General features: G+C 50.6%; 3 protein-coding genes across 7 annotated transcripts; 2 read left to right on the top strand and 1 right to left on the bottom strand.

Moving 5' to 3' along the window:
* Positions 1–14,958: 14,958 nt before the first annotated feature.
* PHOSPHO1 (phosphoethanolamine/phosphocholine phosphatase 1) lies at positions 14,959–21,043 on the top strand. Of its 4 annotated transcripts, none has more exons than XM_082678900.1 (4): positions 14,959–15,149; positions 16,340–16,437; positions 18,400–18,509; positions 20,164–21,043. In XM_082678900.1, the coding sequence occupies exon 4, from the start codon at positions 20,171–20,173 to the stop codon at positions 21,029–21,031; it is 861 nt and encodes a 286-aa protein (XP_082535026.1). In that variant the 5' UTR covers positions 14,959–15,149; positions 16,340–16,437; positions 18,400–18,509; positions 20,164–20,170; the 3' UTR covers positions 21,032–21,043. The 4 variants fall into 4 exon arrangements, with proteins under 4 accessions (XP_082535026.1, XP_082535027.1, XP_082535025.1 ...); XM_082678901.1 differs by having other exon boundaries at positions 14,959–15,259; positions 20,273–21,043; XM_082678899.1 differs by having other exon boundaries at positions 14,959–15,259.
* Positions 21,044–22,125: 1,082 nt separating this feature from the next.
* Positions 22,126–32,730, bottom strand: ABI3 (ABI family member 3). 2 transcript variants are annotated; one of them, XM_082679772.1, is made up of 8 exons: positions 32,325–32,730; positions 27,265–27,432; positions 26,064–26,240; positions 24,492–24,577; positions 24,214–24,309; positions 23,903–24,036; positions 23,250–23,387; positions 22,126–22,940 (listed from the first exon to the last, which is right to left on the bottom strand). In XM_082679772.1, exons 1-8 carry the CDS (start codon positions 32,439–32,441, stop codon positions 22,777–22,779), a joined length of 1,080 nt encoding a protein of 359 aa, XP_082535898.1. In that variant the 5' UTR covers positions 32,442–32,730; the 3' UTR covers positions 22,126–22,776. The 2 variants fall into 2 exon arrangements, with proteins under 2 accessions (XP_082535898.1, XP_082535897.1); XM_082679771.1 differs by having other exon boundaries at positions 23,903–24,033; positions 32,325–32,481.
* Positions 32,731–35,048: 2,318 nt separating this feature from the next.
* Positions 35,049–35,707, top strand: GNGT2 (G protein subunit gamma transducin 2; the record flags this gene model as incomplete). The annotated part of the gene is made up of 2 exons (XM_082679773.1): positions 35,049–35,132; positions 35,582–35,707. 2 exons carry the CDS (start codon positions 35,049–35,051, stop codon positions 35,705–35,707), a joined length of 210 nt encoding a protein of 69 aa, XP_082535899.1.
* Positions 35,708–55,161: the final 19,454 nt, after the last annotated feature.

Raw genomic sequence — 55,161 nt, 5'->3', positions numbered from 1 at the left:
CTGCGACTCGGCGGGGCCAGTAACCCCCTTTTACAGATGGAAAAACTGAGGGGCGAAGCCACTTAGCCAAAAGCGCATCGCGAGATACAACTAACGGAAACGAGAGAATTCCTATCCCTCCATTGTCAGCGCCCACAGTGAAGCTCTGGAAAACCCTCTGTTGCAGGGCTCAGAATTAGACAGGCCAATCTCCCTCTTTTTCTGCCTGCATCCCCTGGTGAGGGAATGGCAGGCTTCAAGGATGTAAGCCAGAAGGGAGGCAGGACCTAGGTCCTGGACCCTGTTTTGGGCTCCCTGGCTTCCTTTTACTGGATGGCTCCACTTGCCCCCTCCCGTCTCCCCCTTTCCTGTCTTCACTCCATCAGGGTGGGAGGCTGAGGACCACTCCTATTTTCTCATTAATAAATCTGATTAAAGACCACTTGAGTGTTCTAACTTGTGGAACTTGAGCAAACTCCTTCCCCATTATGGGCCTCAGTTTTCCAATCTATATAAGGACTCTATTAACCCCTAAGAAATTTTCCAGCACTAATATTCCAGGATTCTAATTCAGATACTTTCTCTGCAGGCAATAGCCTGCTGTAAGGAGTTAACTTTTCTTCCTTTTCTCCATATCATAATTATACTTACCTCCCCAGCACCTGTGCCCATAGTAGCACTCAATAAAAGGCTATTAAGTAAGTATAAAGGTATATCTTTGCCTGTCCACTCTCTCCTAACAAATTCCTAATGATGACCAAAGAAAAAAATAAGTGGGTTTATCAACTCTTTCCAAATATCTCTGCATCACCTTGCATGATGGGATGCTGACAGCCACCTCCTGAGGCTGGTGGGGCAGCAGAAATATTTCAGTTCAGAATCTGGGTTTGAATTTGATCTCTGCCCCTCCCTTACTGCCTCTGGCACATAGCCTCTTTGAACCCTTGGAGTCTTAGGTGTTCCCTGGCCTGTGGGTTTATCAGAAACAACGGCTCCCATTTTACAGGTGGCAAAACCAAAGAAGTGAAGTGACTTGGCCAAGAGCATACCACAAAATACAAGATGGCAGATACAAGATCATTTCCTCATTTGTTCAGTGAAGACAATAATAATGCCTGTGTTACAGGATTGAAGGAAGCTCAGCTGGACTAGAAGGGAAGGCTGTCTATAAGCTGTTAAACTGCTAGTTGTTGGACGCTGCGGTGGGAGCAGTAACACTGTGACCTGGCGTGGGGCTATGAGAAGCTTTCTTACCTTAGACATTTGCATCTGGTCCATAAATAGGGCTGGGCATAGGCACTGGACTCAGAGGATGAGCAAGACAAGTGCTGGAGGTAGAAGACAGCCAAGTACGAGCACAGAACCTCAAGGCGGTTTTCAAGAAGTACACAGCCCCACGGGGCACGTAAGCAGCACCTCCCCTCCCTGTATCGGGTTGGTTGATTCTGTTCTGTTTGTTTGTGTTGTTTTACCATCTCTGCCATCATGAGCAGCTCCCTTAAGGGAAATATGCACAGTTCAGGACCTGCCACCCTTCACCCAGCTTGGGTGCCACACCTAATGGAGAGGTCAGTTGGGTGACTCTCTGTCATCTTTTCTTGAGGTCTCCAAAAACCTTTCCCCCAAAACCCCAGGGACAAGTTTGCTGGCTTTCCTTGTGGTTCAGCTTCAACCTGCAGTGGAAACACAGCAGGCGGTCATATTTGGGATGTTTGGTTTGTTACCTTGTACCTGAACAATGCTCTAAACATTTTACATTTATTTTTCAAATAAATTTACATTTACCCATACATGTATATGGTTCAAATACTCATGCATGTGGTAAAAAATTGAAAAGGTACAAAAGAGAATATAGTAAAATGTAAGTCTTCCTCACTCCCCTGCCCTCAAGCCTTGAGTTCCCCTCCCCAGAGATAACCACTCTTATTCATTTCTTTTATGTCCTTCTCGAAATCAAATATTCTCTTTTAGGAATTTTTTTTTGGGGTGGGGAGGAGGATTGTTGTTTGCTTTATTTTATGGTACTTTTTTTTTTTGGCTGCACCTCACAGCATGTGGGATCTTCCCCAGCCAAGGATTGAACCCATGCGCCCTGCAGTGGAAGTGCGGAGTTTTAACTGGACCCCAAGGAAGTCCTGTGGCACATTTTAGATAGATGATTTTAATTGTTAAAGTGAAAACATTCACTTTGAAATGAAATTGAAAAATGAATTTAATCTTTTTTGTCTTTTTCTTGACCTTTTTTTTTTGGCTGTACGCGGGCCTGTCACTGCTGTGGCCTCTCCCGTTGCGGATCACTCCGGACGCGCAGGCTCAGCAGCCATGGCTCACGGGCCCAGCCGCTCCGCGACATGTGGGATCTTCCCGGACCGGGGCACGAACCCGCGTCCCCTTCATCGGCAGGCGGACTCTCAACCACTGCGCCACCAGGGAAGCCCTCTTGATCTTTTTTTTAAACTTCTTTATTTTTATTGAAGTGTAGTTGATTTACAATGTTGTGTTAGTTTCAGGTGTACAGCAAAGTGATTCAGTTATACATACATATGTATCTATTTTTTTTCAGGTTCTTTTCCCTTATAGGTTATTACAAAATATTGAGTATAGTTCCCTGTGCTGTACAGTAGGTCCTTGTTGGTTACATAATTTTATATATAGTAGTGTGTATATGTTAATCCCAAGCTCCTAATTTATCCCTCCCCTCTCTTTTAGCAATTTTTTTTAAGCCATGTTTGTCAGGACATGCACTATAGACCACCTGAGTCAGAATCACCAGAGTGTCTGCTCCCTGAGCTGCAGTCATTAGAGTTGGAGAACACTTGATTTGAAGAATTTGACAGCTTATCATCCTGTGGTTGGAAAGATATTTCCATATGTTCCTATTTCTAGATGAGGAGACTGTGGCCAAACCTGGTCAGCTTCATGCCAGACCTAGAACCGGAGTCTCCAACACTTTCAGCTACCCCAGTGTTTTATAGACTCTGTGTGTGTGTGATTTGTAGCAAATCTTTTTTTCGAAAGGAAATTGTACCTGTACACATGTAAAATAAAAGTAGAGCTCCTCCTCCTGTTGAAGTGGGTTGGGGCAGGGTAGGGGGCACTCAGCAAGCCTCCTCTGCCTTATGGCAGCCCCTGTGGCACCTGCTTGGAACCCAGGGGTTGAAAGACCACAGTCTCAGCTGACATCCTCGAGGTGACAGGAACTTGGTATTCAGATGGTCAAATCCAAGGTGGGAGAATCCTAGATACCCCCGGTGCCTGGTAAACCCCACCAGGCTTTCTCGAATCCCTCAAGCCCATGAAGGCCGTTTACAGAGAAAGTTGCTCGAAGCCCCAACGTCCCCAAGAAGAGAGGTGGCCTCCTTTGAGCATCTCCATCCCGATCAATTCAAGTACATTTATGGAGACCTCCCATGTGCCCAGTGCAATAAACTCCAAGCAGTTTAAAATTAGTCCCTGCCCTCCCATTGCCCTCAATGTACCTGGAGAGAGAAGACATAAATAGAAGTGATGACATGAGGCAGGTGTGTGCTGGGTGAGGGGTGAAGGTGGGCCAGCAGGCAGGTAAGTCATCTTCTCTCCGGATTTGGGGGAGCTGGAGAAGGCTTTGGGTGGAAAGGCAGGAGGAACAGCAGGACACCCTTCCTGTGGGGCAGAAGCTGGGCCACTGTCCCTCCAGACACGGTCAGAGTCGAAGAAGCAGCAGATCGGGACCTGAAACCTTAACTCCAGCTGAATTAAACTAACTGGCTTGAGGGACTTGGGTTTAGATCTTCACAGCCAAAACGTCCATCCTTCAAACCTGCTTCTCCATAAATAGCAGCTCTGTCCTTCCCGTGGCCCCTTCCAGCTCACTCGACTCTCTCACAAGCACTGGCCTCCTGCTGCCTGTTCTGTCTGCCAGAAGCCTCCTCCCCAAACATCTGCACAGCTGGATCCCTCACTGCATCCCACACCTTATCAGCTGGGCTTCGTCCAGCTGTCTTTGAATAAATATCGCCCTTCTCCCCACTCTCAATACCCTTCCCTGCCTTATGTTCTCCATAGCACATATAGCTATACATTTACTTATTGGTTGCCTCTCCCATTAGATGTGAGCTCCATGAGGGCAAAAAGGGCTGTGCCCCTGGTGCCTGGAATAGCCCCAGACACAGAGTACGTATGTAATAAGCATTCGTTGAATGGATGAGTGCGTGAATGACTCCCCTTAAGGATTCTCCGTAGAACCCTCCCTAGGATGGAGAGGGCTCCTCATGGTGGCAGGAGCTCTGGTTTGGGGACAGCGTAGGAGCCAGCTACGTCCTGGGGCAATTTCACCGCGAGCAGTCATAAGAGCAGATCGTAAATCTCAGCAGAAGGTGCAGGTGCCGAGTTGAACCAGTTCCTCACAGTGAATGATGAGATCCCGGGGAGAGGAGGGAGAGCCGGCCTTGGGAAGGACCACCACAGGGCTTGGGCAGAGCAGGTAGAAGGCTCGGTTCCCTGTTCCCTGCACATGCTCAGTCACCACAGACCCTGAGCCAGGGACCGAGAGAGAGAGAGAGGAGCCAGTCATGTGTGATGGGAGTGGCTGAGGCTGTGGCCAGGTGTCCCCTCCTATCCCCTGACTCAGTGCCCTTAACCTGACCTTGGCTCCCTGGATGAATCAGCAAGTTCCAGCCTCTGGGGTTTGTGGCCGCACTTCCGCTGGGGCCAGAGGATCTTGCGCGACATTAAGTAATACACCTGGGCGGGCAGGAGGCTCAGGAAGCCAGCAGCAGCCTGGAGTCAAGGGTCATCCAGGGCCAAGGGTGTGTCTCCGTATAGAGACCCCAGCACAAAGAACAGCTGATGCTGGGAACTTGGGGGTGGGGAGGGGTTCCCAGCCTCAGCTGAAAATCAGCACCTGGGGTACAAGTAGTTGAAGAAATACAGTTTGACAAAGTGAGAGAGCGGCATGGACATATATACACTACCAAACGTAAAATAGATAGCTAGTGGGAAGCAGCCGCATAGCACAGGGAGATCAGCTCGGTGCTTTGTGACCACCTACAGGGGTGGGATAGGGAGGGCGAGAGGGAGGGAGACGCAAGAGGGAAGAGATATGGGAACATATGTATATGTATAACTGATTCACTTTGTTATAAAGCAGAAACTAACACACCATTGTAAAGCAATTATGCTCCAATAAAGATGTTAAAAAAAAAAAAGAAGAAACACAGTTTGGAGGCAGCAAATCCTCACAGAAAGTGAATATGAGTGTGCCTTGCTTTAAGCCACCACTTATAGGAAAACTGCATAGCTCCTGAGGATAGACCAAGGAGCAAGTCCATATTTTAAAGAAGGACTCTCTTTGGGGATAGTGGGCATGGGTGAGCTCCCCTGGTGAACTGGAAATTGTTGCCTTTATGAATATTCCACTTCCACATAATAATCATTTGAAATGTGGCACTCTCTGATTTATAACATGCCTTCAAAGATGTAAATACTTTTCCACATATATATTCTCATCAGATTATCAGAGGGTCCTATGAGATCCCCATTTTACAGATGAGAAAACAGAGGTCTAGAGTGGGTAAGTCGTACAGTTCAGCCAGGTTTTTGGACTTGAAGATCTTCCCAGCCCAGCATGCTGTCCCCATGTGATTCCTACAACATCTCTGCAGAGCAGGAGACTATGATCCCTATGACAGAAGAGAAAACCGAAACCCAGTGGGTAAAGGCTCCAACCAGATTCCCAACTCTGAGCCCAGGCTTTGGAGTCAGACAAAGTTTACAGCTCACTAGCTCTACTTAGCACTTACTTGACCTCTATGGGCCTCGGTTTCCTCATCTATAAAATGGGGGTAATAATACCCATGTCACGCAAGCTCTGAGGGTGAACGATGTACGTTACTGCTTAGAGCAGTGACTGACACGTAGCTGCTATTTTTATGCCTGTCATTCTTGTTATTTTTACAGTTTCTCACACTTCTATGTGAAATATCCACAGAGACATGTTATGGAGTCTCCTCCGGGGTGAGCAAGACGTCAGCCCCTCCCTCATCCCAGGCTTTCACTCCCTTCCTGCTCTCGCCCCTTCCAGAAGGTCACACCAGGCTGATTCTCTCCCAACCCCCAGGAGCCACCCTGCCACCGGGCCTCGGCCCCACCTCACAGCTGCCTTGGCCAAGGATGAAGGGCAATCCCCACAGCCCCTGCCAGCGTGTGGTCACCCCACCTCTGCCTGCTGCAGGGCCCGGAGCCCGGACGGGCCTGGCAGGCTACCAGTACTTCCTTGGTAGGATGCCCCAGCGCTCCCTCCGGGTCCCTCTATTCTGGGAGCTGTAATTTAGACGGCCTTCCCCGCCCCAATTGCTATCTGTGGTAGCAGTTACCCTTCCCTCAGGCCCTGCCCACCCCCACTAGGCTGCCTTTTCATAAACAGCTCCTAGGCTGCCCTGTTATCTTAGGCGCCCGTGGCTCTGGGGAGGAGGCCCTGCCAACCTGGAGATACAAATGACCCCTCAATCCCAGCAGAAGCCAGCCCAAGGCAGGCAAAGTAAGGATGGAACCCTCACCCACCAGAGCCCAATATAGCAGCCCTCAGAACCTGACCCTGCAGTCTGCCAGGGCGGGTGGGGCGCAGAAAAGAGGAGAGCCTGTCATTATGCCCCCAACACCCTGAGGACTGGGTCAGCTTAGGCTGTGGTCTCCCCAGAGGCCCCTGCCTCAGCTCAGCCTGCTCAGCCACAGGGGTGGGGTGGGGGGCATGGGGGGGCATGTGGCAGTCAGTAACAGCAGCAAAAGTGATGTTTCTAAAATGCAGCTGTGACTGTGTCAACCCCTAGCTCCACACCTTCAGCGGCTCCCCATGGCCCTTAGGGATGAGGCTTATAACACCCTCTGCCCTCTGCCCTTTCTACCGCCTCTCTCGCTTTAGGACCTTTGCACAAGCAAAGAGTTCTTCTCTTCATCTAGCTCCTACTCATACTGCAGGTCCTAGCTTAGAAGTCACTTCTCATGGACCCTTCCCCCGACATCACCACACATCACGCTCCTCCCAGGTCCTCCCTTAGACTGGAATGAGTGTCCCTCCCAGGCTCCCCTGAAGCACCAGGCCGTTGCCTATACACTTGTCTCTCTCGCTTGCTGGCTTTAAGTGCTCCCAGGGCAGGAACTCTGTCTTGCTCAGATTGTTTCTAACACCTAGCCCAGTCCTGGTATACAGTAGGTGTTCAAGAAAAGTTTGTTGAAAGGCAATTTCCTGGTGGTCCTGTGCTTAGAACTCTGCGCTTCCACTGCAGGGGGCCCGGGTTCAATCCCTGCTCAGGGAACTAGGATCCCACAAGCTGCACAGCACGGCCAAAAAAAAAACGCTTGTTGAAAGAACTCATTGATGAATAAAGGGATGGCTCCTCTGCCCTCCAGGATGAGTGGGTCTCTTAGGGGCAGGGGTATTTGCTGCTTTGGGCCCTTCATTTTCCCAGAAAGCCCCATCTTCAGTGTTCTGTCCCTTTGTCCTCTAAGTATAACTTCAGGCTTGCTGCACTGTCTGTCCTTTCTGATCTGGAATATACAGTTGCTATCGTCACGGGCCTGCCATTGCGGAGCCCTGAGGGGCTCTGAGGACACACTGTAGGACAAGGCAGACATCCCTGTGTTGAGAGGGTGGAAGGCACAGAAAGAGGGAGTCCCCAGGCCATGGGTCACTTACAAGCAACAATTCTGTTACTAGGAGGCAGATGCGGGTTCTTATTTCGGCACTTTTTGCCGTGATACGTCCGTATCACACACTTTGTATTCTGCTTGCTCCAGAGACAGACATTGCAAAGAAGAGCCTACAACTACAGAAATGAAGCTGGAGTTAAATTGTTCTACCTGTTATCCCCCTAAATTATTGGAGGATCTCTGAAATTTGATCTCTGCATCCAAATTGCATTTCCTCCATCGTTTCTCTCATCCCGAAGTTTCACTTGAGTTTCTCCCAGACCGCCTGCCTGGGAGACTGGGAAAATATGGGCACTGCAGCTGCTTCTACCTCCCAAGAGCCTGAGACCCACTCCCAGGAATACAGCCACAGAGCCAAGGTCTAGGGCCCAGGCCTTTTAGGGGTAGAAGAGAGGGGGCTCAACACACCACCTCCCTGCTCCTGGAGGCTGCCTGATGATGTGGCCAAAGCCAGGCCTGGTTAGGACAATCAATCTAGAGGCAAAATATATTACAAAGTGCGAGCTCTGGTAGGTCCCATGATCCAGACATGCTCCCACCTCAGGGCCTTTGCACTTGCTGTTCCCTCTGCCTGATGCTCTTCCCCTCAGGTTTCTCTAAGGCTCACACCCATGGGTCTTTGTTTAACTGACCCCTTCGCAGTCAGACCTTCCCTGGTCGCCCTATTTAAATGGAACCTCCCTCACTCCCACTCCATTTCCCTGCTTTATTTTTCTCCATAGCACTTACTGCTTATCTAACATATAGGGTTCCTTTTCTCCCTCCCTCCCTCCTTTCCTCCCTCCCTCCCTCCATCCTTTCCTTCCTTCCACTGTCTCCTTTCTACAGAATGTAAGAAATACGTGTACAGATGTATCACTCATTTAGTTCTCTATGGCTGTGTAACAGATGACCCTAAATTTTTAGCAACTTAAAACTAGCATGTATTATCTCCCACAGTTTCTGAGAGCCAGAGGTGAAGTTGCAGTCACCTCAAGGCCTGACCCAGGCTGAGGGTCTGCGTCCACACTGGCTTGTGTAGTTGCTGACAGGCCTTAGGTCTGCGCTGGCTGCTGGCCGGAGGCTTCATTTCCTTGCCTTGTGTGCCTCCCTATAGGACTATCCATGACAGGGTACCTTGCTGCCACGAGAGCAAGTAATCCAAAAAGAGGAAGAGCAAGAGAGTGAGAGAGCCCCAGGAGGGAAGCCACACTCTTATAACCTATATTGGAAGAGATGTCCCTTCGTTTTTGCCCAATGCCACAGGTCACTCAGACTAACCCTGGGTGTGGCCACCGGGAGGTAGGCATCACTGAGGCCATCTTGGAAGCTGGCTACCAATCTCCAACACATCTTCCACACAGAGAAGATGCTCAAGAAACAGTTGTAGAATGAAAGAAGGAAGATAGGAATGATTTCAGCAGAAATCAGTTCTCATGGGGAGCTAATAGCTGTGACCACTGCCCCATCCCTGAAGGATCTGGACCACATTCAGCTTCCCTCCCCCTCCCCCCCCACCTCTGTCCCTGCGATGCTGTCTTATAATTCACCTCCACCTCTTCCCAGCCATGTGACCTCGGGCAAGCTGCTAAACTCACGGGCCTGTTGTGGGGATGAAAAGAGATGAGGGTGTAAGCATCATAGTGTCTGACCCACATAGCCCTCAAGAAATGTAGCCATCGTGGGCCGTACTGTGTGTTACTAATACCAGAGGGAAAAACCAAAGTGTTTCCCTGGCGTCAGGAGCAGTTTTAGAGCTGCGTGTGGCATGTGTGTGTTTCTATATGTTGACTCCTCCAGAAGTGGCTGAGAGGAGCTGTCCAGGGTCTCAGTGCCGAGGATGGGTCATGTGGGCCAGAGACGGTCACGTGCTGGGGCCTTAGTCACCCAAACAAGCAGGACAGACTGTTGAGCACATGGGCTGCTGTCCATTTACAATAAGTAGCATGTGTTACCCCAGTGGTGCTTAACATTTTTGCAGGAAGGGGAGAGGAGGGCAGGTGGTGTCACGAAACTTTTTGAAAGTTTACATAAAAAATGCACGTTGGTACATAAACACACAGAAATGTATGTACTAAATTCAGGCCATTCCCAGATGGACCACAGATTCAAAATGCTAGCACTGGACTGTGACCTTCTTGAAGGCAATGAGGAGCTTATGTCTCTTGGACAAATTAATGCATGAATGAATAAAAAAAGAACAAAAGAGTCAACTGCCAAAAAGGCCAGAATCTTGGACTCTTTGCTGGTTAGCAGCACGTCACCTCCCCTGGTATAATCACCTCTGGAAAACTAGCTGGTTTCATAAGACCTGGGTTCAAGTTTTGCCTTATCCACTCTACTGACTGTATGACCTTGGACTTGTCACCTAACCTCTCTCAGCCTCATTTTCCTCATCAGGAAAATAATGTGAATTACAGAGAGTGTTTTTTTTGTTTTAAGTTTTTTTTTTTTTTTGGCCATGCAGCACGGCTTGCGGGATCTTAGTTCCCCAAGCAGGGATCGAACCCGTGCCCCCTTCCGCGGAAACGTGAGCACCAGGGAAGTCCCCAGAGTGTTTTGTAAGCTCCAAAGTCTACTGAAAACATGAGGGACTCTTATTGTTGGTGCACCTGGACCTAGGCAAAAGGAACCCAAAATATTGTTCCTATCAACCTGCCCTCAAGGCCTCCAGCTCCCAGCAGCACAGGCCTGCCTTGGGATAGGAGATTCCTGGGTGGGTCAGCTTGCTCAGAGGAAGGTGTAAAGACATGCTGAGCTGCCAGCACCATCTATTGTTAGCAGATCCACAGTCAGACGGCCAGGTTGCAACACAACTGAGGCTGAGACAGCTTGCTTTGGTCTCATTCCAGGCCTAAGGCCACACCCTATACCAGTAGATGAGGTAGAGACTCCTGCAATCCTTCAGGCAACAAGTATTTATGGTGCGGCTGGCTGCTCTAGATCAAGGCCTGTGCAGCTGCTGCGGATATCCTGGGAGCAAACGCACTACGGCCCTATCCTCGTGGAGGTGACAGTCTGATGGGAGGCAGACATTAATCCATCACCCAGGACAAGTACAGAGTGCCGTGGAGATGTGGAATGGGAGGTCCCGACATCAAGGTGGGAGGAGGGGTTGTGGGCATAACAAATTTCCTTTTAGAAGTGACATACAGAGCTGAGCCCTGAACTCAGTGAGAGGCCATGGATGGTGTGGGAAGAGGCTACAGCATGTGCAAAGGGCCTGTGGTAGCACATGTGAAAGTCTGAAATAAGGCTGGTACGTTTAGAGCACACAATACGAGGAGGAGAGGGATGCAAGAAGTAACCATGGACACGAGGCAGGCAGAAACTAAATCGCCCTGTTCTCTCTAATGTGACATTTGCAAAAATGAAGAGACTAGAGTGGCGGATTTCAAGCCTCTGTACGTCGTTTCACAGAAGGAGGGTGCTTAGAAGCCAAATGAGAGGACAGCAGACAGCTCAGTCCGGGTGAGCCCGTTGTATGGAGAAGGGGCCGGGGCTGGAGAAGGCAGGGAGGGAAATGTTACCCGAAAAACCTGGAAAGGGATTTATCCAGCCCTGATCCCTAAACCCCAACACAGTGCCTTAGACCCAGAGGACCTAAAACAGATCTTGCAGAACTGCCTGAGCGGGGTCACTCCCAGTGGCCTCTTCCACTAAGCCCACCTGCATCAGTTACCAGATCCCCAAGGAAACCTCTACCTTCTGCAGACAGAGAAGTGCTGACCTGAACATCGGGACTGACCACCGCTTGCTACACAGTGTCTTTGGGCAAGGTGCTTTCTTAATGTCCCCAAGCTTCTGCTTTCTTATTTGTAAAATGGAAATACTAAAACCCATCTGCCAGGGTTGATGTGGGGATTACGTTCTTGGCACCCCGTTGGTGCCCAGTGCCTGAATGCAATCGTCCCGGCGGCGATCTGCTCCTCCCTCTGGCCAGCGCCCCTCTCACCACCGGGCAGATTGGAGAGTCAGAGGCCACATTCCTGGCCTCCCGGCCTCCCAGGCCTTACAACCAAAACCTCGGGCAAGAGTTACATCCTCTTTGTGAAGACCAGCTGGAGAGCTCCATTCCTGGCCACCTGAGTCAGGGCTCACCAGGGACTCCTGTCCCTGTCACCTCAGATGACTCCCATCTCCACAAGCTCTCTGCCAGATGGACTGAGCTGAGTTCTAAGGTGAACCCCACGGGAGGGGAGGAAGTTCTGCAGCCAGAGAGCTGGGCAGAGGCCTCAACCTGCTGGGGGTGGGGATGGGGTGTGGTAGCAGGTGAGAATTCCCATTCCTTCTGTCCCCATCTTTAGACACATGGCTGAGCATCCAACTTGCTTACTCATTGGCACAATGAGAGGGGAAAGTTTAAAGAGAAATACAGGGCTTCCCTGGTGGTGCAGTGGTTGAGAGTCCGCCTGCCGATGCAGGGGACACAGGTTCGTGCCCCGGTCCAGGAAGATCCCACGTGCTGCGGAGTGGCTGGGCCCATGAGCCTGAGTGTCCGGAGCCTGTGCTCTGCAACGGGAGAGGCCACAGCAGTGAGAGGCCCGTGTACTGCAAAAAAAGAAAGAGAGAAATAGGTTTGCGTCCTGAAAATTTTAGTGCAGGGAGAGCTAGGAGTTTCTACATTTATTCCATAAAGGTGCTTTGCACGAAGCCCCTGTTGAACTTTGGTATTCCCGTGGCTGGAAGGCGAAACCAGGCAGTAAGAACTCACTACAGGCGGCTACAGGAAGCTCTCTGCCCACCCCTCCTTCAGCCCCAGGGGTGAATTTGGAAACAAGGTTAAAAGGGCTAATTGCATCAAAGGGATTAGAATCTAGTGCCTCCTGAGAGCATGTGACCCTGGACAAGTCATTTGATCTCAATTTCCCTGTTGTAAAATGGGAATAAATCCGAAGTGACTGTTGGTGTGAAGATTTAACAGGGAACACAAGTGGGGCACTAACGTTGAGGAGACTAATGTTGAGGTGAACACAGCAGGGGACTTGTTTCATCCAACAACAAATATCTAAGGCCTACTATGTGCCAGGGTCTATATGCTAGGGACTAGGGGGACACTAATAAATAAGACAAGCATGGGCTCTGCCCTCACGTTGCCTACTGGAGAAGCAGCGAGGCAGACACTGAATGAGAGAGTGTGGCATGATGATTAAGGTAGCCAGGTTGGAAGCCCAGCTCTACCATTCACCAGCTGAGTGACCCTAGTCTAGCTCAACTCTTTGTGCCTTGATTTCCCAACAGTAAAACGAGCCATGCACCCACTTCATAGGGTGGTGAGGATTTCATGAACTGACATATGGAAAAATATTTATGTTACCTGAAAACTAGGTTCGCCCCTTGGTGGGTGCCAAAAGACACAACCAAACCAAAGAGCAGGAGAAGGAAGAACTTATTATTTAAAGCACACTTTCACTGCTGTGGCCCGGGTTCAACCCCTGGTCAGGGAACTAAGATCCTGCAAGCCAGGCGGACGGCAAAAAACAAAACAAAACAAAAGTCAATAAGGAGAACACCAGGCATCTTTCCCAAAGGAGATTCAGCATAGAACTGGGGCAAAGGTCAACAAAGTTCAAGCTTTACTTGACTGAAGTCCCGAGGGTCAACATCTTCATCCCATCCTCCACCTGGGCAGGGGCCTTAGTTCCTACAGAACTCAAAGATATGTATCAGATTGTCATGCAGATCCCTTGAGGAGGATCCAGGACTCTGTTTTATAGCTGAGCTATTGGTTCTTGACGGCTTTTCCTTTTTTCCTGCATTCCCTCACTTTCCTTAAACTCATGAATTACTGAGACCTGTTAACGATAAGCACCGTGGCCTGGATCAGATCACGACATGGCTTAGGTCAAAACGGCCTCTCTCATGTCAAGAAAGCCACGCCTGATCGCTTTCTCCAGGGACCCCCTACATTTACAGAACCTACTACGCGCTCTGTTAGCACACACGTGATCAGTATAATAAAAGGAAGTGCAGGATGTGTAACAGGGCAAGAGATGATGTCCAGGCTGAACTTGCTCAGCAAATGGGGTGGGTGTGGTCCTGAGAAGGAAAGGGCCCCCTGCAGGGGAGCAGGAGGAAAGGGTGAGGCGTGAAGACTGGGCTGTGAGATGAAGTGGAGCAGCAAACCAGTTGAAGGAGCTGGGACACTGGGAGTTACTGGCAAGGGTTTTAAGGGTCAGGTTTGCAGATTTAAAGCCCTTGCTTCCCCTTTGTATATATGGAAACATGGCACACGTTTGTCCTATTCATCAATGTACCCCTAGCCCCTGGCACAGAGATTAGGGTACTCCCTGGCTGACCCTCGCTCCCTCTGGTTTCCAGTCCCACTGGCCTCCAGATCACTCAGGGCCTTTGCATTTGCGCCCTCTCTTCTCCTGGGAGTGGAGCCAGGGAGACTAGCCCCAGGCCTGGGGCTGCCCACCTTCTCCCCACCCACACAGCCCCTTTGTGACCCCCATGAGTTAGGTGTGCCTGGGTTTGAACTCAATTTTTCCTGCTGTCAACATTCAACCATAAGTGCTGCGATCTAGTACGATACCCGGTTCATAGTATGTTCTCAATAAATAAGTTTCTTTCCTCTCTAAACATAATCTTCTCTCCTCCTCACCACCAGGGTGGGAGGGCATAAGGGTGGGGCGGGTGTGGCTAGGAAAGGACTCAGCGAGCGAGGAGAAAGTGGGTTTTTTATTTACCACACTACTTGCAAAGGGACAGAGAGTTTGGTCCCCAACTTAGTGTTTACAGGGTAGGGGAGTGGGAAAGTCGGCAACCCCCTGTGACCTGTAACGGGAGCAAGGGTCCCAAGGAGCGGGGCGCAGTGACTCTGCCTGGAGGGCAGAGGGCACCTAGCTATGCGCACGTGGGAGAGGAATTGCTTTTCCTCGGCGGGGTCAACCGATCCCTGCTCTTGGGCTTAGGAGAGCAGAACGGAATAAGGGCTGGAGATGAGGGTGCATTTCTGCAAATCTCCGGGATCAGAGCTCTGGAGGCGGCGGTGGAGAAAGTCCACAGCCCGAGCACCTCCAGGTGTGTGCTCGGGACTTACGTAGAGGCCCGCAGCCGCTCTAATGAGGGTGCCCCCCACCCACGCCCCTCTGAAGGGACGCGTTCCACCTCCACTCTCCTACCCTTTCCCGCAGCTCCCAATCCCACCTTCGCTTGCGCTCCGGGAGCCTCCGGGGCAGCCGGGAGGCGTGGCCTGCGGAGGCCCGCCCCCTTAGTGTTCTCCGGCGCCACTGTGATTGGACAGCCGCTTGTGACGTGCGGGGACTGCGGTGGGCCCGGGTGCTGCGGCAGCCGCAGCGCCAACCGCGGCTTGGGCTCCGGCTCAGGCTCCCGGGTATTTAAAGGGGACGCGGCGGCGGCCCGGGGTGGGGATGGGGGGCAAGTGGAGAGAGCGGTCCAGATGCACATCATCCACGGCCCCTCGGGAGTGGAGGGACTCGTGAGAGCCGGAGCCCAAGAAATCCGGGGGCGGATAAGACACCGCGTCCCCTTCAATTCCCGTAAGCACCCCTTGCTCCATCCTGCGCCCAAAAACCTCAGCTAGCCCCTCTCCCCACTCTTTACACTCCAAACTCAGCCGGGACAGACGTCTGCAGCCACCGCTCCCCACGTGAGTCCTGGGTTTCCCGAGGTGGGGAGTGCTGGGGTCCCAGTGTGGGGTGGCGGCTGCGCTGAGTCTGAGAGCGCTCTTTCACGCGCGTGTCATTGGGGGAGTCTCCGGGGCGGAGGAATGAGTCCCCCTTCTCCTACCCCAGGAACGGGCTGTCCGGGTTTAGGTCCGTCCCCGACTCGGACAAGGCTTAGGAATCCGTGCTCCCTTGCTCCCTGCCACCCACGAGTCCCCTCGACTCCCGAGCTGCCCGCCCGCCGCCCCTCACTGGAGCGAAGCACCCGCCAGCTGGGGGTGTGCCAGAGTGCCTGCTTTCCAGCCACCTCTAAAAATATCTCTCCCCCCACTCCACCGTCAGCTGCCACCTCCTTGCCCATTGAGGATCCCCTCCGAGCTTGTCCACCCAGGCAGGGCGAGACCAGAGGTGACTCAGGGTCTCAGCTTCCTCACTGGCACGAGAGCTCCAGGACTTCAACCCAGCTAGTCAGGACTGCAAGCTCACAACCCAGGGGGGCAATAGGGAAAGTTCTGGCTGCAGTTTTCCCAAGAGGCAGTAGAGACCCCTGAGTTCTAATCTTGATTCTGATGCTGTGTGACCCAGGATGTTAGCTTGACCCCTCTGGGCCTTTCCTATTCACTGCTGGTGGTGGTGAGCGAGGAATAGACCATGACGAAGTTGGGAGTGCTGTCTGGGGGAGGGAGAGAACTCCAGCCTAGTGGTGAAATCTGGTTTCTAGTGGTTGATACTAAGAGGATGCGTTACTATGGTATCTCTGGGGTCCTTGCCCCCACCACATCCTTATCCTGCACGTTTCTCGTAGAAAACCGTTAAAGCTGCTAAAACTCCATCCATCCATTAAGAGGGGCCTTTCAAACTTAGGGCCTATTCTTGTTTCCCTCCCTCATCCCCAGGTGTCCTCGCACCCTATTCCCATAGATGTAATGTAGCAGCACTTGTGTAAAAAGGTGAACGGGGTGGGTGGGGAGGGTGGAGGGGGGAGGAGAGAAGCAGTGCTTTTAGGTAGGACTAGAACGTGGACTCCCTGCCAGCCTGATGAAACCCTTCTCTCTCTACTCTAGCCTGCAGGAAAAGCTCAGAGGTCCTGTTCCCCTTTCCTCTGAGGGACCCTTTTTGGTGACCACAAAAGTTTTGATCACTCAGGACAAAGCTAGCAGAGGTGAGTACCTTTTTGAATGTCACAGGAGGCAGATCCAAGCGGGGCCTGGGGTCCCTCTGACTACTCTGGGGTAGGGGTGGGTATCACAGCATGGCCTTCTCAGTTTCGAGGGGAGAAACCCAGGATGCCTGGCTTTCTGCTGTGGGGACTAAAACAAGGGCAACTCACCAAATAAATGTTTAACTGATTTCCCTAAATACTAGTATTAGATGAAAAAAATGTAACTATTTCTTTTGCTATGAGAAGTTTTGAACATGATTAAAACCCAGTAGACTATTCCACCAAATTTAAAAAAGAAAAGAAAAGAAAAAGCACCAAGGGCAGTGAAAGTTGGCTTCTGGGTGGCTCCTGGAGACCCTTTTTTATCTTTGTGTCTGCCCGGCACATGTCTGTCCATGTTTGCTTTTACAAGGGGAGTGGCATCCCTTGACCTTTTCTCTTTGGATTTGCCTGGCCTCTGGGGAACATGTGATATCAGCCAGGATTCTGGAAGGCTGAAACTCCCTCTAGATGGGGCCTGGGGACAGCCCTCCCACCTCTAACCCCCTAAACGTGCCCTTCCTTCACCTCACATGCCTCCCTCCCCTTCTCTCCCATTTTCTTTTTCTTTTTCTTTTTTTTGCGGTACACGGGCCTCTCACTGTTGTGGCCTCTCCTGTTGCGGAGCACAGGCTCCGGATGCACAGGCTCAGCGGCCATGGCTCACGGGCCTAGCCGCTCTGTGGCATGTGGGATCTTCCCAGACCGGGGCACGAACCCATGTCCCCTGCATAAGCAAGCAGACTCTCAACCACTGCGCCACCAGGGAAGCCCTCTCCCATCTTCTTGAACTGTGTCTCTTCAATTCCTAGATTACAAGTTCTTAGGGAAAAGGCTGAAACCCACATCCCATCCCTAGCAAAAGGGTTTAACGCATGTGTGGTCAGGGAGTGGGGAGGGATGGGGTACCTCAAGATGGAGAGCGAGAGAGCCCCTCCCTCCTGGGATATCCCAGTCTCTGTCTTGAGGGCTACAGCTTCTCCATGCTGTCCTGGGATGCTCTGGGGAGAGTCAACTTGACAAAGTCAGAGGGGTACCCAGTGTCACCCACTCTCACCACCAGAGGGAAGCAGTCAGCCAGACCTTTGCTCCTTTGCTCCTTAGCCTGTCTAGTCTCCTGGCTCACAGTAGCTTTCCAGACCTGTCCCAGCTGCATCTAGTCTCTCATTTAACCCCAGGATGGAGGGGAGGCACTGGAGTTGTGGGTTTGTAGCTGCACTGGTGAAGCCCCCCACGAAGCCAAACCCTGTCCCCAAAGTTACATAGCAAAGTCCGGCAGAAATTTCAACCCGACTCCTGCTGACTGCCAGCCTCTAGAAGCACCAGGGAGGAAGACAGTCCCAGATCACCTGTGGTGCCCAGGGGTCCCGGCCTTCCAGCTGTGGTGCAGTGAGCCTGGTCATCTGCCCCTTCCCCTTTGAGGGCAGAGGGCAGGCAAGGCTGTGGCCAGGTTTTCATGAACCAGGCTCTGTGCCATGGAACCATCATAGCCTTGGGCAAGTTATTTAATCTCTGAGCCCTTCTCATCTGCTGAATTCATGGGATTGTGATGAGCAGGGAGAGAATGTGAGCGAAGATGATTTGTAAACTATGATGTGCCGTACACAAGAATGGGGCAATGACCATACAGAGAAAAAAGCACTGGTCTCAGACTCTGAGATCTGGTTTTGAGATCTCTGCCACATACAGTGGGTGATGTCTGCACAAGTTGGTTAAACTTTCTAGGTCTCCAATAATATCATCTGTAACCTTTCCAGCATCGTAGGGGATTGTTAAGAGGGTGCCCAGCAAGGGCTTTGTGGTCCTTGGCCTATCTGAGGGGCTGTTTTTACTGAGTGGTTCCTGGGGCTCAGGAGAGGGGTTAGGACAAGGAAACAAAGCCACCTGACTGGGACCCTCAAACGGACCTTGTGTGGTTGTTAGGAGCTCTGGACGACAGCTGGAGGCCAACAGTCCCTACAGGTGGTGCCCAGGGTGATGTACTGACCATGAGCGGGTGTTTTCCAGTTGCTGGCCTCCGATGCCTATCTAGGGTAAGTGGGTCCCTCCAGGGGTCTCTTAGGATGAGGCCTCAGCTCCCATGTTCCCATCATGGGGAGGGAGGAGCCCTATCCAGCCCCTTTTAAGCCTGCCCTCACCTCTACTGCGCCTCCACTAATCCCTGGAAGCTTCCATCCCAGGGGTGGGGCCCTGATGCTTTACATCCTCCACTCCAGGGATCGTGGGCCACTGAAACTCACAGATAGATGTTGGTGAGACCAGAGAGTGACTCTAGGGATGGAAGTCAAAGGGACAATTCTCTTAGGGAGGCAGATAGCAGGTTCAAATCCCAGTTTGGAAATCAGGAGCTTGGCCTTCTGTTTACAGGATGTACCAGGCCATAATCATCACAGGAATATTGGAAAGGGAGTTAGGAAGAAACCAGAAAGAGGAGTGGCTCTGTCTCAACTAACTGGGGTGGGGGGTTGAGAGGCAGAAAGGCAGCATGGTGGATATTCTGAAGCTGTACGTAATCTGCTCGCTGCCCCTCTGTCACATGAAGCTGCTGGCAGGCAGAGAGGCAGGGCCAGGCTGCAGAGGGCTTCTGCTCTCCATTTGCTTGCCTTCGCGCCCTCACACTTGCCCTGTTACCTCCCATCCTCTCCCTTGTGTTTCCCACCCGCCCCCCGCAACATGGTTAACCCAGGGTCTTGACTTCATGTTCCTTCCTCCCCGTGGCCCCGGCACGACTTCCTCCTCTAGCCCTCTTCTTCCCCACTCCTGCCTCATCCCCCCCCCCACCCATGTCCCCACTACCTGCTGCCTCCTCTGCCTTTTCAGCCACTGCTGCTCTCTTTCCTCTCCCTTACCTGTCTCCCAGGTATGTCGTGGCCTGGTGTGGGAGGCTCCGACTTCCCCAAGCCCCACTGCTTCTCCTGCTGCCCGCTTGCTTCGGACTCTCGCAGAAACCCCACCTGCTGACAAGTTCCTCCCAGGGAATTGGCAAGTGATTAGTGATGAGCTGTCAGCACAGGGCCCTAAAACTCCCCCGAGAAGTTGTGTCCCATCTTCGGACCCCTGCCCAGTGCCACTGGCTGGAGGCAGCTCACAGAGAGCCTGCCTGGATTTGGGATAGTCAATCCACCTACCTGGCTCTTCCAAGAGCTAAAATCCAATTCTCTGGCCAGTGCAGAAGCCCAGGCCCCTACCTCTCCAGGCCTGGCACTGATCGCCCACATGCTTTGGGTGGTGCTAGCAAGTCTTCCCTGGCTCCTCCTGTCCACCAGCCCCACAAGCCGTCGGCTGTGCATGGCCAAAAAGGGGAACGAGGAGGCTGCTGCATTTGGGTGAACGGGTGGTTTTCCTTAACTATGTTAGGGAAGAGGGAGTAGAGAGTCCCTCCCACCCTCCCTGTATCCAATGGACAGCTGGGGTCACTGGAAGTCTCCAGAATAGTCCAGAAACCTCCCCAAAGGAGCGCCCCCTTGGAAGCCACTCTGCCACTCTTTTAAGCTGACCCTCGTTAAGCCCCCATAGCCCCGGATGAGAGTAGAAGAAGCAGGTGCCAAAGAAGCCCTTCTGGGTTCACGAGGAGGATGGTCCCCTGAGGATAAACCCCAGCGCAGTTAACCGAGAGGTGCAAGGGGGTGGGCGGGGAAGGCTGGGGGTGGGGACGGCGTTGCTTAACCAGCCTTGGGTCCTCCTCAGGTCTTGGATGTGCCAGCGCCTCTGGCCGAGACCCGCTAACCAGCCTCTCCCTGGCCGGCTCCCGCCGCGCCCCCTCTCGCTTGCTCCTTCCTCTCTCCCCTGCTCCCAGGACGGCGGGATGGCTGCGCAGGGCGCACCGCGCTTCCTCCTGACCTTCGACTTTGACGAGACTATCGTGGATGAAAACAGCGATGACTCCATCGTGCGCGCCGCGCCGGGCCAGCGGCTGCCTGAGAGCCTGCGTGCCACCTACCGCGAGGGCTTCTACAACGAGTACATGCAGCGCGTCTTCCAGTACCTGGGCGAGCAGGGCGTGCGGCCCCGGGACCTGCGCGCCATCTACGAGGCCATCCCCCTGTCGCCCGGCATGGGCGAGCTTCTGCAGTTTGTGGCCAAGCAGGGGGCCTGCTTTGAGGTTATTCTTATCTCAGACGCCAACACCTTTGGCGTGGAGAGTGCGCTGCGCGCCGCCGGCCACCACGGCCTGTTCCGCCGCATCTTCAGCAACCCGTCGGGGCCCGACGCTCGGGGGCTGCTGGCGCTGCGGCCCTTCCACGCGCACAGCTGCGCTCGCTGCCCCGCCAACATGTGCAAGCACAAGGTGCTCAGCGACTACCTGCGCGAGCGGGCCCACGACGGCGTGCACTTCGAGCGCCTTTTCTACGTGGGCGACGGCGCCAACGACTTTTGCCCCATGGGGGTGCTGGCAGGAGGCGACGTGGCCTTCCCGCGCCGGGGCTACCCCATGCACCGCCTTATCCAGGAGGCGCAGAAGGCCGAGCCCAGCTCCTTCTGCGCCAGGGTGGTGCCCTGGGAAACCGCCACCGAAGTGCGCCTCCATCTGCAACAGGTGCTGAAGACGTGCTGAGGACGTGGCCTGCAGGGGGCACCCGGGCGGGGAGGGGGTGAGGGGTGGGGGTCGGGAAAGACACACCTAGCTTTATTACCCCCTCTCCCTTTCGCTTTGTTATGATCCTCCGGGAATTTCCGGAATCCTAGGTTCGTCCATTTGGGGACTGAAAGAGAGAGTTCGGAGCTGTCCCCGTCTATGCAGTTAACCCAGCTCTGCTGCCTCCCCCAGTTCCACTGCAAGCAAATTCCGGAGTCTGCCCCATCCGGGCGGTGCGCATACCTGAGCAGGCAGCAGCTATTCCAAAAACCTGGTCCAGCTGGGAGGAAGGGGTTCCCTGGCGGGGTAGAACATCTCCCGCTGCGTTGGTTTAGTTAAACCAACTAAGCCTTTAACTAAAGGTTTAGTTAAACCTTGGGCTGCATGACCTCCCACCCCCAGTCTTCTGTCAAGGGGACCCAGGCCCTGCACTCTCCACCACCCCCTCCCCCGCACCGGACTCCCCGCGGAGAGGAGTGGCGCTCTCTGCCGAAGGTCCCAGGCCTAGATCTTGTTTTACCTACTGTGACCCTACACTGTACTCCTGGCCTCCCTTCCCCCCCCCCCAACCCTGTCAGCATCCCCACAGGAAAAAAAGCCAGAGGGCACAGACACCTCCTTGTGGTCGAATGAGGTAGCACACTGTCCGGGGCTCGGGTCTGGCCAGCCAGGGACCTCACAGACCCCGAAGATACCTCCTCGCACCCCAGCCTCGTCTATGCAGCAAGAAACCAGGGACTTAACCAAAGTTGCCCCGCCGACTGGGCCCTCTGAGTCCCCCTTCTCCCGTATGGAACAGAAAGCCATGATGTTTTAAAGCAGAGCCAGCGGAAACCCAAGGCCCTCCTCCCTCTTTTGGTGTTTCAGAGCTATAAAGGAGGTGAAGGGGCTTCCCTGGTGGTGCAGTGGTTGAGAGTCCGCCTGCCGATGCAGGGAACGTGGGTTCGTGCCCCAGTCCGGGAAGATCCCCCATGCCGCGGAGCGGCTGGGCCCGTAAGCCATGGCCGCTGAGCCTGCGCGTCCGGAGCCTGTGCTCCACAACGGGAGAGGCCACAGCAGTGAGAGGCCCGCGTACAGAAAAAAAAAGAAAAAGAGAAAGGAGGTGAAGGTGGCTGAGATCTCTTGCGCCGCAGCCTGAGGGATGAGGGCGAGGTGATCTCTGCTCTCAAAAAGCCCCACTTAAGTGAGGGAGCTGGTCCCCACTCTTGGGAGGAGTGCCCAGCTTGGGGAACCAAAACTAAATACATAACAAAGCAAGCAACAGGCAAAAGAGCAGGGTGCAGCCCGTCTCTGCAGAGGGGCACAGGGGTCGAGCGCAGAGGGCTCAGTGAGCACCGAGGAGATGGGGGATACCGCTGCTCAGGGCAGGCGGGGGCGCTCAATTAGCGGGAGCCTTACAAGTGGGCTGCCTTTCAGTCCCTCGGTTCCCCAGCCCTGCAGGGCAATCAGGGCATCAGAGTTTTATTCAAAGTTGGCGCTTGCAGCTGGAGACCCTGTCATGCATGGCGTAAGGGTCCCCTGTGGATAAGGTCACCAAACTCCTTGGTTTCCAGTTCTTTCCTGTCTCCAGCAGGCCTCTGGAGAAGGAACAGACACAGCTCACAGCCCAGGAGGTGTGCAGGCCTGGTCCAGTCTTGACTGTGGAGCTGGCTTCGGTGTGGGGCTCAGAAAAAGAGGCTCACTCAAGGCTGTGCTTGGGTCAGCATCCGAGAGAGCCCGGACTGTCAGCAGCTGGGTTCCACATAGTTCCCGGGGAAGAATCCAGACCCCTCTGAGCAGACACCCTCACACCAGCCATCAGAGTAGCGGCGGGTGATGCAGATAACGGTGCCCTCAGAGAAGGAGAGTTCGTTGTCCTTCTGGCGGGTGTACGGGTACAGTGTCACCACTGCAGGGCGGGAGGAGAAGGTGCCGTGAGATGTGCCTCCTGCCCCGCCACAGGGATGCTGGAGCCCACATACTGGACCCTAGGGAGCAACGTGGGGGGTGGAGCAGGAGACGCCTTCTCCAAAGCCCCGGGACTCCTCCCCAGCTGAGATAATATTCAATATCAGGCCGGCTGCTTCTCTTCTCTATGGGGATGTGGGGAACAACAGCCTCACCCCTTTGCAGCTGGAGGGGAGAATGGCTCTGGGCTAGAAGAGCGGGGAATCCTGACCCCAGGATCTGGTGCCTTTCAATCCCAGGTGTCAAGTACCTTTCTCCAAGTATGCATCAGGGACCCAGCTGGGTTCTTCAGGCCCAAAGCCTGGTGGTGGCGGAGGTGGTAGCCCCAAATCATCTACATCCAAGGGTGGAGGAGGGGGCAGGTCCAGGGGCATGGGCAGCTCTGGGGCTGGGAGGGAAAGCAGAAAGGCTGCAAGTGTCACACAGGCAACCGCCTCCAGGCCAAGAAACTTCAGTGTTGGAGAGCAGGGCCCCAGGATCTACCCATTTTTTGCAATCTGCTTTCAGCCCCCGTTCATCCTGGTCCTCCCACAATGCCTCTAGCAGGTAGTAGGTGCTCAGTAAATACAGTAACATTGAACAGTTGTAGGGCTGTCAGACTCTGCCACTTGACTGAGTGAGCCAATGCACTTAGTTTAACCTCTCAGGCTCAGCTTCATCTATTAAATGGGAGTGTGAAGATCCTAGGAGGTTAAGTAAAAGGGAGAAAATGGATGAGAAAGCGGGGGCTAAATTATGTTAGTTCATTCCCTCCGCTGCCTTTCTTCCCGGTACTCCTGCCTTGGACAAAGTGGTCACTGACATAGACCCAGTTGGACCCAACAAGGGTGAGGGTGGGGAGAAGTATTGGGAGGTGAGAACGACCCCAAAGTTGAGCTAGGAGGAGAGGGCAGAGCTCCTTACCCGTTGGGGGCAGGTACAGTTCCCCCAGCGGAGGGGGCGGCAGGAAACCTTCGGAGGCAGCAGGTGGAGGGGGTGGAGGTGGGGGTACTGCCTGCTCCTGGGTCGTGGAGACCCCACCGACAGCTTCGGCGCTGCTGAAGACCAGAGAAAGCGGGCGCTCGGCTAGATTGGGGGCGGGGGGGGGACACCTTCCTAACTCAGCAACCAACTGGCCCCGCCCCCTTCCGTCATAAGCTCCGCCCCCGTGACCCTGAGTCCTCTTAAGCCCCCGCCCTTCACGACCACCCGCAACCTGGACCTGTGCGGCTCACCAGGCCGAGGCCAGGGAGGAGGCAGAGGAGGCGGCGGAGAGTTTGCCGTCCGGCACCATGGGGAGCTGCACTGGCTCGGGGATCCGGGGCGCTCTCCTGGGGGTGGGCAGAGAGAAGGGGTGTCGTCAAGGGGAAGGCATCAGGCGAGCAGGCGGTCGGTGCGGGGAGGAGGTGGCAACTGGCGGAGGAGGAAGTTTGGCGCCCGGCTTGAAGGGGGCTATGGAGGAGTAGGGTTTCTGGATGGAGCGGCGCAGGTGTGAATTGCGGGGAGGCCTCACCCCAGGGTGGTGGAGCCGGGTGTGGCAGGCGCCTTGATGCTCTTTCGAGACAGGGTCCCGGTCCGCGACAGCTGTGTGCTCAGATCCTGCGGGGGAACAGGGGGCGGGGCTGACACCGGGGGGGGCCTGCAATAGCCCCCTCATCCCAGAGAGGAAATGCGGGAGGGGCAGACGAGAACTGGGAGGGAGAGCGCGGACACAGCAAGTTCCCGGTTCCACTTCCCAGCCCCCCTCTCCCACCCCCGCCCCACCCACTCTTGCTCGCTGCCTGGATCCCAGGCCTCAAGTCTGCCTAGGCTCAGACAGGCACGGTCAGAAGGCCACTTCCTCTGCAGAGCCTCAGCGGCTGAGCCCCACCCGCTCGCAAAAGCGTCTCAGCGCTCAGCTTGGTGGTCCCTGACTCTGAGAAACCCCAACGCCAGTGCGCGGCTGAGGAGGTAGCGGTTGACTTAGAAATGTCCCACCTGTCATTTTCGCAGGCCTGGGGAACTGGCTTTGGGGAGTTTGGGGCAGAGAGGAGCAGAACGTTTAGTGTACCCGTGACAAGGTGCAAACCCACATGCAAGAGAGCACCTCTGTTAGTGACAGGGTTTCCCCTACCTAGAGGGGGTGCATGGGGGCTGATGTCCTCTGCTATCCTTCACAAGGGACAAGACAAAAAGGGACTCGAGCCCACGCATAAAGAATTGAAGTTGGACAGAAGGAAGAACTTACTGGTGAGGAGGCCTGGTGACTGAAGGAGGGCGTGTGCTTTCTCTTTCTGGGGGGAGATGGCGTGTTAAGGATAGCAAGGGGCCATTTAGATGCAGGGGAACGTCCAATCTAGTCTGGAATGTTGGAGTGTGGGGACAAGTAATCAGCAAAATGTGATGGGGGTGTGTGTCCTCTCCCACCTCTCAGAAGGACATGGATTGTCAAGAAAATGCCAGAGTCATTCACCGTGTCCTCCTGTGAGTGGCTGCGTCCCAGCCCCTTCCCACCCAACAGCAGCTCTGGGGTGACTGTTCAGTGCAGTGACCTCAAACCTCCAGACAGAGGAAGTTGCCGATCTCATGTGGCTGGCCCACCATTCTCATACACACCCTGACATTCTCCCTCCCCCCTCTTCCCTTTCACACACACCCGCCACCCACAAGGAGGGGTGGAGTGCCCAGATGTCACTCGCAGCAGATCGTGTGATACAGAGTAAAGGTCAGTTATGAAGAGAGGGGTCATGAAGAATTTTTAAGGAGGAAGGGGGTGAAGGGACTCCTCTAAGGAGGCCTTGTGGAGTAAGGTAGCCACTTAGGGTGGTGGCTTTAGGGAGTGAGGACGGAAAGGGACTGCAGCTTGGGACAAGAACATGGTTGTGGAAGAAAACTGAGGGTCTAGAGAGAAGAGAGCCATGAGGCAGAAGAGGGTGGGGGGACTTCCCTGGTGGTCCAGTGGTTAAGACTCCGCACTTCCACTGCAAGGGGCACAGGTTCGATCCCTGGTCAGGGAACTAAAATCTCGCATGCTGCGTGACACAGCCAAAAAAAAAAAAGAGAAGAGGGTGGGCTCTGGAGAAAGAGGAGGAACCCCTCTCTCTACCTTGACCCCGTGACCGATGTCATCCAGGCAACCGAAGTTGAGGGGTCTCCTGTAGTAGGGCGTGAGGGGAGGCAGGCTCTCAGGGGCGATAATTTTCTGGCTGGGGGGCAGCCGCTGGACGGTGGCTAAGGTGCCGATCTCCCTTCGGGCCACCTTCTCCATATGCATGTTCACCATCTGCAAAAACAGGGTTGGAGATGACAGTGGGGCAGCCTCTGCACAGCACCCTTCCCCTTAAGGCTTTGGGGTGGGAGGAGGGACCATCGGAGGCAGGGAAGTCCAGAGAAAGAGTGAGTTTTGTCCCCAAGGGCAGACAGCATTTGGGGAAAGGGTTGCCAGTTGAGAATGGAACCACTCTGGAGCAACTTCCTGGTGGAAGAGAGCAAGGGTTATTATTAGCTGAGCAGGAACCGAGGAAGAGAAAACACAACATCCCTGGGGATGCTGGGAAGAGACGGGGCTGGCTTGGGAGCAGAGGGAGATAAAGTGGAGGTGGCTGAGAATTGTGGCTGGATCAGCTCTTCCTTTGGGGGGACAATAATATAAGTGAATTAACTTCCTCTTGGAATGTACTGTGGAGAAACCTACAGCGCTGAGAGGGTGGGAACTCCAATCTGCTGGGGTGAGAGGAAAAGACACACCCACACTGAACATGGGAGAGATGCACAGGCCAGACCCATGTGTAACTGGATCTGTGCGTGTGGTTTATGGGGCAATTCCTTGGCCAAGGATCCAGGAAGGAAGGAGGAGGGTGCGTATGCTAGATGGGCTGGGGTTGCTGTGTGGTGGTGGCAGTGCTTCCAGGGCTGAGGATGACCTTGCCAAGCAAGCACTCTGAGTCTGGGATATTTATAAAATCACCACCCGTGTTTATATGGAAACAGGGTCCATTTTCCTCTTTCCTGTCCTATGCAGCCACCGTGATAGGGAGAGCCTGCTTTCTACCATGTAGGATAGAATTCAGAGAAAGATAAAGTTCTGCCATCGGGGAGTTCCTGGTCCGATGGGGCAGCAAGGCTCACCCCTGAGACACAGCCACAAAGACTAGAAGGCTCAAAAAGTTTGGGGAGTGCCAGCCTTCTGTGATACAGGTGGGCATTTGGACATGGAGGGAGGCAAGAAAGAAATTTTACTGCAGAAGATGTCCAGGTGGGGCTGAAGAGTTGGGGTGTGAGGCGAGCAGCCTTCCCACAGCCCTTACCTGGCCCAGCGTGCTCACACGGGCTTCCACCTGCCTCAGGGCGGACGCCTGAAGGTCCAACATACGCAGAGTGTGTCCAGCCAGGTTGCCCACCTGGTAGGCCACACTGGCCAGGGCCTGGGTGGTGAAGGCCATGGTCTCCTCCAGCGCCTTCCGTTTGTCTGTGGCCTGAAATACACACAGCCCTGGCCTGAGGCCAGCATATTCCACTGGGGCCGCGGCTGGGTGGGCTGGGCTGGGATGGGGTATAGGAAATGTGGGGGCTGAGTTGGGAGGAAGTGGCAACCCTCAGCTGTTTGAGGAGGTTTCTGTAAGAATGATGTGGTAAGAAGGACTCAGGGGACATCAGGAGAGTGAATCTGCAGCCCTGAGGACTGGGTGCAAGGGAAGGAAAAGGCACCCTGCTCAAATAGTCACACAGGATTGGCTCCACCATCCTCCTGAAGATATTTTTTGAGGGGGGTGGGGGCGGGAGCTAAAGGGTGAATGGTAGAAAGGAAAGAGGAAGTCAATACTGGCTGGAAGAGATATTCTCAGACTTGTAAACCAAACAGCCAACCTCATGCCCCCATCCCAGACCTTCTAACCAGAATCCCCTGGGCGCGGGACCAATGAATCTGTACCTCTAAAAGTTCCTCAGGCGACTCCTGTGCTCCTGGTTTATCTCCAGTCTTCAAGCTGGTGTTTGGGAAGCGATAATCTGATCCATTTTATAGATAAGAAACTGAGGCCCAGGAAGGGTGATTTCAATCACTCATTCCCTCCAACAGCTTCCCAACACACCGAGAATAAAGCTACTTCTAACCGTGGCCTACATAGGGCCTCACAAGGCTGGCTCCTGCTTTCTTTCTCACCCTCATTGCCTTCCACTCTCCCTCACTCACGCCCCTCAAGCCACACTGGCCATTGGGTCTCTCTTCCTGATCAAGCTAAGATCGTTTCTACCTTAGGCCTTTTTTTTTTTGGCTGCGTTGGATCTTTGTTGCTGCATGCGGGCTTTCTCTAGTTGCAGCGAGCGGAGGCTACTCTTCATTGCGGTGCACGGACTTCTAGTTGCGGTGGCTTCTCTTGTTGCGGAGCACGGGCTCTAGGTGTGCAGGCGTCAGTAGTTGTGGCACACGGCCTCAGTAGTCGTGGCACACGGCCTCAGTAGTCACGGCACGTGGGCTCTAGAGCACAGGTTCAGTAGTTGTGGCGCACGGGCTTAGCTGCTCCGTGGCATATGGGATCCTCCCGGATCAGGGATCGAACCTATCTCCCCCTGCATTGGCAGGCGGGCTCTTAACCACTGTGCCACCAGGGGAGTTCCTCTACCTCAGGACTTTGCACTGGCTGTGTTTCTTTCTAGAATCCTTATTAAATCTCAGCGCTTCAGAGACACCTTCCCTCACCACCCTAAGGTCTCCCCCAGCCCACTTCTGTATTGACTCCCTATCAGATTTACTCCGTTCTCTTTTCTTCATAGCACTTAGCACTATCAGAAATTATTTATCTATGTACTTTATTATCTATACACACACATACACACACACACACACACACACACACACACACACACACAAATGTAAGCATTGTGAGGGCAGGGAGCGCATCTGTCATATTCTGTATCCTGTCCTGGAATAGTGCCCAATACACAGACGGTACTTAATGAATACGTGTCTGTGAGTTACTCAGCGGATTGAATGCAAACCCAGACACTTGCTGGGCATCTTCCTGCTGCGTGCCCGGCACTGTGCCAGGTGCTGGCCAGGGCCACACTTCCAGTCAGTGGCGGTGGGGTGGGCAGGGAGTGGCTGAAGACAGAAGAGGGTTTTTTTTCCGTCCCAGATCGGACTGTGCGGGTTGGGACAAAGCTTCTCCGGTCATTTGCTTCCCCAGACAGCTTCCTCATCTCAGGTCAGGGACATGGAGGGTAGCGGGCCAATCCATGGCAAGTCTGGGGAGAGGCCAGCGGAGTGACCAGCAAGGCTGCACGCTGAGGTCTCCTTGCTAAGGGCTCTCAGGTACTCCTCTGGGCCTGCAGTGGAGAACAGACCTAGAACCTGTCCGAGAAGGGTGCTGAGAGAGACCTGGGTGCCTCCAGTGTAGCCCAAGCCAGGCTTGAGCCAAAGGGCAGGCCTAGAACCTTCTGGACAGCACACATACACACACACACACACACCCCGCCCCACACACCCCCTCCATGCTTTTCCCCTCAGGTGCTCCTCCCTGCCTTTCTGTTCCAACTGAGGGAAAGAGCTGCTCGTTTGCATCTAATTTACATCTCATCAACATATGTCCCCAAGTTCCTTGAAAAGGCAAAGAAATCAAACCGGAAATCATAGCAGGTCTTATTCTAGTCCAAGACCTTCCTTTAGTAGGCAAGGAGATGGACAAAGGCCCAGAATGGAGCAGTGACTACTTCTCCGGTCTTAGCTGGCCTCTCCTGTACTGTCCCCTCCCTGGACTGGCATATGGAATTCATCACTGGATTTTTCCTGTCAGTCCAAACAGGAAAAATGTCTGCTTGGGCCCAGCTCTGGGAGGCTAGAGCCTGGATGCCTACTGACCCCTGGCTTTGGTCTTAATCGAAAGTGAGGTCTGGAGAGACAAAGGTCTGGGATCCAACTTCATGGCTGATTGCTTATTCATCATGCAAATCACCCTGTCTACAAATCCAATGGACCCTGACGGAGAACTCTGCCGTTCACCCCAGCCTGCCCTCCCCCATTCCCCATGGGTTTCCTGACACCTGGTTGGGGTGGAGGGAGGGGTGAGGGAGGGAGGGTGTGGGAACCAGGCTTTGTTTAAGACCAGTTCTGAGAAGTCATCCAAACCCTTCCTTAGCATTTGCTCCCCAGACAAAGATCGTCAGAGAAGTCAGGAAAGGTACCTGGTTGTGTGGTCTAGTAGTTAGTGTTCTGCATGAAGGAAGCATGAATCTACAGATTCTGACCTGGGTCAGGGCTTCCGATGCCCTGAGTGTCTGTGCAAGGGCTGCTTCACCTCACTAGAATTGACTTTTTATATCTGTATGTGTCTTCCATCCTTCTGATGAAAGATGATGATGATGGTGATAACGGTAACAGCTGCCATTTATCCTGCCCTTCTTAAGGAGGAGGCGCTGGGCTAAATGCTTTAATACATTATTACATTAAACCCATATGACCACTGAGAAGGAGGGTATAAGAATCAGAGAGGAGGGCTTCCCTGGTGACGCAGTGGTCGAGAGTCCGCCTGCCGATGCAGGGGACACGGGTTCGTGCCCTGGTCTGGGAAGATCCCACATGCCTCGGAGTGGCTGGGCCCGTGAGTCGTGGCCGCTGAGCCTGCGCATCCGAAGCCTGTGCTCCACAACGGGAGAGGCCACAACAGTGAGAGGCCCGCGTACCGCAAAAAAAAAAAAAAAAAAAAAAGAATCAGAGGGGAAACTTGTCTCAGGTCCAGGAGTTGGAAATTGGACTCAGCTCTTTGCGACCTCAAATTCTGTGTGCACACTGTGTGCAAACGAGAACCCATCTGGAAGTGCTTTGAGATGCGCAGAAGATACTGAAGGAATGGGAAGGCCAGCTTCCATCCTAGTCCATAGAAGGAGCATGCCTTCCAGGGCTTGGAGAATAGAGCTGGTTCACAAGCCACATTCCGGCTCATCTGCAGTAGCTACAATCAGCCACTCAATATCTACACGCGGGGTAACATTTTCAACTAGAGGTTTGGGGGTGCTGCTCTGGAGTCAGAGTTGCCGGTTCGAATTCAGATTCTACCACTAGCTTAGAGACCTTGGGAAAGTGAGCTAAATTCTCCAAAGCTCAGCCTCCTGGTTGTGAAGTAGGAGTGGTCCTCAGCTCACAGACTGGGGTGAGGACTGAAGGAGGCAATGAGAGCAGTTTGGGTGCAGAGCAAAGCGGCTTAACTTTTGTTACCATTGACTCTCTTTAATCTGCCATTTTCCCATAAGCACTTGCTCCTTATATTATTATTTTTTCCCACACGCCTACTGAGCCGGGAGGTCCCAGTGCAAATAACTGTCTTAAAGTCATACAGCATGTCAGGGAGGGGAAGGCAGGGAGGAGAGGGCTCATCGTCAGAAGTCAGGAGTCCTGGGCTGATGCCCGCTCTACCATTGCCAAGCTGTATGACTTGGACAAGTCACCTCACCTCCCTGAACTGTTGTTTCCTCATCTATGAAATTGGAATAATGATGCTGTCTCACAAGGTGGTTAAGAAGGTTAATGAGGGCTTCCCTGGTGGCGCAGTGGTTGAGAGTCCGCCTGCCGATGCAGGGGACGCGGGTTCGTGCCCCTGTCTGGGAAGATCCCACATGCCGCGGAGCGGCTGGGCCCGTGAGCCATGGCCGCTGGGCCTGCGCGTCCGGAGCCTGTGCTCCGCAACGGGAGAGGCCACAACAGTGAGAGGCCCGCGTACCGCAAAAAAAAAAAAAAGGTTAATGAAATAACAGAGGTGCTCGATCGTTGTTAAGTTTCCCGTGCTCCAGACTTGCGGTCCTGGGACAACCCCACAATTTAGAAAACTATTCTAAAATGCCACCATCCTTATCTTTTGCTGGTAGCCTGTTCCCGGCAGTCTTATTGTCCATCTCCCTGCCTCTGAGTCAGACCCCATCTCTTTAACCTAGCGTAGTCTGACGTCTCTCGGCTCTCCCTCAGATCTCAGGAGCAGAACTTTCCCTCGTCCATCTCAAGCTCACGACAATGGGAAGTTCTTCTGAAGTCTCACCCAGAGCCAGCCTGAACATGGAATGATGGCATCAACAGGTGTGTGAGGACAAGTCTTTGGGCCTCTGGAACTGAGTGAAAGGCTAGGAGGGAGATGAGCCTAGGATGAGGCCTGTAGCAGGACGGGGTAGCGCTGCCTGCCGGGCATGTCTGAGGCTCCGGGAGAGAGAAGGGGCACAGTGGGGGCTTGGAGAGCACGAGTCAGCGTTAGAGTTTGCGGGACTGGGATGAAGCCGCCCTGGAGTGGGAGGATAGATTAGCCAAGGCCCAGGCCGAGCACCTGTCAGGAGGGGGTCCGGGCCCCTGGAGGGGCTGGGCCACCGGGGCTGCGCCTGCTCTGCTTACCTGCACGTAGTTGTCCTCGCAGTAGTCTGCGACTCGCAGCAGGGAGCTGTAGTTGCCCTGCAGGGCCTCCCGGCCCGTGGGGATCTCAAACTCCTGCAGCTGCTGCAGCTCCGCCATGGCCCCCCGCCTCTGCCTGGCTCCCCGGGGAGCCGCTGGTTTTGCGCCTCACCCTGCCCTTGATTGGTCGCTCCGCCTTCCCTCCCTCTCACTGCTTTTGGTTTCCTCTGCTTGAGAGACCCAAACCCACTTGCAAAGGGCAGACATGCTCATTCCGGCACAAGAGGAAGTTAGTCCTCGCTCCCTGGGCCTGTGCTTCTCTGTCCCCTGCCCAGGGGAAGGGGGAAGCTGGGGGCCCCTTGCAGGGGCCCAGCCCCCCAATCCCTCCCAGCAGAGGAAGCCAAGGTCGGGGCGGCTGTGATTGCTCCCTGGGCCTGGAGAGGAAACTGCAGCGGGGGCTGGGATGGGAGACAGGAGGAAGGGGGCTGGCCTGCTCTGGGGGTGGAGATGGATTTTCCACTCATGGAAGGGGAGGAAAGGGCAGAGGGTGGGGGCTTCCTTGGGAAGCTCGGGGATGAGTCACCAAGAGACAGGGGACTGGAGGGTGGAGAGGATACGGAGACCGGTTGTGCTGGGGGCCCTAGGGCAGTGGTGCCGCGACAGTGGAAAACAACCGATGCAGCAGCCAGGGAAACCATGCTGGACACCGGGAAGATACAGCCAGAGGCCCCCTGAGAATCATTATCAAGTCTCTGAAGGGTTACCTGCAATGAAGATCTGGTGTACATACATGTTCTGTGCCTGATAGCGGCAGGACAAGATGAAATTGACTAAGCGTAGAACAAGGGACTCGGGACAACAGGAAGGACTTGGCTTTGAGAAGCACTAAGTTTAAATTCCAGATTAACAGGTCAGTCTTAGGAGGCAGCGGTGGCCGGAGCACTGAGCCCGCCTCAGGAGGTCTGTGCTCCAGTTCCTGCATTCACAGGAGGAGACTCAGACCAGATGACCTCCGGGGTCCTGTCCTGATCTCAATTTCTTAGTGCTCAGAGCTGTGAGTGGGACTTGGATCCTGGAGCAGGGGAAGTTAGGATGGACTCCGGGCCTCCTCCCGGCCCCTCCCACTGGGGAGTCTGTCATTCATTCTAGAGTCAGGAGAAAGAAGAGGATCCCTCACTGACCACATCGGTCCCTTAACATCTGCTCCTTGAGAGGGTTTCCTGTCATTGGACGGGCGTCAGCCTGAGCAGGAGCTCAGTGACTATTAAATGGCACAGCCCTTGGGTGGTCCTGGGAGGAGACCAAGAGAGAGATCAGGACGTGGGCCCTGAGCTCGGGGACTGCTGAGGGAGACCCACACATGGGGCTCAAGGGGAGGCATGGAGGCAAAAACGTGGGGACACAGGTGTTAGAGGTGTGGCCATGGGCCCAAGTGCTGAGAGGCACAGCCTAAGTGAGTACATTTTTACTGAATGAGTGAATGAAGATTGAGCTGGGAGAACCTTGCAAGGTGAAATGGTGGGGCTCGAAATGGGGACACAAGGCTTCTCGGGTGAGGGAAGTTAGGAGCTGGTCTAGGAATTGCCTCATTGGGAAGAACAGCCTCAGAGCATGCTCAGAGGTCGGGAGGAGAGGGCTTGGGAGAGAAGGCCGGGGAAGGGGAGCAATCAGGGCTGGAGGGTGAGAACAGGGAAGCGGGCTGTAAGCCAGAGGGGTCACTACAGGAGGGGGGCCGACGCAGGGGGCAGGGGGCCTGCAGTGGTGGCAGTCTTGGAGGCTCAGGCTGCTGGATGGGCTTAGAACCTTGAGCCTATGATCAGCTTAGGCATCAGAGATTTGGGCTTCCAAACCATCTGCTTTATCCAAAGACTTTCAGCTGCTGAGGAGCTAGGAGGCTCAAACTCCATCTTGTCTGGGCTGGGGACAAGACTTGAAGCGCACGTTCTTTCTTGGCAGGTAAGAGGGGCTAAGGTTGCACTGGGCTGGGAGCTAGCCTTAGAGGTATTGTGTTAGGCACTGGGCAGGCCTTCCTGATAACCCTGTAGTAGTGATGATGAGGATGATGATGGTGATAAATGTATTGTGTTCATTATGTGCCAGGCAGTGTGTTAAAATATTTTACATGCATTATTTTCTTAGCACTCACGATAATCATATAAGGTAGGTAGCATTATTATACCCATTTTGCAGATGGGCAAACTAAGGCTCAAGGAGGATGAGCAAATTGCCTAAGGCCACACAACTTGGAAGCAGCAGAGTCACGATCAGAGTTGGAGGCTGGCAGATTCCAGAGTCTTTCTCTTAGTCACTAAACTACTCTCTCTTCTGACAGGACCTGGAGTTTCCTGGAAACTTCTACCTGTGTCATTAGGTGGAACAATAACTTTGCTTCCCAAATCTGCCTCACTGAAAGAAACTCTTCTCTCCCTTCTCCATGCTCTGATTCCCTTTTCCTCCATAGACAGGTCTTATCTAAAGGGCAAAGATTGTGTGTGCCTCCCCCATGAGGCTGGGAGCATCCTCTCCTCTGGAGGCTAGACTCATAATGGGATGGGGGTGGGGGCGGGGGTGCAGTGAATCTACGGTGAGTGATGAGAATATACGGTGAGCAGGGAGGAGGGTAGAAGTTGAGGTGTGGGGAGTACAGAGGAGGGAGCTGGGGGAGCCCAGGGGATTTGCAATCCCAGCTGTGGAATCCTTTCCAGGACCTGGTCTCTCCAGGGCAGGATGGCCCAGGAGCTCAGTGAGAAGGAGCTTTTAAAGATGGAGGTGGAGCAGCTGAAGAAGGAAGTGAAGAACCCAAGAGCTCCGGTGAGCCTCCTATTCCCTTCCCTGCTTCCTCTTCTCCATCCCCTTCTGGTCCTCATGGAGCCGGGACACGAAGGAGGAAGTGATGGACAGCCTGGTGGTGGGCCTTCTCCAGGACAGTAGAAAGAGCAGGAGGTGCCTCTGGAATGGGATGGGAAGTGGAAGGAGGCCAGGGTTTGATCCCACAAAGGTGTGTAAGAGATAACCTCAGAGCCTCGAGGGCTCAATGTGTCCGGCCCTGTCCCTGGGCTGGGCCTGGCCAAAAAGTCCCTCAGGGTAAGAGTCAGGCTTTGCGGTTCTGGTCAAGGTACTCACACCTGCCTGTGCCTCTCATCTTTCTCCTCTCCGGCCTCTATCCCCACCCTGCCCAGAAGCCTGCTTTCTTGGGACTGAACAAATCATGAATCCCGAGCCACAGACAGGGGCTAGACGCACACTTTACTTTCCCGCAGATTTCCAAGACAGGAAAGGAAATCAAGGATTACGTGGAGGCCGAAGCGGGAAACGACCCTCTTCTCAAAGGCATCCCTGAGGACAAGAATCCCTTCAAGGAAAAAGGCGGTTGTATGATAAGCTGATGGCACTGGAGCCCCTCATCCTGAATGCCTGCCCCTCCTCAGCCCCCTCCTTATCCAGAGTCAAGTATCCTGGGACGCCCAGGGAACCAGGGATGTTCACCTTCTCTTAGTCACAGAATGAGTAAAGATGCCTGGTTGCATACATCATGAAGCCATTCCCCAGTCCTGCTTTGAACTCTTCTCTCCCACTACCACCTGCCTGGTCACTGCTGACCCCACTTGGAAACACTCCCAGGAAAGCTTCCCTGGCTCAGCAGTGGACATCTAAACTCGTGGGGTCTGAAAAGACTGCAGTTGCCTGAGACCTGGGACGGTCCTTGGGAAACAGTTACTCCTCCCATTTCCCCCCTCCACTGTCTGCCTAGGAGCCAGAATTCCCATTCAGAGCTTTCGGGTTGAGGACTGGAGGTGGGGGCGTCCTTTCCCCCCACCTCATGGCCGGTCCTGTGGAAGTCCCCCTGGTCATTTGGATCACCCCAGATGGCCTGGTGACAAAAAGAGCTCGTAAAGTCGTGATGTCATGATTTATTGAATGTTATTGAGTGCCTGTTCCATGCTGGGCTAGGATAGAAAAGTGAGCTAAATTCAAATGGCTCTTATTTTCATGGAATTTAGCATAGAAGGCGTGAAACAGGGATACAGTTTAATCAGTAAGTGCTGCTGTGGGGAAAAGAAAGTCAAGGGTGGTGCAGGAACACACAGCAGGTGGACAATCAGGGCGATGTAAACTGTCAAAGTGAACTGTTGCAGGCAAGTGGGGGCGTGGGGGGTGAGGACAGACCTGGGAGGGGTGAAACATGGGGCTGGAGAGGAAGATGAGCTCAAGTCTAAAGGATCTTGTTGTGAGCTCAGGTAAGAAGTTTCTTTTTGACCCTCATTGCAATAGGAAGCTGCTGAGGGTATTTAAGCCGCAGAAGGCTAGGTTTTGATTAGCATGAGGGAGGCTGGATCCTGCTAAGGTCGGGAAGACTAATTCCTAGGCCTTGTTAGCAAGAAGATTACTGTCTAAAGGGGCCACAGACAGACGTTCATGATGCAGTGCATTCAGTGCAATGTCAGGGACGTCTGCGTGAAGCATGAGGGGGACACACAGAAGGGCTATCAAATCCAGCTGAGTGGCTGCGTTGCATCCCAGGAGGGAGGACAGGAAAGACCTCGAAAAGTAGGTGATACTTGGAGCTGAGTCCTAAGGGGTTAAGTTGTAAAGGGTGGATGGGTGGCAAATCTGGTTGAAGGGACAGTATGAACAGAGGAATAGATAAAAGAAGAAGAAAAAAAGAACATGGGTTTGTATGCAAACACTCATCAGATCAGTTGTTGGAATGTCAAGAGAAAGGCCTAGATTTTTAGGATCTGCTGCTAGAGAGGTGGGGTTGGAGACCATCCGAGGGTCTTGTCTGCAATACTAAACCACTGACTCTGCTGGGAGTGGGTTGGTAATGTTTGCATTTAGAAGGGAATAGCTTTTGACAAGATGGAAAGGAGAAAGAGTGGAGGCAGAGAGGGAGTTAAGGAGATGATGAGCTCAGGGGAGAGGTGGGTTAGGGCAGTGGCTATAAGTCTAGAGGGGGAGTTCTTTGCGAAATGAAGTTTTCAGATCTTGACATCTCATTGAGAGATAGGCGAGGGACAGGGGGTGGTCAAGGATGCTGACGAGTTTCTGGCTTGGGGGGTGAGAGAGAGAATTGAAAGCAAGTATCTGAAAACAAACCTAACATAATGCATTGAGCTGCAAACTCCCTCAGCCCCTCCCCAGTGGGCCACAGCCCTACGGTGTGTCCTGCTCCTACAGGTGAGGTCATGGGCCACTGGTCAGAATCCAGGATCTCCCAGGAAACATCCACTCCTTTCCCAATTCCATAGTAACCCCACTATGCCATTCTGTGACCTCAATAATAAATTCAGGGGCTTCCCTGGTGGCGCAGTGGTTGACGGTCCGCCTGCCGATGCAGGGGACGCGGGTTCGTGCCCCGGTCCGGGAGGATCCCACGTGCCGCAGAGCGGCTGTGCCCGTGAGCCATGGCCGCTGAGCCTGTGCGTCCGGAGCCTGTGCTCCGCAACGGGAGAGGCCACAGCAGTGAGAGGCCCGCGTACCGCAAAAAAAATAAAAAATAAAAATAATAATAAATTCAGCCACCCCAATATACTCTGCTTAAGAGCAGGAAAAGAAGAGGAAACATTTAAATATAATACTTTTTTTTTTTTAATGGGGAAGTGTTAATATTTCATACGGCTCCATCAGTAAGAGAGGAAAAGCAGATGAGGGCTACAGTCACACGGGTGTAGGTCATGGGCTGTGTCTTCCTTCTTGGCTGGAGTTCTTGGTCCAGGGGTGGACTCCCACCTTCATTCCTCAGGACTCTGAACCCTTATCAGGGCTCCAGGTAGAGCAGTGGTTTCTTCTGCTCACCTTTGTTACCTGAAAAACCCAGTCTGCCTCCTGGTGGGTTTCAAGCTAAAAGACACAACCAAGCCAAAGAGCGGGAGAAGGATTTATTACTTACAACAAGTAAGGAGAACACCAGGGATCTTTCCCAAAACAATAACATTGGGAAAGTTTTAAGCTAAGGATACGTGCATATTCATGAAGGGTCCACAGGAGTCCAAGCTTGAGTTGACTGAAGTCATGAGGGTCAGAAAAGGTCCACATCATCATCCCTTAGGGTCCAGCTGATCTGGTGGTTGAGTGCTTCAGGCTAATCTTTACCAGTGAGGCAAAACTGGGAGTCTTTGCAACTGATATATTATCTTTGATATAGTACAATAACTTCTCTCGCCTGATAACAGTTGTTTGCTTTTGCATTCTTTTGTTCCCTTAAAATCTTTAATTACTGAGACCTGTTCAAGGGCAAGCATTGTGGCCAGGCTTACATCACCAAATGGCTTAGGCCAAAAATGGCCTCTCTTATGTCAAGAAAGTCATGCCTGGTTCTCTTTCTCCAGGGACCCCTTACCTTATCTGCAGTAGTGTCTCCATGTCCCCCTGGCCGCTCTGACTTTTCTCTACCAGACCACAGAAATGGGTGAAGGGGGTGACATCACCTGCAGCATCGGAGCTGAGGAAACAAACCAGTGGGGCCAGGAAAGGAGAAAAAGGCCAAGAAGAGACGAGGACTCTGCCCACTGCCCCATGCCGTCTGATCAGATGCAAATTCCTCAAGACTCTATCTTCTACCCTGCTCACACATTCATCTGTCTATCCCTTTGTTCCAACAGCCTCCCACTGAGCTCCCCTCATCTGGCCCCTCTACTCCCACCCCCAACGCTTGGCTGCAGTGTTTCTCTGTGGCTCCCTTGCTTACCTCCTGTAAGACCAAGTCAAGACTTGTGGATTGAGCACCGAGGCCCTTCCCACACCATGGGTAAGGGTCCTGCTTACCCCTGCTTACCCCTGAGGCCTCAGCTCTCCCCACTGCTCACCCCACCTGCCCCCAGGACTCCATCAGTGGAGCTTTTCTTAATTCCCCCACCAGCTCGTGCTGGGCTTGAGACACCTTCTGTATCCAGCTAATTCATGTACAGTCACAACTAGGCTGAAGCATCCCTTCTAGGAAAGCTTTCCCAGATTCTCTCCTTTATGACTGAATGAATAGGTCATTCAAAATTAGGTAGTTCAGAATTTAAGAAAGAAGTGTAAAACGGCATACCATGAACAGTGCCTCCCTCCTCTTCTCCTATATTCCTCCCTGGAGAAACCGACGTTAACTATTTCTCACATGAGCTCTCAGAGATGTTTTATGCAGATACAAGTCAACACATATAAACATTCTCCCTCTTTTTACACAAGCGCTTTTTACCCTTTTTACATTTTTACACAAGCGCATTTTCCTTCTTTTTACAACAGCGCTTCATGCTGTTCTGAGCTTTGGTCTGGATTTCTTTTTTTTTAACCTTACCTGGCTGGACTTCACTTACCTTTGGTAAGTGTACTCCTGAGCCTATAACCTTTCATTTTAAACTCTCCTTTGGTCTTCCATTTATTAGTCAAGTTTCAAGCTCCTTGAGGGCGGGGGACAAATCTTTGATTTTTGTATTTCCAGCACCTAGAACATAGTAGGTGCTCAACAAATGGGTGTGGAATGACTGAGTGATTCCTCTTTATAGGCTTACTATGCGCCAGGCATTGTGTATTGAATATACACTATGTCATGTACAAATGAATAAACCAAAGATAATGAGTGGACAGCCCTGGGAATCTAGCATAATGGAGGGGCCAGGCTAGGCACAGACCCGGCTTCCCTGGAGGTCCTGGTGTTCTGCCCTCTGCTGGTCATTCTAGGCAAGGACAACATCCTGCAGGCGCTACCTTCCCGACAATGCTGTCCCTGGGGGCCCTTCCATGAAATAAACCCATGGTAGGGGCTCCTCAGACTGCTGGCAAGGAGGAGAGAGAGGTTCTCCCCTCAGCTACTGGGGATGGAAAAGGGAGGAAAGGTGGAGGGGGGTGTCAGAGACAGAAGTCTCAGAGAAGCTGAGCTAGGAGGGGAAGGAAGAGGGGATGGTGGTGGGTTCAGAACCATTAGTGAGTAGTTGTGAAATCACTTTAGTAGTTGTGACCAGATTTATTTTTTTTTAGTATTTATTTCTTTCTTTATTATTTATTTATATTTATTTTGGCTGTGCCAGGCCTTAGTTGCAGCACACGGGATCTTCGTCGCGGCTCATGGGATCTTTAGTTGTGGCAGGCAGCATCTTTAGTTGCGGTGCGCAAACTCTTAGTTGCGGCATGCATGCAGGATCTAGTTCCCGAACAGGGATCAAACCTGGGCCCCGTGCATTGGGAGCGTGGAGTCTTACCCACTGGACCACCAGGAAAGTCCCGAGACCAGCTTTAAAAAAATAAAAACATAGAAAATATCAGAGTGCAATTTACATAGAATAAAGGTGACTATTGTTTCCCAAACTTTTATTTCAGTTTTGTGTATGTGTGAACTGGTTTGTGATGTAAAACGATATCTTACTGAGGATCTTTATACAAACAAACAAGCAAAACATGGTGAAAGCCACTGGAGACATGATGAGAAAGGCCCTGGGGAGTAAGTCCTCAGTGGGCATAAGGATTCCCAGCAGAATCAAAGCTCAGAGAAAACCATAATTCAAAAAGACACATGCACCCCAATGTTCATTGCAGCACTATTTACAATAGCCAGGTCATGGAAGCAACCTAAATGCCCATCAACAGACGAATGGATAAAGAAGATGTGGTACCTATATACAATGGAATATTACTCAGCCATAAAAATGAACGAAATTGGGTCATTTGTAGAGACGTGGATGGATCTAGAGACTGTCATACAGAGTGAAGTAAGTCAGGAAGAGAAAAACAAATATCGTCTATTAACGCATATATGTGGAACCTAGAAAAATGGTACAGATGAACCGGTTTGCAGGGCAGAAATTGAGACACAGATGTAGAGAACAAACGTATGGACACCAAGGGGGGAAAGTGGCAGGGGGGTGGGGATGGTGGTGTGATGAATTGGGAGATTGGGATTGACATGTATACACTGATGTATATAAAATTGATGACTAATAAGGTCCTGCTGTATAAAAAATATATAAAATAAAATTCAGAAATTCAAAAAAAAAAATCAAAGCTCAGGGCAGAAGGCAGGGCAACTTTTGTGGAGCACAACCTCTATCTCAGTGCAGAAATCTTCCTACACCCCATGTGACAAAGACCTTTGAGCTCCCTGACTCCAGACTTCCAGGCACCAGAAGCTCAAAATTTCTCAAGCCTGTTCCACTGATGGACAGCTCAGACTGTTAGAAAGTTCTTCCCATTTGCCCCTCTAACTTCCACCCACGAGTCGTCATTCTCTGCCTCTGTTGCAACCAAGACTAGGAACAACTAGGCAAATAAACTGACAACTAACAAGTGCTCTATACGTTTTATTTTCCTTCCCATATAAGCATTTGTTTTTTTGTCAAGAATCTGACTTTCCACAGTGTTTATTATTCTGGTTATCTTTCTAGCAGTTAACATTATTGAGCCTATCATGGATGGGACACAGAGAAAAGGACTTTTTGCTTACTATTTTATTAAGTCTTAGAGCACTGCCATGCAAAAGGCACCGTTATTGTCATTTTACGGATGAGGCGCAGAATTTTTTTTCCAGCTTTAGTGAGATGTAATTGACATATAACATTGTATAAGTTTTAGGTGTACAACATAATGATTTGCTATACACGTATACATTGCCAAATGATTACCACAGTAAGTTTAGTTAACACATCCATCACCTCACATAGTTACAATTTCAGAACATTTCAATTGCTTACCCAAATGCACCCACCCAGTTAGTGGCAGGATGAAATTTATCAGTGTCTTTGTGTGATCCCTAGAATTGAACCTGATCCTCTGAATGTGGTTCGGCTGGCTCAGAATGGAGGATCTTTATCCTGACTCCCTCTCTGTGGACAACTTTTGATCTCGGATTTCTTATCTGTGACCATGGCAGAAACATGTCTCTAGGCAGGTACTTTTGGACTTTTGTTTGTTTGTTTTCTTTTGTTTTGTTTTTTTGCTGTACGCGGGCCTCTCACTGCTGTGGCCTCTCCCGTCGCGGAGCACAGGCTCCGGACGCGCAGGCTCAGCGGCCATGGCTCACGGGCCCAGCCGCTCCGCGGCATGTGGGATCTTCCCGGACCGGGGCACGAACCCGTGTCCCCTGCATTGGCAGGCGGACTCTCAACCACTGAGACACCAGGGAAGCCCCCTGTTTTGTTTTTTAACTTATTGAAGTATAGTTGATTTACAATGTTGTGTTAATTTCTGCTGTATAGCAAAGCGATTCAGTTACACGCACACACACACACACACACACACACACACACACACACACATATACATTCTTTTTCGTATTCTTTTCCATTATGGTTTATCACAGGATATTAAATATAGTTCCCTGGGCTATACAGTAGGACCTTGTTGTTTATCACTTTTTGACTTTTTAAATTGACATTCAGAATAGTGCATACAACATAATGCGCACTTTAACAAAATTTTGTAAAGTGAACAATCAATGTAACCTCCACCCAAGGACAAGAAATACAATAGTACCAGTACCCCTGGAAGACTGTTGCTGGCCCCTTTCCAATCATGGCCCTCTCTCTTCCCCAAAGTATTACATATCCTCACTTATATGTGAATTACTCCTTTGCTTTGCTGGATAATTTTACCATCTAAGTTTGCAGCTCTAGACAATATACAGTAGTTAGTTTTGCCTGTTTAGAAACTTTATTTTTTTTTAATTAATTAATTTATTTATTTTATTTTTGGCTGCTTTGGGTCTTCATTGCTAAGTGCAGGCTTTCTCTAGTTGCAGCGGGGGCGGAGGGGGGGCTACTCTTTGCTGCAGTGCGCGGGCTTCTCATTGTGGTGGCTTCTCTTGTTGCAGAGAACGGGCTGTAGGTGCGCGGGCTTCAGCAGTTGTGGCTCATGGGCTCTAGAGCGCAGGCTCAGTAGTTGTGGCTCTCTGCGGCACGTGGGATGTGGGATCTTCCTGGACCAGTGCTCAAAACTGTGACCCCTGCATTGGCAGGCAGATTCTTAACCACTGCGCCACCAGGGAAGTCCCAAGAAACTTTATACAAATGGAATAATTTATCATTTATCCTTTTGTATCTACCTTCTTCTGTTCAATACTTAAAAAAAATTCACCCATTTCGTTGCATGTAGTTGTCCATTTGTTTTGTTGCTGTGTAATATTCCATTGTGGGGCCTTACTGCAAATTATTTATCCATTCTACTGTAGGTAGACATTTGAGTTCCAATTTGTGGCTATTATGTTGCTCAAAACTCTTACACATGTCTCTAAGTGCACAAAAGCACACATTTCTGTGGGTATATGTACAAGAGTAAAATTGCTAGATCATAGGGTATGATATCTTCAACTTTAGTAGATCTCAAACTGCTTTCCACCAATTTACGCTCCTTTGAGAATTCACATTATTCCATATTCTCAATAACATTCAGCATTGTCATTCTGGTGAGTGGTATCTCAATGGTATCTCATTGAGCTTTTAATTTGCATGTTCCTGGTGACTGATGTGTTGCATCTTTTCATGTGTACCTGTTATTCTGGATTTCCTTTTTTTTATGAAGTGTCAGTCCAAGTCTTTTGTTATTTTCCATTAGGTTGTTTGTCTTTTTTCTTACTGAATTTTAGGAGCTTTTAATATACTCTGGATACAAGTTGTCAGTTATGCATTACAAATATCTTTTCCTATTCTATGGCTTACTTTTCACTTCCTTTTTGGGGTCTTCTGATAAGAAAAACATAGAATATCATATTAATATGGTGACATATATCAAACTTTCAGAACCTTTCGTGTCTTGCTTAAGAAGACTTTCCCTACCCTGAGGTCATGAAGATATTCTATGTTGTCTTCCAAAGTTTTATTGCTCTTTTTTTTCTTTTTTTCACATAAAGGTCTATAATTCACATGCAATGTATTGCTGTGTTAGTGAAAACTGGGAGGAATTTGATTTCATATTTTTCCATACGGACACTCAATTGTCCCAGAATAATTTATTGAAAAAAGGTCCTTTTCCCCACTGTTCTGTTGTGCTATATTTGTCATAAATCACTGGTCCAAGTATGTGTGCGGCTCTATCTGGGCTCTCCATTCTGTTCCATTGGTATGTTTGTCTTTCTTTTCACCAGTACCTCACTGTCTTAATTCCTACAGTTAATAGTTGATAATAAGCTTTAATATCTGTTAGTGCAAGTCCTCCCACGTCTCATGTTTAGGTATTTTTGAAGCTGGGATCGCTCATACACACAAATTCATTCAAATGTTTAAGGAGTGTGTGGGGTGGAGTGGGGAGGAAGGGTGCTCAGGAGAGAGTTGGGGAGAGCAGAGCGAGGGTTCTGTTTCCACGGCATCCTCCCAAGGCGCGGGGCCGTATAACCACAGTGCCAGTCACCCTGTAGGGGGATCACAAATGCGTGAGCGGGCTCCCTCGTCACTTGTCCCCGAGAGACAGACAGCTCTCAAAACCCAGATACCAATCCAAAGAAGACAATACTCCGTGTACGTCTCTTCCCCGCTACCCCAGAGGTAAAACCTTTCCTGCAAATCACGTGCGCTTGGTCAGCACCCAAATCAGCGACGCTGGACAAATTCGCCAAAAGAGATTCGCTCAGCCCTGCGGGTGAACCCCATAGAGATTCCTATCGTCTGCTCGGGAGAAATAGCCCATCGATACGGCGAGAAACCGTCGCCAGAGATACCCTGACCGGCTGAAACGGATTGAAGAGTGGATTCCTTGACTAAGGGATTTTTTTTTTTCCAACTGAAAGACAACCTCGCAGTCTACTGCCCGAGTACCGGACAACCCAGACAGACACACTTCAGTATCTGGCCGACTTCCGGGCGGACGGACCCCCAAACACACGCCCTCCTCCGCAGTCGGCTATTCCCTCCCGCTCCCCTCGGCTCCCTATGGCTATTTCGTTCGCTGTTTCCAGAGCAGAAGTGTTTGGCCCTTCTGCATGTTAGCCAATGGGGAGAAGCATTCCCGGCAGCTTGCGGGGCGGGGGTGGTGGTGGCGGTGGCGGTGGCGGTGGCGTTTCCTAGACCAGAAGGCTGCCACTGTTCCCCGCCCGAAGCGGAATCCTCGGGATCCCTCGGGCACCTTCGGCCGTCCCCGGCAAGCTAAAGTCACGCTCCAGCTCCCACAGACACTTACTTTTCCGCCCCGAGTCTCGCGCATGCGCACCGCGACCTTCAAGCGGGCTCTGAAACGAAAGCATCTTGAGAAAGAGGGAGGGACCCTAAATCGCGGTCAGGTAGGTCACGGGGGGGCGCCGGCACAGCCTGAGACGGCCACTGCCGCCAGGGGCCTCCAAAATAGGAATTGTAGAACCAAAAGGTTTTGGAGAGGTCCCACCGAGATTTGAACTCGGATCGCTGGATTCAAAGTCCAGAGTGCTAACCATTACACCATGGGACCCGCTCGCTACTTTTGGTGGCCGGGAGCCTCCTCAAGTCACATAGCGGGCGCGCCGGGCTGCCTTTCGAAAACGGCAGCGGATGCCGGGTTTACCGGCTCTGGGTCCTGGGCTCTGGTCCCCAAGCCGAACTGGCGGGCAGGAGCGGAGCAACGAGGGCTTCAGCGTCCCCGGCGTCCTATACCATCCCGGTCCCAGGGTGTCATTTCTTGCTGCCTCTCTCCCTGCTCTCCTCCAGGGGTCCTCACCGGGTTTGAGGAAGCCCGGGGGGTGGGGTGGGGGGGGGCGGCAGGCTGGCGGGGTCGGCCTTAGCGGGGCTAGGCCCGCGATGTTGGACCGGAGAAGGCCGACTCCGACCCATAGACCCCTAGCAGGAGGCTCGGCGCTCGCATCCTGGGCTTCGTATTGTTTATTTACTTACACAGCGACTACCCCGGGGAGGTTATTTTTGGCCGAGCGGGGAGGGAAGCTGACTGGCACGTCGAGGGACAGCCGTTCAAGGCCCAGGTGCCCCAAGCGCGAATCGCCGCTAGGAAGCGCGCCCCACCTGATTCCTTGGCGTTACACGTAGCTAGAGCCACGGAGAAATCTGCACAGAAAGTTCCGCTTCCATCTCCCTCTCCTACTTTAAACGCTACTTGGGGGCATGGTTCCTTTTAACGTGTAGATTAGAATCAGATCAGTGAAAGAGACAATCCCTTTTGGACTTTCTCATAAGTTTTAGTGAAGGTGTAAAAGGATAATGTTTCTTCAGGTCAATCTGGCGACAGATAAAATTTTATATGCCATTTGCTCAACAATTGCACTTTTGGAAATTTATCCTAACGGGCTACTAGGACGAGTGCCAGTTAGTCAAGGATGTTCTCAGCTGTGTGGTTTTTAATAGTAAAGAATAAAAATAAATGTCCATTGAGTGAAACTTGATTAAGTAAATACTGACAATATCTATACAATAAATACTGTGCAGGAATTTAGGGGGGAATTTATTGCATTGGCATGAAAAGATATACTGTCCTAAAGAAACAAAAACAAAAATCTACTTGCCGAATAGTGTGTATAATAAAATCCAACTTATACACAAACAGAAAAGCTGAATGAATACACATGTAATGAATATTTGCCATTTATTTGCCCTCGGCCATCTGATTGACTCCGTTTCTTGAGAGACTCAACATTGCATGGGACTGGGTGACAGCAGAGCTGTGCCCCAAGGTAGACACGCTCACTCTCCAGGCTTCTGGCAGCCAGAGTGAAAATGTGTGTTCTTAACTTGGCCAACTGGATTTAGAATCCAGAAGCAGGAACGTTTTAGAACTTAGTTGGCTGCCGGTGGTGGCTGTGCCAATCCAGAGCCTCAGGGGCAGTGATGGCAGCCGTGCCATGTCCACTGGCAGCAGAAGTGGCATCCTAACTAGACTGTCCAGGATCCTGACCTTGGCTGAGTTCCTGGTTGCCTAGTTCCCCTTCATTCTTGCCCATCTTTCTGAGTTTGCTTTCCCTCTGGTGCTGTGAACTCTATAACGTCCTCCTAATAAGTTCCTTTTCTATGTAAGGTACCCAGAGTCCCTTTCTGTTGCATATAGTCAAGAACCTGCTTAGCCCAAATCCGAAAAGATCTGTTGATGACATTTATCTCCTGGGAGTAAACTTATGAAGTCCTGTTTTTTTGTATTGCTTGAAAAAATCGTTTATAATTCTTGTATATTGTCCGAAGAAACATTAATGATTTTCCATTTTGAAGAATGAACCAAATTCCCCTTCAGCTCCTATGAGATAAGGGTGTCCCTCTCTTAAGGCTGACTTAATATCAAATTGACTTAACATCAAATAACTTTAGCAGCTCTGGACCTCAGCTTTCCCATTTATTTCCTTCTTACAAGGGTTCTGTACTGGCTAGAGGGTATTGAAATTAAGTTTTCAAAAACTACTGTAGAAAGCTACTAAAGGGTGATGATTATATCCTTTGAAAGTGTATGACAGTTTCTCTATCCGGTGTGAGGAGAAGGAATGACTGCCCTCCTATTCCCACTCTCCCTACTCCACTCCCTAGTTCTTTGCAGTTCCCTCCACTTTCTTTCTCAGCTTGAAAAAAATCTTACCAGCCCAAATGAAATCCTCCACTTGCTCATTCCTCAAGGAACGTAAAAGGATCATCTCCCTTACTGCTTTTGTCATGACTCACTGGAATTATAAGAAATTGTGTTCTGCGGCTCAGTCTCTCCCATCTTCCCTCTCTCTTCCCCTTGGTTGGGCTGTGAATTCCTTGGGACTTGCTCACCTTTATGTGTGGCTAGTGCCTTAACAGACATGTCCCCTAAACCCCCTTAGAGGGCACAGGAGAACTTAGGAGGAAGAAACAACATTCTAATTTTGTGTTCAGAGACCCTTTATAGCATCATATTCTATATATATATATTTAATGATAACAGAGAAAACAGAGACAATATGTAATCTCCCTGCCCCAGTGTGACTAGGTTCTTTTAATATAAATCCACTGCACGTGACATCCCAAAGATGGCATCCCATGACGTCTTTGAGAACAGACTCTCAAGCTTCCACACAAGGCGGCTCCTGAAGCTGGGGGAGTCCAGGGCTCTGCTGGAGGTGGGTTTATTGTGGCTTCAGCTGTGGCATCCCAGCTGAGGGCTGAACTGGGGCAGAGTGTACCCCAGAAAGTACAATGAGGCCAAGGGTTAAGAAAAGAGGGCTGAAATCCAGGATTAGGGGCTTTAAAGATATTTTCCCAAGTTTCTTATGAGCCTGTAAATATAGAGACAATGGAGTAGGGACAATAATGCTTTGAGGAGTCAACATGGAAAGTATTCATATTCACTCTCAAGGCTGTGTTCAGACAGTTTCCTGTATCCATGCTAGGCTGCTCACAGCTGGGATAGAATGGGCCTTGCTCTGTGTCCTCGCCATTCAGGATAAGTGAGATCTGCCACAGGTCCCCACTTTGCCTTGGGAGCCCTGGTTTTGCCAGACAAGCCACCACTTTGTGCAGGGTGACAGCTGGCCCCTACCCAAGCCCTCCGGTCCAGGCCCCCGCTCTGGGCCTGGCATTCCCCAGGCTCTGATGGGGAAATCTGACCGCTTAGTTGTTTTGTTTTTTTAATTGAAGTATAGTTGATTTACAATGTTGTGTTAGTTTCAGGTGTACAGCAAAGTGATCAGTTATATATAATATATACATATATATATTCTTTTTCAGATTCTTTTCCCTTATAGGTTATTACAAGATATTGAATATAGTTCCCTGTGCTATACAGTAGGTCCTTGTTGTTTATCTATTTTATCCATAGTAGTGTATATCTGTTAATCCCAAACTCCTAATGTATCCCTCCCAGGCCACTTACTTTTTTTGAACAACAGAAAAAAGCAGCATCCACCTTTTATCCTTTTCTTGCGTGTTTTTACTTTCTCTTTTTAAAATAACTATCTTGGGACTTCCCTGGTGGCACAGTGGTTAAGAATCTGCTTGCCAATGCAGGGGAAACAGGCTTGATCCCTGGTCCAGGAAGATCACATGTGCCACGGAGCAATCAAGCCAGTGTGCCACAACTACAGAGCCTGTGCTTTAGAGCCCATGAGCCACAACTACTGAGCCCGCAAGCCACAACTACTGAGCCCACGAGATACAACTACTGAGCTCACGTGCCACAACTACTGGAGCCCGTGCTCCGCAACAAGAGAAGCCACTGCAATGAAGATGGAAGGCAGCCAAAAATAAATAAATTAATTAAAAAATAATTATTATTATCTTTTCAGATTACAAAGGTAAAATATTTATGGAAAATGTAGAAAATACAGTAAAGTAGAAGGAAGATTTTTAAATAACTACAATTCTAACAAGCACTTTTACATTTGCTATTTCATTTCCTTTTTTAAAATGCATTTTTACAGTCTCACTGTGTATATAATTTTATGTTCTGCTTTTGCACTTAACATAATTAAAATGTTAAAAAATATTTAAATAGATAATACATGAGCATAATACAAAATTCAAAAGGTATAAAAGGAAAACACAGATAAATAAGACTTCCTGACTATAATTTTTTTTTGTTCTCCGTGGCAACTTCTGATATGGTCCTTATAGAGATATTTCATTCTTACACAGATATACATGCATATGCATAATCCTTTTCTAGAAAAAGAAATCAAAACATTGTTCTGCATCTGGTTTTATTTATTTAGCACCGTATCTTGAGCATTGTTCCATAACAGTACATATGAAATATACCTCACTTTTTTAAAGGCATTTTATTCTGAGGTATTATTTACATTAAGGAAAATGCACAAATCTTAACGGAATCAATTATTTTTTACAAATGTATACACTTGTGTGATCATCACCTAGATCAAGATATAGGGCATTTCCATCACTCCAGAAAGTTCCCTGGTGCCTTTTTCCAGTTTTTACTGAAACCACTACTCTGGTTTCTATCACCAGAAATTAGTTTTGCCTATTATTATAGTATACATGTACTGTTTTGCAGTATCTATCGCGTGTGGCTTCTGTTGCTAAACATGTTTTTAAGATTCATTCATGTCACTTTATATATCAGCAGTATGTTTTTCATTGCTGAGAAGTACTCCACTGTATGAATATACCACAATTCGTTGGTCCATTCTTCAGTTGATGGACATTTGGGTTGTTTCCAATTTGGGCCTAATATGAGTAAAGCTACTATGACCATTCCTTTACAAACCTTTTTCGGTCTTGGGTATATAACTAGGAATGGAATTGCTGGGTCGTCGGGTAAGTGTACATTTAAGTTTATTAGGAACAGCCAAACAGCTTTCCAAAGTGCTTGTACCATTTTACACTCCCACCAGCAGTGTATGAGGGAGTTCCAGTTGCTTCACATCTTAGCTAACAAGTGGTATTATTAGTCGCTTAAATTTAGCCATTCTAGGAGGTGTATAATAATCTTTCCTTTTGCTTTTAAGTTGCACTTCCCTAATGGTTAATGATGTTGAACGTATTTTTTTACATGCTCACTAGCCATTTGAATATCTTCTTTTCTAAGTGCTTCAAGTATTTTGCCCATTTAGAAAAAAAAAACCTGTCTTTATCTTATTGATTTATAAGAATTATATATTTATACATACTTATATATCTATAGATCCATTATGGATATATATATGGTAATTATATATATGGATCCTTTATCAAATATTTGTACTCCAGATATTTTCTTCCAGTATGTGGCTTGTCTTTTCACTTTCTTTCTTTTTTTTTAATTTTGCTAATTTAAAAAAGTATATTTATTTACTTGGTTGTACTGGGTCTTAGTTGTGGTAGGCGGGCTCCTTCGTTGCGGCATACATGCGGGATCTAGTTCCCCGACCAGGGATCAAACCCGGGACCCCTACCTTGGGAGTGCAGAGTCTTAACCACTGTACCACCAGGGAAGTTTCTTCACTTTCTTAATAGTGTCTTTTGGTTAGCAGGTTTTAATTTCAATCAAGTCAAATTTATCTTTTTTTTTTCCTTTTATGATTAATGCCTCTATGTGCTTGCATGCAGAGATCTGGGATATTTCCAAGCACACAGAATAGAAGAGGAGCTTGTGCAGTTAATACAGATTACTCAATTATACAATGAAAACTTTGATAATCACTTGGTAACATTTCAAGAGGGATGTAGGTTATATTTATTTATTTTTTTTTTCTGTTTTTTTTTTTTAATTTTTAAGTTTTATTTATTTATTTATTTATACAGCAGGTTCTTATGGGATGTAGGTTTTACATGGGAGAGTTGTCTGAAACTGGAGCAGGGAGGCTGAAGGGCAGAAAGGTAGCTGGAGGACCCAGGCAAAGGATTAAGAAAAAGAGCTGTATACAGACATGAATACTGTGAAGGTCATTAGATGTAGGTTTGAGCAGAAGAAATGGGGTAGAGAGCAGAGACTTCCTGGGAAGCTGGTGATCCTGATGTTGTTACTGGTGTCTGAAACACAAACTATGGGCCTACCAAGACTGTAGAATATCAAGAATGGGAAATGGGAGGAAAGAATCAGGATATTGGCATGTGTTAGTCTTCATGTTGGTCCTATGAGAGATAAGCTTTAGGCTGAGGCAGCCTGTTTTTTATTTTTGAGGTACGTGGCCCTCTCTCTGTTGTGGCTTCTCCCGTTGCAGAGCACAGGTTCCGGACGTGCAAGCTCAGCGGCCATGGCTCACAGGCCCAGCTGCTCCGCGGCATGTGGGATCTTCCCGGAGCGGGGCACGAACCCGTGTCCCCTACATCGGCGGGCGGACTCTCAACCACTGCGCCACCAGGGAAGCCCAAGGCAGCCTGTTTTAAAGCAGGTGTAGTATGGTTTTGCTGAGAGTATCTTGCAATCCAAGTTTACTGGCTGTCCTATAACTTGGAGCCTTGTAGGCCTAGAAAAGCTAAAATCTCCAACCCAAGAGAAAGCACCGGCAGAGACAGAAGACTTCGCAGGAGACCAATTTGAGTAAAAGACCAGGCTACTACACTGCAATGCTTTAAACATTTTCTGCCCATTAAGAGGAAAAACCTGGGGGCAAAGAGCAAATTGTAGATGGTCTTTCTGTACCTTAGATGACTGTTTTGAAGAGCATTAAGGCAGAGGCCAGGTGCAGAGACCTGTGGGCTTGGAATCCCTCATACATATTCCTGTCGGTCATAGGACACCTGTGCTCTGCCCCACCTCTGGGCTGCAACCTATATATGATAGTTTAAGACAGTTTGGGTCAAGTTTCTGGTACTTGCAGACAAATGCATTCTCATAGATACACTTGGTAGCGGCTTGTATATGTTGTTGGTCTATCAACAATCAAAAAACAGCTGGGGAGGTACCTTCCTGTGTCAGGGAGAGACAGTATCCAGAATGAGGCGGACCCCAGTCCCATTTCCACTTCAGCCACAGGAAGTGGACACGCCCATGCACGCAAAAAAAGGCCACTAGCCCAGTAGCCAATAGGATCCCTCCTTTCTGAAAGTCTTAGGAATTTTCCTTTCCTGAGCAGGAGGGTGGGAATTAGTAGAGGGGAAACAGAGAGAGTGGACTTGAGCTCCCCCTGGAGGCCCACACGATTATTTGCACCAAGTTGTCCAGGAATTAGGAGTTGACCCGCAAGTATCAGAGAGGCCCTTCGCTGTCCTGGAAGGATACCTTTGTCATTGGTTTAGTCCAGGCTGCTCAGTTGTGTCTGAAATTGAAGGCTGGAGGGAGGCCTGTACGGCGGTTATTTTCTGTGATCTGATTTTTACTTCCAAACCACCCAAAGAGAAAACCTTTTATTTATGCCTTTCTGTTTTGAAAACACACAGAATGGTTGTATTATTTAGGACACTTTGCTTATAAGTCACAGGAGCCAACTCAAATTCGATTAAGCAAAAAAGGAGAATTATAAGGGTATAGTGTTTCACAAAACCCCAGGGAAGGAGTATAGCCAGACCTCAGGAAAGAACCAGAAGGCCGCCAGGAGTCTCTCATTTCAGCTCCTTTTTGTGCTTATGTCTAATTCTTTTCTCACTGCACACTGGCTGTCTCAGCTCCCCGGTCTGCACAGTAAGGGGCTGCCCCGCTGCTCTGGAGTGTGACGCCTGCCATCCAGCCACCCATAAAGCCCCACTGGGTATTCTCAGGCCCAATTCAAATTCCAAGAAAGACAATCTGCTTGGCTATTGGTACAGCTTCTCTTAATCCAATATATTTTGACTAGGGAATGGAGGCACACACTCTCTGGGTAGTTGATCTATTCCTGGAGAAGAATTCTTGGAGAACTGGCTCACAGTTTAGGAGAACACCCTCCACTTTAAGAACTCCTCCCTGCTGGAGTAGAAGGTTCCAGTTCTTGGGACAGGGAAGAGGATTTTCCTGGAACCTACCGATGGTAACCACAGCACATCACAACAGTCCCTGCTGGGGGATGTTTTAGGATGCTACAATTGCCATGAAAACACACACCTTTATCTCCCTGTCTCAAGAATGCAAGAAATTCACCAGGAAGGCAGACTTCTTTCTTTGGAACCAGGCATGGGACAAATTAAATATTTGTCTGAATATTTAATTTACATTTTAGCTATGTTTATATATTTAAATATTTAAAAGCTATAAAAACTGAAGCTAGCAAATTGTTAAAATAAATGTTCTATCCTCTTACCTTGACAAATATATCTTTAAAAAGGAAAAATCCAAAATATTGTAAAGCTGTGATTTTTGTAGTTATTTTATTATCCCCCCCTTTTTTAAAAAAAATTTTGTTTTTGGCCGTGCCCTGTGGCATGTAGTATCTTAGTGCCCCAGCCAGGGATTGAACCTGGGCCCCCTTCACTGGGAGCGTGGAGTCTTAACCCCTGGACCACCAGGGAAGTCCCTTTTGTAGTTACTTTAATTTTAAAAAACTTAAGCCATTAAGTGTTTTTATAAAATAATTAGTTTTTGCATTCAATAACCACTTAATTCCCAGCGTAAAGAATTGGTATTGGGACTTCCCTGGTGGCACAGTGGTTAAAAATCCACCTGCCAATGCAAGGGACATGGGTTCGTGCCCTGGTCCAGGAAGATCCCACATGCTGCGGAGCAACTAAGCCTGTGCGCCACAACTACTGAGACTGCGCTCTCACCCTGCGCACCTAGAGCCTGTGCTCCACAAGAGAAACCACCGCAATGAGAAGCGCGCGTACCGCAATGAAGAGCAGCCCCCGCCCCCCACCCCCACCGCAACTAGAGAAAGCCCACGCACAGCAACTAAGACCCAATGCAGCCAAAAATAAATAAATAAATAAAAAAGAATTGGTATCACACTTCAAGCATGATACATCTAGAAATACATGTATAAAAATTAGAGTAATAAAAATTGCTTCTATTTTATTTTTTAAAACTATCCAATTTAGAATGTTTATTTTTGGCATGAGGCATTGAGGACTCTTTTACGTTAAAAATTAAGGTAAGATCTTACTCCAATAAAGATCTATTAAAAAAAAAACCAAAACAAAAGAAAATGTCTCATAGTATCTTGTTCAAAGATCTTTGCTTACTATTTTTAAATGTTCTTAAGCCACACGTGCAATTGTTGTGAACAGCACACTAATTTTCTAGTACTTTTGGAACCATGAATTGAAAGGCAAGAAAATAGACACTAGGTAGTGGGCAAGACTCTATTGCTATTTATGTTATCTGAGAGGAAGAATTTGACAAATTTAAAAATGTGTCTTTTTCTTTTACCTAAGCACTTTGCTGCTCAAATATTACCAGCATTCCAAAGCACTGTCCACAGACTTGCAGGGCGTTTACGCGCAGTCGCCTTTTGTTTTGAGAACATAGGGCAAAAAGAATGGAGAGGGCTTCCCTGGTGGCGCAGTGGTTCAGAATCCACCTGCCAACTCGGGGTACATGGGTTCGAGCCCTGGCCCGGGAAGATCCCACATGCTGCGGAGCAACTAGCCCGTGCACCACAACTACTGAAGCCCATGTGCCACAGCTACTGAAGCCCACATGCCACAACTACTGAAGCCCA

Source organism: Grampus griseus, assembly GCF_964374135.1.
Source record: "Grampus griseus genome assembly, chromosome: 20".
NCBI classification, from domain to species: domain Eukaryota; kingdom Metazoa; phylum Chordata; class Mammalia; order Artiodactyla; family Delphinidae; genus Grampus; species Grampus griseus.
This window is presented reverse-complemented; position numbering and strand designations above follow the sequence as displayed.

Excerpts from the sequence above, each read along its gene's own strand:
- PHOSPHO1 (XM_082678900.1), top strand. The coding sequence starts at position 20,171 with ATGTGCCAGCGCCTCTGGCCGAGACCCGCTAACCAGCCTCTCCCTGGC.
- ABI3 (XM_082679772.1), bottom strand. The coding sequence starts at position 32,441 with ATGGCGGAGCTGCAGCAGCTGCAGGAGTTTGAGATCCCCACGGGCCGG. Across the intron at positions 24,578-26,063 it reads ACATCGGTCACGGGGTCAAG|GATCTGAGCACACAGCTGTC; the intron begins GTAGAGAGAGGG and ends GTTCCCCCGCAG. Across the intron at positions 24,037-24,213 it reads TCCTCCCTGGCCTCGGCCTG|CAGCGCCGAAGCTGTCGGTG; the intron begins GTGAGCCGCACA and ends TCTGGTCTTCAG.